The 60,948-nt window shown below is 42.1% G+C and overlaps 2 protein-coding genes and 3 pseudogenes across 2 annotated transcripts; all 5 read left to right on the plus strand.

Annotated features, from left to right (window-relative positions):
- Window positions 1-7,312: 7,312 nt before the first annotated feature.
- LOC144455414 (mas-related G-protein coupled receptor member X1-like) lies at window positions 7,313-8,271 on the plus strand (annotated as a pseudogene).
- A 17,862-nt stretch (window positions 8,272-26,133) lies between these two features.
- On the plus strand, window positions 26,134-27,087 carry LOC110197156 (mas-related G-protein coupled receptor member X1-like). The gene has a single exon (XM_020970834.1). The coding sequence runs from the start codon at window positions 26,134-26,136 to the stop codon at window positions 27,085-27,087; it is 954 nt and encodes a 317-aa protein (XP_020826493.1).
- A 16,875-nt stretch (window positions 27,088-43,962) lies between these two features.
- On the plus strand, window positions 43,963-44,861 carry LOC110197158 (mas-related G-protein coupled receptor member X1-like). The gene is given in 2 exon segments (XM_020970836.1): window positions 43,963-44,557; window positions 44,560-44,861. Coding segments are annotated over 2 exon segments (897 nt in total).
- A 4,908-nt stretch (window positions 44,862-49,769) lies between these two features.
- On the plus strand, window positions 49,770-50,771 carry LOC110197159 (mas-related G-protein coupled receptor member X1-like; annotated as a pseudogene).
- Window positions 50,772-57,281: 6,510 nt separating this feature from the next.
- On the plus strand, window positions 57,282-58,211 carry LOC110197160 (mas-related G-protein coupled receptor member X2-like; annotated as a pseudogene).
- Window positions 58,212-60,948: the final 2,737 nt, after the last annotated feature.

Raw genomic sequence — 60,948 nt, forward strand, 5'->3', positions numbered from 1 at the left:
CATGTTACATATTAATGTACAGTATATCGTTGGATTGTGAAGATTCTCAGTAGTCTATTGATGCCTATGGACTCCTCCTTTTCATAATATTTTTAATAACTTAAGGAAATACTGAAATTCAATTACATATTAATGGAAATAATTTTTTCTCCCCATCCAAGTTCACAGAAGCCCTGAAGTTTATTCATGAATCCCAGGTTAAGAGTGCCTCCCAGAAGTAGAAATGGACGGATGGATGGATGGATGGATGGATGGATGGATGGATGGATGGATGGATGGATTTTAAGAGTATATGAATATGTATATTATATTGTATGTATATGTTTGTATATTCCAATATGTTCTTATATGTGTATGTATACTGTATTGTATATTTTCTGCATCAATAAATACATGTATATGTATTTATTGTGTAGGCATAAATACCTTTTTCCCTAAAAGAACCTTAAAATACAAGGCTCCTGCTAGTCCAAGCCTCACTCCTATACCCACCTGGAGTCTAGGGATATCTGAGGCTTTCCTAGATTCTCCATGGAAAGCTGAGATAACAGGATAAAACATACCTTTACTTTCAGAAAAGTTCAGTGAGAGCTAGAAATGAGGCTAATGAGCCAGGCTGCCCACAGGGGACATTTCTCCCTTAAACTGCAGGAAACATGACTGGTAAGTACCCAAGGATGATGGGAAAGGCCAGTGGATTGGGGATAATGGGCCACACCAATCCAACAGTACTTCCTCTAATTACTTTGTATAGAGACAGGTGTTTAGAGAGAGTCAAAGTCTTTCCCAGAGAGACACTATTTGTGGAGTTTATCTGTACTTGAAAGCTTTGGGGAGTTCATCTCCTGGGCCCAATGTTTGAGAAATCCTCACCCTTGGTGCCTGAAAGTCTCTGTCTGTTGTATTGAATTAAATGGTTCACCCCACCTTTAGGCCTGCCACATGGGTTTTAAAATGAAGTCAAACCCCCGTACTCTTCTACAGTGTGAAGAAAGAGTGGAAGAGAGAGGAAAAGGAAAGGTGGGTTGGAGTGTGGTCAGAGAAGAAAGGAGAGGCAAGTGTACCCTCTGACATCTCAAAAAGGACCATCTCTATACCCCACTCTCACACCATGACAGATGAAAGGGTAAAAGAAGAGAATGGAACAAGAATTTATTAAGTACTTACTACATGCCAGGCACGTAGCTGGGACAGGTAGGTGGTGAAGTGGATGGAGTGCTAGGCCTGTACTCAGGAAGATACACATATTTTTTAGTTCAAATCTGGCCTCAGACACTAGCTGTGTGACCCTGGGCAAGTCACTTCACCTTGTTTGAATCAATTTTCTCATCTGTAAAATTAGCTGGAGAAGTAAATGGCAAACCATTCCAGTGTCTTTACCAAGAGAACCCCAAATGGGGTGAAGAACAGTGAACACAAGTTAAAAAACAACTGAACAACAAAAATGTGCCAGGTGCTGTGTTAAACACTTTACCAATACTATCTCATTTGATCCTCCCTAGAACCCAGTGAGGAAGGTGCTATTATTGGCCCCGCTTTACACTTCAGGAACATAGTAAGTGTGTGAGGCTAAGTCTGAGCTCATTTCTTATTCTAGGCCCAGGGCTCATCTAGCTATTGCCTACAGAGAGGGAGTGGAGAGGAGGAGGCTCTAACTCTTGCAATTAGATGAGGAGTAAATCTCTGGAAAAGTCCTGAATGCATTTCTATGTCTCTGTGTCCCCAGGGCATCTGAGAGGAACAAGGCTTCAAGAGGCTGGGACCAACCACCGTGGCCATGTCCCCCACCTCTGAGCAGTGGGAATATGTTCATGACAATGCAACAGAGAGAAGTGAAAAGGATAGTTTAGTTCTTACGGCATCTAGAAAATTTTACTTAACTGACTGTATGCTGACCCTCTCGGCTCATTGCCCTGGTTGGGCAGGTGGGGAACAGGCGCATCCTGTGCTCCCGGGCCTCCACATCCCCAGGAGCCCCTTTTCGGTCTACATCCTCAACCTCGCAGTGGCTGACATCCTCCACATCTGCTGCCACTTTGTGCTCTCCATCCATGGATTTCTTGGGTATATGGATCTTCCTGTGATGATCCTGATCTACATCACATCCCTGGCCTACACAGTGGGCCTGAGCCTCCTGGCTGTGATCAGCACCGAGCACTGTCTAGCTGAGCTTTTACCTGTGTGCTACCGATGTCATCCCCCCCCACAAAGCACACATCTGCAGCAGTATGCATTTTCCTCTGGGCTCTGGCTGGCCTGTTCTGTGTAGTAATTTATATACTTTGTGTTTATATGTATATTTCCCATGACTGTTACCCAGTCCCCATCATCCTGGTCATTTGGTTCATCCTCCTCACTTGTATGCTGTGTGTGTCCAGCCAGACTCTGTTGCTGAGCATCCAGTGCAGCTCCCAACACCAGCAGCCCCTAGGTTTTACCTCCTGGTCCTGTTCATGGTCCTTCTAGTCCTGTTCTGTGGCCTTGCCCCTGGGATTGAAACAGTCATGTGGTTCTTTGGCATAAATTTCATGCCTTTTTGGCCTCCTGCCCTCCTGACCTGTGTAAACAGCAGCATGAACCCTTTCATTTACTTCTTCTTGGGCAGCCAAAGGCATAAAAGGAGGGAGACCTCAGGGTGATCCTGCAGAGGGCCCTGGAAGATGACCAAGAGTTGGGGGAGTGAGACAGAGAGCCCATGAAATGAGTCCCCTGCCTCAAAAACAGAGGCAACACCTTCCCACCTCCCTAAGTAGTGATCCCTGCCCCCTACCACACACACACTCCTTATATTGGTGCCTAGGGTTTGAATTCTTCAGTGATGAAGAAGCATTTATTAAGCACCTACTATATGCCAGGCAGTGTACTAGTGCTTTCCAAGTGTCTCATTTCATCCTGACAATATCCCTGGGAGATGGGCACTTCCCACCTCCCCATCTTATGAAGGGAGCTAATGAACCGGGGGCCCACAGAAGATATTTCTTCCTTAAGTTGCAGGAAGCATGACTGATAAGTACCCAAGGAAAATGGGAAAGACAAGTGGATTAGAGATAAAGGACTATACCAACAGTAATTCCCCTAATGCCCTTTGTGTTTAGAGAGAAATAAAGTTTTTACAAGAGAAACATCATTTATCAAGTTCTATCTGGACTTGAAGCCTTTGAGGAGTTCATCTCCTGAGGCCAAAGTTTAGCCTCGCCCTTGGTGCCTGAAAGCAAATATAAAATCTTTTTTGCTAGGTCTATGTGATTGAGAGAAGATGGAGGGCAGTATAAGATTAAGGGAGGAACTGTTATGAATCCTACTCAAAGCCCAGTACTACTCCATCCCCCAGTGTCTGGCCAGGAGATTACTGAGAAGAAAAGGTACAGCCTCAACTGCAAGACCAAACACAGGAGTCATGAGGAGCTCAGAAGGGAAGTTCTTCATCTGGGACCTTTTCTTGTAATTCTTTGTCATCCTTGGATCTACTGAAGATTTCTCTGTGAGTTTAACTTTTCTTTACACATTTATATTGATCTCCTCAATGTGCACAGCTGAAAACTGATGAATTTGGGAAATAGGGGGCTGCAGAAGTCTCTGTTGCTGTTTTCTGACGTTTTCTTTTTCCCTTGGAGACAGGAGCAGCCCCCAACCTTCAGACACTTTTTCATATAGCCCCCAGCATGGAGGGAGAGTTTTCTTCAGAGTGCTTCAGAAGCCCCTACAGCCCAAGAGTGTGAAAGTTCTTGTTCGCAATCCTTCAGGTCCACACTCTGGCTCAGTGGGAGTGGACCCCATATAGCCTTGATTTTCTCCTGTTCTCAGTCTGGATGAACAGACCCACTCTTTCACAGGTATTTGTCCCTAAATTACATCATTTGTCAATAAAGAGGAGCTGGAGCTATAGCAGTCAACAATCCTGACACCTGCAGTTGGTCATGTTCTGTGCTGGTCAATTACCTGGTTTGGCAGCGGTGAGCACCTGCTGCTGCATGCTCCTCCCCTCTGCCCACTCTCAGTAGAATATCAGTTACTTCGGGGCAGAGACAGTTTCATTGTCTTTGTATTCCCAGCACCAAGCCCAGGGATGCAAGTTATTCTGGACCCAGAATGTCAAAAGAATCAGCAAAGGGGGCAGCTAGGTGGTGCAGTGGATACAGCACTGACCCTGGAGTCAGGAGGACCTGAGTTCAAATCTGACCTCAGACACATAACATTTACTAGCTTTGTGACCCTGGGCAAGTCACTTAACACCATTGCCTAGCCAAAAAAAGAAAAAAAAAAAGAATCAGTAAGGAATCAATGTTTATTGTGGTTTAGGACAGAAAACTAATAAAGAGATAATTGCATTTCCTTCCCTCCTTTCCACAAGTGGGTGAGCGTGGGTATGGAACACTGTGGAGTATACTGCTGGACATACCTGCTATGATGGTTAGTTATGCTGAAATATTTTTTCTCTTCTTTTTTATTCTTTGATTTTAAAAAATTGACTCTATTGGGAGACAGTATATTGAACAATAAAAATAATATAAAAGAAAAAGTTATTGATAGCAATTTTAAAATATAAATAAATGGATGAACGAATTTATGAATTATGAAGAGTAAATGAACAAATTAATGCATGAATGCATTAAATTAATAAAGAAATGTCTGTTGCATTGAATTAAGTGGTTCAGCCCACCCTTAGGCCTCTCTACATAGGCTGTAGAAGGAAGCCAAACCCCCATATACTAAAGAAAGTGCAGAAGGGAAAGAAGAATGAAGAGTGAGTTGGAGGTGAGGACCACCACGTGTGGTCAGAGAACAAAGGAGATTCAGGTGTACCCCCAACCTTCTCCAGAAGACTCATTTCTATACTTCACTATCAAATCACAACATTGTTGTTGTTCGTCCTTAGCTGTTGAAGAGGACCAATGGCATCAGGAAGATGATGTCTTGACTTGCCAGTGAATTGGATGTAAGTGAGGCAGGGCTGTGCAGAGTCACCAGCCTCACCCTCTCCTCCTGAACCATCTGGCTCCCGTGGCAAGATGTAGATCAGAAAGACTGGAGATGGCCCTGGATGCAATGAGAGACCTTGGCTTTTTTAAACCAAAGTCTTTCCCAGGTCTTCGTTTGGCTGAGTCAGTGACCATTCAGTGATTAAGGCTAGGTGAGAAATGAGGCCAAAAAAATGACCTCTTTTACTTAGTCAAGAAAAGTCAATTTGGGAAGAAGAGACATTCAGAATTTCTGCCAAAGCAGAAATAATTGCTGTTTACACTCACTCTGGGCCAGGGTGATTTGGGTTTAAGGCATGATCACATAGCTCCGTATGAATCTTAATGAGTTTTATCAAAGAGAGGTTTTCCAATGCTGTATTTCAGGAAATCTTATATCCTTTGGGCAGAGCACCCACAGGTAAGGGTATGATTCCCTTTAACTACATAAAAGAGGCCATTTTTTGCCTCATTTGTTACCTAGCTTTAATCACTGGATGTGTGTTGCCTTAGCTTAAAAAGACCAAGGTCTCCCATTGTATCTTAGGCCATTTCCCAATGTCTTGGTTGATATCTTGCCACAGGACCTAGACGGCTCTAGAGGAGAGAGTGAGGCTGATGACTTTGCACAGCCTTGCTTCAACTAAATCCAATTTACTTGGAAGTGAAGACATCACCCTCCTGATGTCATTGGTCCTCTTCCAGAAAAAAAAAAAACACAAAGAACAACATAAGGAGTGCTCTGCTCAAAGGAATACAAATTTTTATTGCTGAAACCTCGAAAGATACCTTGGAGTTTATGGGCTAGATTTCTTTGTTTCTCGTCCCTACTTATTTATTCTATCACTTTCAAAAAACTGGGACAATTAACACTTTTGTCCCATATGACTTCATTTATTATTTCTTGAAATACAGAATTAGAAAACCAGACTTTGATAAAACTCATCAAGATTCCTATGAGCTACTTGACCATGCCTTATACCCAAATCATCCTGGCTGTCAATGATTGGCCAACAATAGGTCCCAGGCCAAGCCTGACTTGGTTATTATTTAGGTTTTCATGGCTCAGAGTGAGTGTCAATAGAAATTGTCCCCGTTTTGGAAAGGAACCCTGACAGTCTTCCCCTCCTAGTTGGATTTTTTTTTGTTAGGTAAAAGAGACCATTTTTTTGCTTCATTTGTTTCCTAGCTCTAATCACTGAATGGGTGTTGCCTCAGACAAACTGAGACCTGGGAAAGACCTTAGCTTAAAATGGCCAAGGTCTCCCATTGCATTCAGGACCATCTCCATTCTTCTTGATCTATATCTTGCCACTGGACCCAAATAGTTCAAGGGGAGAGAGTGAGGCTGATGACATGATGACAAGAGAAAGGGGGAAAGAGGAGAATGGAATAAACTTGTTTAAGGGCCTACTATGTGCCAGGCACAGTTTTAAACACTTTATAAATATCATCTCATTTGATCCCCTGAAGAAACCTATGAGCTTTGTGTTACTATTGGCCTCATTTTACAGTTGAGGAACCTGAGGGAGACAGATGCTAAGTGAGTTGTCTGGTAATTTATGAAAAGAGACAAGATTTCTGGATAATCAATGACCAATTCATTAACTATGCATAGAAAATAATTAATAGATTGAGGTCAATAGCCCTCTTGGAAGCCAATGATAAGCCCTGGAGAACACTGGATGTTTAAAAAGTCTTTGGAAAGGGGGTGTGCCTGAGGACGGAAATCAACTCTGATTGGTTAACGATCAATGCAGGAGGTGGACAAGGAGGTGGCCTGAATGCCTTCAGCTCCTCCTGCTGAGGGCATGATGAGGTTCAGCTGCTTCTAGCCATCTGGACAGAGACATCTGTCTTCACCTCGTCAATGAGCAATGATGGGTTAAGAATTTCACCTACACAAGATTTCCTTCGTAAAATCTTCTCATTGGGTGGGGGCCCACCCAAGCTGGAAGAGAATGTACCCCGAGGATTTGGGAAATCTCATCTATCAGCAATGTCCTTCAGAGACCAGCTGAATAACCTGCAGGAGGGCTGGTTTCTGAATGAGGAAATAGGAAGGGAATCAATCCTAACTGAATAATTGGTTATTAACATGAGTGAAGTAGTCATTTCTCTCACCACTGATTGTCTGAAATTAGATTTTAATTCCTTTCTTAGTCGAGGCCAATACCTCTGTGCATTGTGGTGACACCTAGCTGCATCCTAGAGAGAGGGAGAGGGGAAGAGAGGCTCTAACTCTTGAAGATGGGAGTAAATCTCTGGAAAAAAAACCCTAATGCACTTCCTTGTCTTCATGTCCCCAGGGGGTCTCAGAGGAGTAGGGCTTCCCGGGGCTGGGACCAACCATCATGGCCATGTCTCCCACCCCTGAGCAGTTGAAATATGTTCAAGACAACACAACAGAGAGAAACGCAAATGAAGGTTTAGTTCCTGGGCCTGAGAAAAGTGGAAAATTTGAATTGAGTAACTGGATGCGGATGCTGTCTCTGCTCATTGCCTTGGTTGGACTGGTGGGGAACAGCCTCCTCCTGTGGCTCCCGGGCTTCCCCATACCCAGAAACCCCTTCTCTGTCTACATCCTTAACCTGGCAGGAGCCAACACCCTCTTCCTTTCTTGCTCCTTTCTGATCTCCATACATGAATTTGTTAGCTATTTGCATTATTCTTTCATGTTCGAAGTATTGATCTACATCACATACATGTTCTAAACTGTGGACCTGAGCCTCCTGGCTGTGATCAGCACCGAGCGCTGTCTAGCCGTGCCCTTTCCCCTCTAGTATAGATTTCACCGCCCCAAGCACACGTCTGCTGCTGTGTGCGCTGTCTTGTGGGCTTGGAACTGCCTGCTCGGGGTAGAAGATTTTGTCATTTGTTTTCATGTGCGTAGTCACCATTGCTGTCGTGACCTCATCATCGAGGTCATGCGGCTCATCCTCTTCACTTGTGTGCTGTGCGTGTCCAGCCTGGCTCTGCTGCTGAGGGTCCAGTGTGGCTCCCAGGGCCAGCAGCACCCCGGTTCTACCTCCTGATTCTACTGGTGTTCCTCGTGTTCTTGCCCTGTGGCCTGCCCATGGGGATGGAGGATTTCATACTGTGCTTCCACTAAGTTTTCAAGCCTTATTGGCTCTGTCAGCTCCTGGCTGGCATAAACAGCAGTGTGAAACCTTTCATTTACTTCTTCCTAGGCAGCCAAAGTCATAAAAGAAGGAAGGAACCCCTCAGGGTGGTCCTTCAGAGAGTCCTGGGGGACAAGCGAGGTGGGATGAGGAATATTCCCCACACCAACAGCCCAGAGATATCATCCTGAAGCTAAAAACAAGATGCAGCCCTTGAAAAGAGGCCCCTGCCTCAGGACCAGCTGCAGGCCCCTTCCCACTTCCCTGGGAGGGAAACCAGGACTCCTTCTTCCATCCCTTTGTTGGTACCTAGGGTTTGAACTCTAAGTGATGAATAAACATTTATTAGGTGCCCAGTACATGCCAGGCAGCTGGGCAGTGCAGAGGATAGAGCTCCATGGCTTGGAATGGGAAGACTTGAGTTCAAATGTGGCCCTGACACTTACCAGCTGTGTGACCCTGAGCAAGTCACTTAACTCCATTTGCCTCAGTTTTCTTATCTGTTAAATTAGCTAGCAAAAGAAATGGTAAACCACTCCAGTATCTTTGCCAAGAAAGCCTCAGATGGGAGTCACAAAGGTTCCATGACTGAATAAAACTATACCAGACACTGCACAAAGTGTTTTACAAATATCTCATTGAGATCCAACCATTCTGGAGAACACTTTGCAACTATGCCCAAAGGGCTACAAAAATGTGCATACCCTTTGACCCAGCAATAGCACTTCTAGGGCTATCTCCCAGAGATCATAAAAATGGGGAAAAGACCCACATGTACAAAAATATTTATAACAGCTCTTTTTGTGGTGGCCAAGAATTGGAAATTGAGAGAATGCCCATCCATTGGGGAATGGCTGAACAAGTTGTGGTGTATGAATGTAATGGAATACTATTGTGCTACAAGAAATGATGAGCAGGCAGACTTCAAAAAAACCTGGAAAAACTTGTATGGTCTGATGCTGATGGAAGTGAGCAGAACCAGGAGAACATTGTACACGGTAACAGCCATGTTTGTGAGATGACTAATGTTGATAGACTTAGCCCTTCTCGGTAATTCAAGGATTTAAGACATCTCCAAAGACCTCATGATGGAAAATGCTGTCCACATCCAAAGAAAGAACCGTGGAGTTTGAATGCAGATTGAAGCAGACCATTGGCTATTTTTTTCTTCTGTATCCTCTTTCTTGTGGATCCTCCCATTGGTTCTAATTCTTCCTTACAACATGACTAATGTGAAAATATGTGTAATAGGAATGTATATGTAAAGCCTATATCAGATTGCATACCATTTTGGGGAGGGAGTTGGGGGGGAGGGGGAGAAAAATGTAAAACTCAAAAGCTTATGGGATTGTTGATAAATCAAAATAAATTTAAAAAAAATTAAAGAAAAAAAACAAATATCTCATTTAATTCTTTCAATATACCTGGGAGGTAGGTGCTCTCATAATTCCCATTTTATGCCTGAGGAAACTGAGGCAGGCAGAGGTTCAATGACTTGCCCAGGGTCCCAAAGCAAGTAAGTATCTGAGATTGGATTGAATTAAGATCTTCCTAACTCCAATGCTCTGTGCACTTTGGGACCCCCTAGCTCACTGAATGCTCCTTTACCTGGGGAGTCAGGTACAGGGCCTCATGTGTCACCAGCCCAGAAGAGGTCTACTCCAAGAAATAGCCTCTGTCCCCATCTTGAAGAGTAGAGGAAAAGGAAAGACATCCTCTAATGCCCCATGTCTCTCTGTCTTTTCCTTGTGAAACTCTTTAAATAAAAGCATAGAGTCAGATGTCAGATTCCTCAAGGTTCAATGGGCCATGTTCCCCGACCTTGTCTTCTTTTCTCAGGTTTGATCCACAAGACTTGCCCTCAGACCTCATCCCCAGCCCTAAAAAAGAGGAGACTCCAGCTCAGCTATGTTCCCCTCCCTCATCTTTCTCCACCACCGCCACTCCCATCATGGGACTTCAGCTAAATACTTCTCTGCCTCTAAAGGTCAAGGCTGGAGTTCAGCATCCTCTCTTATTTCCAGTCTGTTTCTCCAGGTCTCCATCTCTCTGAGCCTCTATGTTTCTGTGACTCCTCTATTCCAATGTCTCTCATTCTGCATAACCTAGCTCCTGATCAGGACAGGTATTACGGGGGTGTAATATGAGAGGGGGCATCCTAATGAGACCAAAGCTGGGGGACACATCATCTCACACACACACACATACATATCATACCACACGCACACATGTCACACAACACAGATACTGAAGACATATACATCACACACACACACACACACACACACACACACATACACACTAAACAACAATCTCCTATAGAATATCCTGATCATTCAGCCTCCAATTGATTCCTCTAGTGAGAATGAACTCACTTTTTTCAGTGTTTTTTCAGGTCCCATATCTTATTTGGTCCAGGCACAGAATGGTGTGCTCATATGGTTTTATTTTGCTTTTATCATTTATACAATCAATTATGTTAAGAGTTTTCATTACAGTAAGCTATCCCTGCATTCCTGGTATAAACCCACTTGAGCATAATGTATTGTCATAGTAATATATTTTGTAGCTAGTATTTTATTTAGGATTTTTCCTCTATATTGATTAATAAAATTGGTCTATAAATTTCTTCCTGTTCTTACTTTTCCTGATTTAGTTATCAGTGTCATATTTGTTTCATAAAAGGAGTTTGGTCAGACCCCTTCTTTGCCTATTATTCTGAATAATGTATTTAATATTGAATTTGTTCATCTTTAAATGTTTCGTAGAATTCACTTGTAAATTCATCTGGTCTCAATGCTTTTCTCTTAGGAAGATCATTTCTGGTCTGTTCAATTTCCTTCTCTTTTTTTCAATTTCTCTTTCTAAAATAGGTCTATTTAGATATTCTATTCCCTTTTCTGCTAATCTAGGAAATTTATAGTTTTGTAAATATTCTTCCATTTCACTTAAATTATTAAATTTATTGGCATATAATTTGGCCAAATAATTCCTTATAATCAATTTAATTTCATCTTCATCAGTGTTAGATTCGCCCTTTTCATTTTTGATACTAATGACTTTGTTTTCTTCTCTTTTTTTTAATCCAATTAACCAATACTTTATCTATCTTATTGGCTTATTCATAAAACAGCCAGTTTTATTTCTTAATTCAATGGTTTTTAAACTCAATTTTATTAATCTCACCTTTAATTTTTAGGATTTCCAATTTAGTGTTTAATTGGGGATATCTAGTTTGTTCTTGTTCTCCTTTTTTTAATTGTATACACAATCCATTGAACTGGTCCTTCTCTATTTTATTGATGTAAGCATTTAGAGATATGAGTTTCTTCTGATTCCTGTTTTTGCTCAATTGCATAGGTTTTGATATGTTGTCTCATTGTCATTCTCTTTAATGAAATTATTGTTTCTATGATTCGTTCTTTAACCAAACATTCTTTAAGATTAGGTTGTTCAATCTCCAATTAGTTTTTAATCTCTGTTTCCATGGTCCCTTATTAAATATAATTTTTACTGCATTGTGATCTGAAAAGGATACTTCTAATATTTCTGCTTTTAACTGTAAAATTTTTATATTCTAATGTATGGTCAATCTTTGTAAAGGTACCATAAACTGCTAAGAAAAAGGTATATTCCTTTCTATTTCCATTAAATTCTCTCCAATGCCCTATCATTATCTATCCTATCTAAAATTCTACTCACTTCCTTGACTTCTTTCTTGTTTAATTTTGGTTAGATTTATCAAGTTCTGAGAGGGGAAGATTAAAGTCCCCCACTATTATAGTACTGCTATCTACTTCCATCCCATAATTCACTTAACTTAAAATTTTAGATGCTACTGTATTTGGTGCATACAGGTTCAGTATTGATATTACTTCATTGTCAATGGTATCTTTTATCAAAATATAATTACCCTGCTTATTTCTTTTAATTAAGTCTATTTTAGCCTTAACTTTGTCTGAGATCATAATTACTACCCCTGCCTTTTTTGCATCAGGTGAAGCATAATAAATTTTATGCCAACTCTTCATTTTAACTCTGCATGTATCTCTGATTATTAAATGTGTTTCTTGTAAAAAACACATTGTTGGATTCTGATGTTTAATTCATTCTGCTTTCCATTTTCCTTTTTAACTTACTCAGAAAAGTTGAGTGTAATCCTTAATTTTTTAATAATGGGCATTTAACAAAAAACCAAAAAAAGGGAAATTTCATCATTATACCAGAAGTCAAAAGGACCCACTCAAGGGATCCCTGATTATGCTCTGAAGGGGGAAGATAAAGGTCTTCAGTCCATCATGTACATCCAGAAGCAGCTTCATTGAGACTCTTAATGAGTTGTCACAAGATGGGGTAGTTCCCTCATTGTACCTAGGATATAGGTGCTACTATGGTACTATTTTCCCCATTTAGAAATGAGGAAACTCAGAGAGGCTTAGAGAAGCTGCATTAACTGCCCAGCATCACACATTTAGTAAGAGGAAGAATTTTAATTCAGATTTTGCTGACTCCAAGTCCAAGAATCTATTCACTATTTCAGAGTCCCTCACAAGGGAACCAATCCATTGGGACTGAGAGTATGTGTAGACAGAACAGGTTTGCACTAAAACGATAGGATTGTTCCTGGACCTAAGAAAAAAATGGAGATTTCTAATCTGCGTGATTATCAGGAGAATGATAAAGGACAAAGGCAGCTTGTATGATTACCATTTAGGCATTTTCACTTGTTGCTCACTCTCTCTATTGTCCATACAACCTTTGGAACAGGTCTGCTAGTAAAATGAGCCAAAGCTTGTACTACTTCTCTGCTTAAGAGTTGCCTTTGCTGATGAAGAAGATTTCCTTGCCCCAGCAAGGTCCACTCCTTGGACTCTGGACTGTTCTGGTAGGTTGGTATTTGACCCCCTGCTCAGTAAAGAAAAAGAGAAACAAAAAAATGTTGCCAGGGTAGCTGATACAAAGGTGGCTGATTGAGTTGACCTTCCATATGGGAATGGCAGCAGTACAGGAGCAAAGAACCCATCCCCCTCAATTAGTTCAGTTAGACATCATTGAAAATAAAGACATTTTTCTCCCAATACAAGTTCACAGAGTAGCCCAACTCTATTCATGGACTCCAGTTTAAGGGTACCTGGCATAAATAGAAATGTATACATGTGTATAAATCTTGCTGTTGTTCATTCAGTTTTCAGTCATGTTTGACTCTTTGTAACCTCATTTTTTTGGTCATAGATACTGATGTGTTCTACCTTTTCCATTTCCAGCTCATTTTGCAGATGAGGAAACAGAGGCAAATAGGGTTAAATGACTTGCCCAGGGTCATGCAGCTACTAAGTTTCTGAGGCCAAATTTGGACTGAGGAAGATAAATTTTCCTAACTCCAGGCCCAGCCTTATATCCACTGTACCACCTTGGCTTCCCCTAGTGTGTATGAATATGAGACTTGCTCTCTTGCCTCTAACTCTCTAGCAGTAAATGTCAGGCCCAAATGTGACTTGACAGTCTGAGAGTCATAGGGGGCAATACAAAGACTCAGGTCTCTGACAGTCTTTACCTTGGTCCCTTCACTCCCTGCCTCTCTAAAGGCTCATTTATTCTTGGCCTAGGGAGATGTCATTGTTTCTTTTACTGTACTACTTTTCATTATCTTTTCAGGAATAATTTGGTGTTTCATCATTTCCTCCTTTTTCGTGAATGCAAGTATCATTTAATGCAATTCATTTCATGACAAATTGGTGGGTCAGCTTTTCAGCTGAGAATTTTCACTGTAGATCACATGCATCATGGACTTCATCAAACATTTTTCTCTGATACAACATCATGTCCCTATTTGCTGAAGATCCTCCCATCAAGCTTTCCAATGATTGTGGTTTAAAAGAGGACAAGGACTGGACCCCAAAAAGACTTTGGATGTGGAAGCCTCATTAACAGACAGAAAAGATTTAGAAGGTGGAGGTAAGCTGCTTTTTTTTTTCATGTAAGCCTAGTCATTCCTGCTTTATCCAATTTGTCCCGTTTAATCCTATTCAGGAAGATCTTCAATATGGATGGGCACCAGCTCTGCTTCCTGCCTAAGGAAACACAATTAAAATGGATTTAAAATGCAGCATGAAGGTAAGCTGGACATAAGGATGATGATGTGCCTGAAGCTGAATGTTTAACATTGAAGTGAATTACCAACGAAAGGAGACCAATGTGCTCTGAACAACTCCCAAAGCATTTCAGATTGAGCACACACTGAGATTTGTTCAGGGGTTTTTTGTGAGTTGGGAGATGAATGAGATGATCCTGTGTCAACTGGACTGGACCTGCCTCTAACCTGTGGGTGGAAGGAGCCAAAATAGATCAGGCTAGAGACAGGTGTATCAGGACACAAACAGAAGTTTAGTTTCAGAATGAGGAAGATGTTGCCTGCAGGGGAACACCCCCCCCCAAAGAAGGAGGGCTTAACGTGCTGGACCAAAGGCAGGTATTATATGCATAAAAACTACCAGTGACATGAGCATTTTTAGGTCTTGTATTACTGTTCACTTGGTTAGCATTTCTTGGTACAATCCATGCATTCTTGGGTCCTATGGCAAGTCATTTTCTCAAGTCTTGGGGGTCATGATTAATCTGGGGCACAGAACCTGAGTTCTATGATGGGGACAGGAGTACAGTATGAACATGTGGTGAATGGCCCTGGGAAATAGGGGGAACTAAATCCCTCAGTGAACACCTGGTGCTGGTCCAAGCAATATACTTTGCCAGAGGGTAAGGTCATTCCAGAGCACAGAGGATTCTTGTTAAGTAAAGCACAGGACACAGGGCCTTAGCACTGGGAAACAAGGTATCTCCACAATATTTTGATACCTGTAACTCATTTCTGGTTTGGAAAGAGGCAGTCAGTTGTGGAAGGAGGAGGCTCTGTTAGCTAAAGTCAACTCATGTACTTATTAGCTCTGTGACCCTGGGCAAGTCACTACACTCCTCCTAGACTCAGTTTCTTCACCTCTAAATAAAAAATACCTAGAACCACTCCATCCCCAGACTTCTCTGGCAATGAAGACGAGAAAAGAAGAAAATCTCTGCACAGACTTGTTATTAGTAATATCATGAATGTTCTTGGCCTCATTCCATCTCCATGAGCACAAGGGATCTTCCAGAGAGGGGTCAAACACATAGCCCCAGGGCCCAGGGCTTCATTCTCCAAACCTGATTAAATTGTCATTGGAAAGTGTTTACCAAAATAAATAAAAGCACAACACAACATGGATAATGGTAAATTTTTGTTTTTCTAATTCAGTATGTGAATCCTAGGCATCAGTTTCTATTTGAGTTTGACATCACTGGGGGGGATTCTATGGGGCACTGGGGAGCATGGAAGCCATTGATGACCAAGGAGGGCTGTCATGACCACTTGTGGATTCAAATACAGATCTTTTCTGTCCTCTGGGTTGTGTTTGTTTTTCATTAAGTAAAACTTTTCCTGTGATCTCTGCATTGCTAGGCTGCTAAGGCCCCTTTGCTTTGTTAATAGCCAAGATTACCTAAGTCAATGGTTTCCAGAGGAAACCCTGGTTGGGGAACTTAGACAAAAAAAATTGTGGCAAATCATCAAGATTGAGTTGGATCTTTCTACAGCCAGAAGAAACATTCATTCAGGGATGTGGGTTAAACCTCTCTGCACCTCAAAGTGGTGAATAAGGGCTTGGATCAAGGAAACCAGAGAGGCCTTTCATTAGTAATTTAATGGATATTTCAAATTTAAAAATCTTCTTCCTATCATTCTAAGTCATGAGTAGGGTAATTACCTCCAGGAAATGAATCTTTGAAAAGATCTCTCCCTGGCCAAGGCATTTTGTTGTTGTCTTAATTTTGTTGTTTTAATTTTGTTTTAATTTATGGAATAAAACAAGAATTTTCAAAATATAGTACAATGAAAAAAGATAATCAAGACAATTGGGGTAGAGCCAAGATGGCAGAGTAAAAGCAGTGACTTGCTTGAACTCTCCCCCAAACCCCTCCAAATACCTGCAAAAAAATGACTCTAAACAAATTCTAGAGCAACAGAATCCACAAAAAGACAGAATGAAACAAATTTCCAGCCCAAGACAACCTGGATGGTCCATGGGAAAGGTCATGTTACACTGGGCTGGGAGAGGAGCACAGTTCAGCATAGCCTGTGCCTGCAAAGACAGGGTCCCAGCAAACCTGGAGCAGGCCTCAGGAGACTGAATCACAAATAGCTAAGACACCAAAGACAACTTAGAGGGTCAGTGAGAAAGGCCTGCCAGACCTGAGTGAGAGAGGAGCATGGTCCAGCCCCAGCCCTGGCACAGGGGTGGTGGTGGTGGCAGTGGCTGCTGCTTCCAGAGCTCTCTGTCCACAAACAGTGGTGGGGAATCTAGTGGCTGAGCAGAGGGGGATTGCAGGGATCTCTTTGCTGGCACTGAAGCAGGATTCTCTTGCTTTGTCTATGCTTGGAGTTGGGTTGTAGTCCTGGGTGGTGGTCCTGAGGCAAGGAGGAGCACTGGCATGGAGAAGCTTAGGGTGGCTGGGGAGAGGGAATTTTCCTCACAGTTCCAAGACAGAAGAGTGTGCTTGTGGTCAGGCATAAACCAGAGCACAGACCAGAAAAGGAGTAAACCTTGCCTTTGATCATACTACCTTGGAAGAACTGAAAATTTACAGGTCCCTAGAAGTATCTCTGAAAACAAAACCCCTGAAGCTTAGAACAATATGCCCTCCACAGTGGAAGCAGAGCCCTACCTTAACAAAGAGTTAAAAAGTCAAGTAATTGCCTGGAAAAATGAGCAAGCAGTACAAAAAGAGTCAGACCATAGAATCTTACTTTGGTGACAAAGAAGATCAAAACATACAACCAGAAGGAGACAACAAAGTCAGAGCTCCTACATCCAAAGCCTCCAAGAAAAATATGAATCAGTCCCAGGCCTTGGAAGAGCTCAAAAGGGATTTTGAAAAGCAAGTAAGAGAAGTAGAGGAAAAACTGGGAAGAGAAATGAGAGTGATGCAAGAAAATCATGAAAAATCAGTCAACAGCTTGCTAAAGGAGACCCCCCAAAAAAATCCTGAAGACAATAACACCTTCAAAAGTAGACTATGGCAGCTAGGTGGTGCAGTGGATGGAGCTCTGGCCTTGGAGTCAGGAGAACCTGAGTTTAAAACTGGCCTCAGACCAAACACTTGGTACTTATTAGTTTTGTGACCCTGGGCAAATCACTTAACCCCAATTGCCTAAAAATTAAAAAAAAGATAGACTACCCCATATGATAAAAGAGGTCCAAAAAAACAATAAAGAGAAGAATGCCTTAAAAAGCAGAATTGTCCAAATGAGAAAGGAAGTCCAAAAGCTCACTGAAGAAAATAATTCCTTAAAAATTAGAGTGGAGGAAATGGAAGCTAATGATTCTATGAGAAATCAAGAAATTATAAAACAAAATCAAAAGAGTGAAAAAAATAGAAGACAATGTGAAATATCTCATTGGAAAAACAACTGACCTGGAAAAGAGATAGAGGAGAGGTAATTTTAAAATTATTGGACTATTTGAAAGCCATGATAAAAAAAAAAAAAGAGCCTAAACATGATCTTTCCAGAAATTATCAAAGAAAACTGCCCTGATATTCTAGAACCAGAGGGCAAAATAGATCATCTCCTAAAAGAGCCCCAAAAGAAAAACACCTAGGAATGTTATGGCCAAATTCCAGAGTTCCCAGGTAAAGGAAAAAAATATTTCAAACAGCCAGAAAGAAACAATTCAAGTATTGTAGAAACACAATCAGAATAACACAAGATTTAGCAGCTTCTGCATTAAAGGACCACAGGGCATGGAATATAATATTCTGGAGGGCAAAGGAGCTAGGCTTAAAACCAAAAATCACCTACCCAGCAAAATTGAGTACAATCCTTCAGGGGGAAAATGGATATTCAATGAAATAGAGAACTTTCAAGCATTCTTGATGAAAAGACCAGAGCCAAATAGAAAATTTGACTTTCAAATGCAAGACTCAAGAGAAGCATGAAAAGGTAAACAGAAAAGAGAAATCATAAGAGATTTATTAAAGTTGAACTATTTACATTCCCTACATGGAAAGATGATATTGGTAACTCACGAGACCTTTCTCAGTGTTAGGGTAGTTGGAGGGATCACATATACAAACAGAAGTCACAAGGTTAATTGAATATGAAGGGATGCTATCTAAAAAATAAAATTAAGGGGTGAGAGAGGATTATACCGGATGAAGGAGAAAGGGAGAGGTAGAATGGGGTAAGTTATCTCACATAAAAGAGGCCAAAAAAAGCTTTTTATAGTGGAGGGGAAGAGGGGGCAGGTGAGAGAGAATGAGTGACTCTTACTCTCATAGGATTTGGCTTAAGGAGGAAACAACATACACGCTCAATTGGGTACAGAAACCTATCTTACACTACAGGAAAATAGAAGGGGAAGGGGATAAGAGAAGTGGGAGGGGAGATGATAGAAGAGAGGGCAGATTGGAGGAAGGGGTATTCAGAATGCATGCCATCTTGGGGTAGGGTGAGCAGAGAGATGGGGAGAAAATTTGGAACGCAAAATCTTGTAGAAGTGAATGCTGAAAACTAAAAACAAATAAATTAAAAAATAAAGAAAAATATCAAAACAAAAAGAAAGAAAACTTTAAAAAGATAATCATACATGAAACTGAAAATCTACTATGTATAACTTGCTGTTCCTTTTTCCCTTTTTTTCTTCCTCTCTCATCCCTAGAGATGGCTACCATTAGACATGAATATATACATATATATGTACATATATATTTATATATATACACACATATATATGTACATATATATACACACACATACACACATATATGTATATGTGTGTATGTATGCATCTATGTGTACATGTGTATGTATGTATGTATGCATGTATGTGTGTGTATATAAATATACATACATACATACTTCTTTTTATCAGTTCTTTCTCTGGATGCAGAAAGCATCTTTCTTCATATGTCCTATAAAGGGTTAATTTGGGTATTTGTAATAGTCAAAATAGCTAATTCACTAAAAATCATTCTTAAAAGGCTACTGCTGTTACTGCATAGAATGTTCGCTTGGTTCTGCTCATCTCACTCTTCATTATTTCACGCAATTTTTTCCATGTTTTTCTAAAATCATGGAGCTTATCATTTATTATAGCACAGTAGTCTTCCAATATGATCATAGACCACAACTTGTTCAGCCATTCCCAATTGATGGGCATCCAATTTCCAGTTCCTTGCAACACAACAAGAGCTGCTCTAAACACTTTAGATTAAAACATATAGATTCTTTCCCTTTTTCCCTAATCATCTTGGGAAATAGACCAAGTAGTGGTATTGCTGGGTCAAAGGATATATAGGTAGTTTAATAACTCTTTGGACGTAATTTCAAATTGTCCTCAATAAGGCATTTTGTTAAAGCAAATAGGCTGCATTTATGTACTGGGGAAGAAGAGAGGGGCATCTATCCTTTTGTCTCACTTGTTCTTGAAATAGGATACTGTCTAGATCTACCTAGCTATCTAGATGGCTAGCTGGTGATAGAACACTAGGCCTTAGTTCAGAAAGACCTCAGTTCAAATCCAACCTCAGACAGTAGCTAGGTGACTCTGGGCAAGTCATTAAAACTTTTCCTGCCTCAGTTTACTCAACTATAAAATTATGATAATAATAGCACGTACCTGACAAGGATGTGGTGAGGATCAAATGGAATAATGTTAGTGAGATCTTTAGCACAGTACCTAGCATAGAGTAAGAACTATATCAATACTTAGTCTCTTTCTCTTTCACTTGTTCTCTGTCTCTCTCTCTTACACACACACACACACACACACACACGCACACACAATATGGGAATGTACATATATAACAGATTTGTAAAAAACACTATTTCTCTTCTCACATTAAATAATTGCTCCTTTGTGTCCACCTGGCGTGAAAGGTCCAGAGAGAATGACAGGGAGGGAGAGAGAACGGAAATAAGCATTGATTACACACCTACTACGTGCTACTCACTGTGCTAAGCACTTGTATGCTTTGTCTCATGTGATCTTCACAACGATCCTTGGAAGTAGATGATATCATAATCCCTACTTTACAGTTGAAGAAACTGAGACAGAGGCTAAGTGACCTTTACAAGATCAGCCAGGAATGTCTGAGACTGCATTGGAACTCAGGCAAGTCTTCCTGAGTACAGGCCCAGCACTCTACCCACAGCACCACCTAGCTGCCACTCCGGCAGTGTCACCTGACCAGTTCAGTGTCAATGTCTCTGACTTAGTCCTCTTGTCCATAGAAAAGCAATGTTAATATAAGTCTTTCTCCTTCATAAATAGATATTATGAGGCACTTGTGAGTGGGAAGCGAAGGTCTCATCCAATACAATAAATAAGTACAGTTATGAGCAGAGAAAACACTCAAATGATTCTTTGCTTTGGGGTCCGCCATTCCTGAAGCAACAAGTGGAGACAGGAAACCAAGAAGTAGCTAAGGATGAGGAAGAAATGTAGCATGTAGTGTTAGGCCTGGACCAGGAATGACCAGACAGAAACCTCTGGGGCCATCTTGGACTCTTCATTTTCACTCTATATATTCGAACTATTTCCAAGTCTGGTTTCTACCTCCACAACATCACTAATTCACATCCCATCTCTCCCCTCAAACAGAGTTAACCATGGGTCAGGCCATCAGTACCCACAAATCTGCACACATCACTCTCTAATTTCAAAAACTCCAATGACTTCCTCTCATGACCAGGATCCAATAGGAACTCTCCCATTTGGGATTAACAGCTATTCCTAACAAAGTCAGAATATGATTGATAGCTTTCTCAATCATCCCTCCTTTCTACATCCATAGTAACAAATCCAGAATTGCTTCCTGTTGGTTCTCATCATGCCCAGCACTCTCTTTCTTCTGTGCATTTGTGGTGCTCTCCCCAAGGCCTGGAATGCACTCTCTCCCCAGCTCCATCCCTCAGAATCCCCCATGTCCTTCAAGGCTCAGCTTAAGCAGAACTTGACTGCATGAGTCATCCTCCAATTCCTACTGCCTTCCATCCCAATATTGTCTTTTACGTAGTTTGGGGTTTAGAGGTTAGATATCTTTTTTCTCTTCCCTACTTATTTATTCTATCATTAAAACAAAAAAACTAGGACAATGAATTCTTTTATTACATGTAGCTTCATTTTTGATTTCTTGAAATATGGCATTGGAAACCCAGGCTTTGATAACATCTATTGGGATTCAATGGAGCTACTTGACCATGCTTTAAACCCAAATCACTCTGGTCATTGTTTGGGTTTTGATGGCTCAGAAGGAGCATAAATCACAACTGTTCCTGTTTTGGCCAGAAACCCTGAGGATCTTCCTCTCCCAGACTGATATTTTTTTTCTCTTTTGCTATGTAAAAGATGTCATTTTTTGCCTCATTTCTTACCTAGCCTTAATCCCTGAAGGGTATTGACTTACACAAACTGACACCTGGGGAAGACCGTAGCTTAAACAGACCAAAGTCTCCCACTGCATCTGGGGCCATCTTCAATCATCTTGATATACATCTTGCCACTGGACCCAGATGGCTCCTGAGGAAAGAGTGAGGTGGGTGATGTTGTACAGGTCTGCCTCACTTACATTCAATTTGCTTGGGAGTCAAAACATTACCTTCCTCATATCATTGGTCTTCTTAAAGAATGAGGAACAAACGTCTTTTACCTAGTTTCAACATGAGACCCCACTAAATGGTAAGAGAAAATGTGGGCCTCTGTTGTGTACTGTGTCCACTATATTGAAAAAGAGGCCCGGCCCTCAATTGATGAGAGATTGCTGACCAGTATGTTTCATACCTACCATGAGGTGATTGGAAACAGGTCAATAGAGACCTTTGAGGAATGTGGATAAAGAGAGAGATTGAAGGGCATTCTCAGGCTCTTCTAGCTGGAAACTCACCATATCCCTTGAATTCCAAGGCTTGTAGCCCTAGAGACTGCTAAGAGTGGACTTTCCCTAGGTGACAGAACTCCATCTCCTGATTGGAGCTGAGAACCAATCTCTCTCCGAATCAAAGAGCTCATTGACTCCAGACCATTCATTGGTATATTCTCATCTGTAGACCTTCTCTAATTTCTGTTGGCTTCTGCTTAGATAAATGATTTCCCTGCTTTAAACTATTTTGTTGGTCTTTGTGCGTGCAGGCAGTGTGAGGATGGCCCATCTCCTGCTCTCTTCAGATGTGGACTTGACCTCAGATCACATCTATCCATGCCCCCTGTCCGCCATGTCTATATATCTACACAACTCACACACATTTGTAGCCTATACATGCATTGTTCTAAATATACCTATATGCATGTGTTCACTATCCCCAACTCTATTGCAAGCCCTTTGAGAGGAGAAACTGCTTTAAGTTTGGTCTTTTTATCCCCAGCCACTAGGAGAGTTCCTGGTTCTTAGCAGGTTCTTCACAAAATACTTCTTGCTTGACGTACTTCCATTTGCCTGAGGCTAAGACAAGGAAACTGACTTGCTCCTAGTCACCCAGAAAGGCAGTGTCGGGGCAGGATTCAAACCCCAACCTCTTCTGGGATTAAGCATACTACTCTATTAACTATATCATGATGTGCGTGGTAAGTGCATTTCCCAGGAATACAGTGTTATGGATCCCAAATGACTGGGGAACAGTCACTCCATCTCTCTGTCACTGGAGATCCCTGCCTAAAGATGTTGGAGAGACAAAGACAAGACCTGAGACCCTAAGGAGAGTGAGAGGATGAGTATCAGTTTCTGCTGTTGATTATGACTGACTAAGCATCTTTGTCTCTGCTTGCCTGCAGAAGAGATTGTGATAGAGGCAAGTAGAGGTTAGTGAAAATAAAGATAATTTCCCTCCCTCCAAGTTCACAGAACATCCAGAAATTACTCATAGAACCTGGCATAAGCAGAAATATATTCATATATGTAAGTGCATATGAATGTATATGTATATATAGTACGCATATACATGTGAATTCCTATATGTCTTTATATGTATATGCATACTGCATGTGTATAGTTTGTGAAAGAATAAATATATATGCATATTATTTTATGTCTTTGGAAGTATATATAATTTTTTTTCCTTATTACAACCTTAAAATCCAAAGCTCCTGCCAGTCCAAGCCTCATTCCAATCCCCACCTGTAATCTAAGGAAATCTGAGACTCTTTGATTTCCATGGACAGCTAAGTGCACAGGAGAATACCCAATTTCACTTTCAGAAAAGTTCTGCAAGAGCTAGAAGAAGTTAATGAACCAGGGGGCCCACAAGGGATATTTCTTCCTTAAATTTCAGGAACCATGACTGATAAATATGCAAATATAATGGAAAGATCAGTACTTTGGAGATAATGGACCAGCTCAAACCAACACTAATTCCCCTAATACCCTCACGTACAGGTCAGTGTTTAGAGAGAATCAAAGTCTTTACCAGAGAAATACCATTTAGGAAGCTTTATACGGACTTGAAGGTTTTGGGAAGTTCATGTCCTGAGGCCAGTTTTTGGGAAATCCCCACCCTTGGACCCTAAGAGCAAATAGAAAATCTCCTTTCCTGGGCCTATGTAATTAGGAGAAGAGGGAGGGGAATAAAAGGGTAAGAGAGGAACTGTCCTGAATCCTGCCCATATCTCACCCCTCAGGCCCCAGTATCTGTCCAGGAGATTCCTGAGAAGGACAGGTACAGGTATCAGCAGCAGAACCAGGCACAGCAGTCATCAGGAACCTGGAGAGGAAAAAGGGAAGTTCTCCATCTGGGGCCTTTCCTTGTAATTTTTTGTCAGACTTGGATCTACTCGATTTCTCTGTGAGTTTAATCCTTTCTTTATACATTTATATTTATCCCCTCAAAGTGCACATCTAAAAAATTGGTCACTCCAGGAAATGGGGAGCTGGGCACAGAAGTTCCCACAGCTGTGTTCTGATGTTTTCTTTTTCCTTTGAAGGCAGGAGCAGCCCCCAAACTTCAGACACTTTTTCATATAGCCCCCAGCATGGAGGGAGAGTTTTCTCTGGAGTGCTTCAGAAGCCTCTACAGCCCAAGAGTATGAAAGTTCTTGTTCCCAATCCTCCAGGACCAGGATCTGGCTCAGGGGGAGTGGACCCCATAATGCCTTGATTTTCTCCTATTCTCAGTCTGGATGAACAGACCCACCCTTTCACAGACAGTTGTCCCTAAAGCACATCATTTGTCAATAAAGAGGAGCTGGAGGTATAGTAATCAGCAGTCCTGACACCTGCAGTTGGTCATGTTCTGTGCTGGTCAATTACCGGGTTTGGCAGTGGTGAGCACCTGCTGCTGCATGCTCCTCCCCTCTGCCCACCCTCAGTAGAACATCAGCTACTTCAGGGCAGGGGCGGTTTCATTGTCCTATTATTCCCAGCACAAAGCCAGGGGTGAAAATTATTCTGGGCCCAGTAGCTCAAAAGAATAAGTATCTAACAAATGTTTAATGCAGTTAATGCAGAAAACCGATAAAGAGATAATTGCACTTCCTTCCCTCCTTTCCACAGGTGAGTGACTATGGATGTGCAACACTGCATAGTACACTGTTGGACTTAGTTCATATGATGATTTGTTGTGTTGAAACATTTTTCTCTTTTTTATTCTTTGATTATTTAAAATTGACTCAACGTGGGGGATAGTGTATAGAATAAAAATTATGTAAAAACAAAATTTATTGACAGAAATTTTAAAATATAAATACATAAATGGATAATTAATTCATGAAAGGGTAAATGAACAAACAAATGCATGCATACCTTAACTGAATAAACAACTGTCTGTTGCATTGAATTAAGTAGTTCAGCTCACCCTTAGGCCTGTCCACATGGGTTATAGAAGGAAGCCAACTCCCATATCCTAAAGAAAAAAGCAGAAGAGAGAAAAATGAAAGGTGGGTTGGAATGCGTTCAGAGAATAAAGGAGAGGCAATATACCCCAACCCTCTCTAGAAGCCTCATTTCTACACCTCATTATGACATCATAACAAAAGAAAAAGGAAAAGAGAAAATTGAACAAGCTTTTTTAAGGGCCTACTATGTACAAGGAACAGTCTCAAACACTTTACAAACATTATCTCATTTGATTCTCTGTAGAACTCTGTGAGCTTGGTACTATTATTGGCCTCATTTTACAGATGAGGAACCTGAGGGAGACAGATGTTAAGTGACTTGTCCAGGGACACACAGCTAATGTGACTAATGAAAAGTCCAAGAGACATAATTTCTGAGTAATTAATAACCAAATTATTGACTATGGCTAGCAAACAGTAGATTGAAGTCACTAGCCCCCCAGAAAGCCAAATTTGCCCCCTGGAGAGCTCTGAATGTTTCAAAAGTCTTTGGAAAAGGGGGTGTGCCAGAGGGTGGAAATTAAGGTTAAAAATAAGTAGGCAGGTGGGCTGAAAGCCTGCTACTCTGGCGTGATGAGGTTCTGTTGCCTCCAGCTATCTGGACAAAGGCGCGCCATTTCCGCCCAGTCAATGAGCAGGGAGCAATGGTGGGGGTGAGAATAGCAGCTATGTAAGACTCTTTCTGTAAGATCTTCTAGTTGTGTGGGATTAGGGCAAGGATAGGGAGTGGGGTCCCACTCACGATCAAGAAACATGTACCCAGAGGATTTGGGCAACCTCATCCATCAGTAATGCCCTTTAGAGACTGACTGACGAACCTACAGGGGGCTGTTTTCTGAATGAGGAACTTGGAGAAAGCCTTAATCCTAATTGAATAATTGGTTATTAATATGGGTGAAATAATCATTTCTCTCACTGTGACGTCTGAGACCAAATTTTAAGTCATTTCTTACTCTAGGCCCATGACTGTGCATTATGGAACCACCTAGCTGCACCTTAGAGAAAGTAGGGAAGAGGAGGCTCTGACTCTTGAAGGTAAGATGGGAGTAGATCTCTGGAAAAGTCCCTGAGGGCACTTCATTGTCTTTGTATCCCCAGGGTGTCTGAGAGAAGCTGGGCTCCCTGGGGCTAGGACCAACCACCATGGCTGTGTCCCCCACACCTGAGCATCTGGAATATGTTCATGACAACTCAACAGAGAGAAGTGCAAATGAGAGTTTAGTTCTTATGGAACCCGGAAATTTTTATTTGGATGACTGGATGGAGATCCTCACTATGCTCATTGCTATAGTTGGGCTAGTGGGGAACAGCATCGTCCTGTGGCTTCTGGGCTTCCGTATCCCCAGGAATCCCTTCTCAGTCTACATCCTTAACTTGGCCGGGGCCGATGCCCTCTTCCTCTGTTGCTCCTTTCTGTACTCCATACATAAATTGCATTATTCTTCCATGGACAAGGTAGTGAAGTACCTCAGACATATGTTCTATACCATGGGCCTGAGCCTCCTGGCTTCGATCAGCACCGAGCGCTGTCTAGCCGTGCTCTTCCCCATCTGGTACCGATGTCACCGCCCCAAGCACACATCTGCTGCGGTGTGCACTGTCCTCTGGGCTCTGACCAGCCTGTTCTGGGTAATAGCTTATGTACTTTGTTTTTATAGGCTTGCTGACCATTTCTGTGAGGGGCTCTTCTTCATCCAGGTAGTGTGGTTCTTCCTTCTCACGTGTCTGCTGTGTGTGTCCAGCCTGACTCTGCTGCTGAGGGTCCAGTGCAGCTCCCAACACAAGCAGCCCCCCAGGCTCTACCTCCTGGTCCTCCTCACTGTCCTCGTGTTCCTGCTCTTTGCCCTGCCCCTGGGGATGGAACATATAATATGGAGCTTGGGCTTGGGTTTCATGCCTTCTTGGCTCAATCAGCTCCTGACCTGTGTGAACAGCAGTGCAAACCCTTTCATTTACTTCTTCCTGGGGAGCCGAAGGCATAGAAGAGGGAGGGAGCCCCTCAGGGTGGTCCTGCAGAGGGCCATGGGGGATGAGCAGGAGGTGGGAGGTGAGACAAGGGATACCCCCCACACCAACAGTCCGGAGACATCATCCTGAGACTGAAAACAAGATGCTCAGACTTGTCATCCCTGGAAATGAGCTCTTGCCCCAGGACCAGCTGCAGCCCCCTTCCCACCTCCCTGGAGGGAAGCCAGGATTCCCCCTCCATCCCTTAGGTTTGTGGCTAAGGTTTGAACTTAAGTGATGAACAAGCTTTTATTAAGGGCCTACCATACCAGGCAGCTGGGTAGTAAAAATGAAAGAGCTCCATGGCCTGGAATGGGAAGAATTGATGTCAGATCTGGCCTGAGACACCAGCTGTGTGACCCTGGGCAAGTCACTTAACTCTGTTTGCCTCAGTTTCTTCATCTGTAAAACCTTCCAGGAAAAAAAAAATGTAAAACCACTCCAGTATCTTTGCCAAGAAAACCCCAGATGGGGTCACAAACAGTCACATGACTGAACAAGAAGACTATGCCAGGCACTGCGCTAAGTGCTTTACTTATATCTCACTAAATCCTCACAATATCCCTGGGAGGTGGGTGCTATCATGATCCACATTTTACACTTGAGTAAATTGAGGCAGGCAGAGGTTCAGTGACTTGCCCAGGGCCCCAAAACAAGCAAATATCTGAAATTGGATTTAAATTAGCATCTTCCTGACTCCAGGCACAATGCTCTGTGCACTTTGGAGCTCCCTAGCACGCTGTAAGCTTCTTCACCTAGTCAAGTCCAGGACCTCATGTGTCCATGGGGCCAAGCTCCCCCACCTTGTCTTCTTCTCTCAGGCTTGATACACCAAGTTCCCTCAGGCCTCATTCCCCCTCCCCCTGCCCTAAAAAGAGGAGATCCCAGCTCAGCCATGTCCCCCTCCCTTCCCTGCTGGTGCTCCTTTCCCTTACCCCCTCCCACTCCCATCGTAAGAGTTGAGCCAAATGCTTCTCTCCCTTGAAAGGTCAAGGTTGGGGCTCAGCATCCTCTCTTGTTTCCAGTCTGTTTCTCCAGGTCTCAGTTTCTCTGAGTCTCTATGTTTCTGTTTCTGTGACTTTCTCAATTCCAATCTCTTTCACTCTGCATGACCCAGTTCCTCATGAGGGTAGGTCTTGTAGGGGAGTTATATGAAAGGGTGCACCCTAATGAGACCAAATCAGGGGAAGGGGACACATCATCTGACACACATGCACATCACACACAAACCACACATGTCACACGACATGCATACTGAGTACACACACACATGCATCAAACACTGATCTGTGAAATATCATGACTGTGAGAGATCATTCAGCCTTCATTTGATTCCTCCAGTGACAATGACCTTACTCTTTCCTCAATGATTTCAGGTCCCATATTTCAGGTCACATATTCATGTACCTGGGTGTGATCATGTGATTTTAAAAAACTTTTATTATTTATATAATTAATCATGTTGATAGTTTTCCTTATGTTAAACCATCCCTGCCTTCCTGGTATGAATCCCACTCGGTCATAACGTATGATCTTTGTAATATATTTCTGTGATCTTTTAGCTAGTGTTTTATTTAGGATTTGTGCATCCATATTCATTAATGAAATTAGTCTATAATTTTCTTTCTGTTTTTACTCTTCCTGGTTTAGTTATAAGTATCATATTTGTTTCATCAAAGGAGTTTGGTGAGATCCCTTCTTTGCCTCTTATTCCAAATAATTTATTTAATATTGGAATTACGTGCTCTTTAAATGTTTGATAAGATTCACTTGTAAATCTGTCTAGTCCTGGTGCTTTTTCTTAGGAAGCTCATTTATGGCCTGCTCAATTTCTGTTTTCTAAAATAGGCATATTTACATACTCTATTTCCTCTTCTGCTAAAAATCCATGCAATTTATATATTTAAAATATTCTTCATTTCACTTAAATTGTTAAATTTGTTGTCATATAATTGGGCAAAATATTTTCATCAGTGGTAGATTCACACTTTTCCTTTTTCATACTAGTGATTTGGTTTTATTCTCCATTTTTTAATCAAATTAACCAATTATTTATCTACTTTATTAGTTTTTTCTTAAAATCAATTCTTAGTTTTATTTATTAATTCAATGGACTTTTTACAACTAATGTGATAAATCTCATTTTAAATTTTAGGATTATCAAGTAAGAGTTTAATTGGGGATTTTTAATTTGTTCTTTTTCTGGTTTTTTTTTTAATTTCATACCCCATTCGTTGGTCCTCTCTTTATTTTATTGATGTATTTAGAGATATAAATTTTCTTCTAACTCTTGCTTCTACTGTATTTCATAGGTCTTGGTATGTTGTCTCAGTATTTGGCATTTTCTTTAATGAAATTATTGTTTCTATGACTTGTTCTTAAACCCATTCATTCTTTAAGATTGGGTTGTTTAATCTCCAATTAGTTTTTAATCTATGTTTCTGTAGTCCCTTATTAAATATAATTTTATTGAATTTGCTTTAAAAGAGATTCTTTTAATATTTATGATTTTCTGATTTTAACTGTAACATTTTTATGCCTTAATATATGGTCAGTCTTTGTAAAGGTACCATAAATTGCTCAGAAAAAAATGTGCATTTCTTTTTCCATTCCCTTCTCTCCAGATATGCATCATGTCTACTTTATCTAAGATTTGATTCATTTCCTTAATGTGTTTCTTATTTATTTTTGGTTAGATTTATCAAGTTCTGAGACAGGAATATTAAAGTGCCCCACTATTTCAGTACCACCATCTCTCTTAACCTCTAATTCATTTAACTTTTTTTAAAATTTAGATGCTATTGTATTTGGTGCATATAAGTTAAGTATTGATATTGCTCCATTGTTGATAGTATCTTTTATGAAAATATAGTTACCTTGCTTATGTCTTTTAATTAAATCTATTTTAGCCTTAACTTTGTCTGAGATCGTGATTGCTACCCTTGCCTTTTTTGCATCAAGTAAAGCACAATAAATTCTATGCCCACCCTCCATTTTAACTGGGTATGTATCTCCATTTTTAAATGTGTTTCTTCTAAACAACATATTTTTGGATTCTGGTTTTTGAACCATTTTGCTATCCATTTTCCATTTTAACTTACCTAGCAAAATTGAGTATAATCCTTACTTTTTTTAAAAAATGGAAATTTAATGAACTAAACAACTTTGAGGTATTTATTACAAAAAAGATAGAATGAAATGGGACAATTGATAAGGAAGATCCAAAAGAAATGTATGGAAAACATTAAAGATTAATTATAAAGACTCATTAAGGTCAAACAGTTTACTCCTTAAGTATGAAAATTTTGTCAGCGTTCTTAAGACTGTCATCATTACTAGAGTGGTTTGAAAGAAAGTTTGGGGCTGAGTTGAGTATGATGGGTGATTCTGAAAAACAAAATAGGGTAGGAAAAAGTAAAAAGGAGCAATTATCTCATAAAAATGGGTCATGAAAGGAAGACATGATATAGAGAAAATAGGTAGCGTTAGAGGACTGGTAGTGCTGGAACCTTACTTTTATGGGATCTGGGTTAAAGAAGGAAAGATATCTCTCTTTTCTCTCAGCCTGGATGGTGGCAGTGTGGATAAGTGCTATGGTCTTCATACTACAAGAAAGCTCTGAAGCCACAGAAGAGACCAAAAGTGGCATGACAAACAGTACAAGAAAGCTCATTTGGGCACTGCCTTGAAGGCCAACCAATTTGGGGAAGCATCTCATGTAAAAGGGATTTTGCCACCAGGAACTGTACGTGATCCCAGCTGATTAACAACAGAAAAAAAAAAAAATCACTGCCTTTGTTCCCAATGATGGCTGCTTGAATTTTAATGAGGAAAATGATAAAATTTTGGTTGCTGGACTCAGGCAAAAAGGTCATGCTGTTGATGATATTCCTGGAGTCTGATTCAAGGTCATAAAAATTGCAAATGTTTCTCTTCTGGTCTTGTACAAAGGCAAGAAGGAAAGACTGGGATCATAAGAATTGTCTGACGTCATTGTCACAGTAAAAAAAAAATTTCATGTAACAAAAAAAAGGAAAGATATAAAAGGCTATTAAAAGTCCTCTAAATTTATAAAGAAATAAGAAGATGAGGGGACAGAAAAAGGGAGGGACTTTTAGGAGGCTATATAGATTAAGCTTTAGGAGGGTTGGGAGGTCATAAGGGTGAGACTCTTAATGGGGTGGGTAGAAGGGCAATAGTGAGTAAAAATAGGATGGAGGGAAATTTCCAAATAGGAATTAAACTTTGAATGTAAAATAATCCATTTTGATGTCAATGATATGTAACCTAGAGGAGAGTTTGTTTTGAGCTCTATATGTGGAACAAATCCATTCAGCATAGCTTTGGCTACTGTGAGAGATAATCAATAAAATCCTCAAGCCATCAGCATTTCCTGTATGTTCTTCTATGTGGTTCCAATGGACACCAACAGGAAGGATAATATAAAAAATATTAAAAAGCTGAAGCTAAGGAAATCAACAATCCTGACACCAGCAGTTAGTCATGTTGTGTACTGGTCATGTTTCTGGTTTGGCAGGAGGTGAAGCCCTGGTGATGCATTCTCTTCCCCTCTGCCCACTCTCAGTAGAATATCTGCTACCACATGGCAGGGACAGTTTCATTGTCTTTCTATTCCCAGCATAAAGCCTAATGGTGAAAATTATTCTTGCTCCAGTATCTCAAAATAGTAAGTATTGAGCACATACTTGCTGCAGTTTGGTACAGAAAAATAATAAAAAAAGATTATTGCATGTCCTTCCCTTCTTTCCACAGAGTGACTCTGGGTATGTATACTGTTTGACTCAATTCATATGATGGCTGGTCATACTGAAGTATTTTTCTCTTTCAATTTTATTGTTTCATTTAAAAAACTGGACTCTTAGGGCAGCTAGGTGGTGAAGTGGATAGAGCTCCAGCCTTGGAGTCAGGAGGACCTGAGTTCAAATCTAGACTCAGACATATATCACTTACTAGCTGTGTGACACTGGGCAAGTCACTTAACCCTGATTGCCTCAGCAAAAAAAAAAAATTAATTAAAAAAAATAAAAAACTGGACTCTGAATGGGGGGATATGCCATTGAACAATAAGTGATTTAAAAGAAAAAATATTGATAGAAATTTTTAAAATGTGAATAAAAGAATAAATGAGTTCATGAATAAATAAAAAAGTAAATGAATAAATAAATGCATGCATACATCCACAAATTAATAAATACATGTCTGTTACATTGAATTAAATGGATCAGCCCACCTTTAGTTTGGTCTACCAGAGTCATACAAGAAAGGCAAGCCCCCAGGTACTCTTCTACGGTCTAAACAAAGAGGTGAAAAGAGAAGGAAATGAAATGTGGACTGCAGCCTGATCAGAGAAAAGAGGAGGCAAGTGCATTGCCAGTCACCTCCAGGAACCTCCTTTCTATACCCCCCTATCACAGGAGAAAGGGGAAAGCAAAGAATTAAACTAGCATTTATTAAGCTCCTACCATGTGCCAGGTACTGTGTTAAATACTTTGTACGTATTGTCACATTTAATTGAAGAACCCTGTGAGGTAGGTGCTGCTATTAGCCCCATTTTACAACTGAGAAGCTTAACAGATGTTAAGTGACTTGTCTAGGGTCACACAGCTAGTCAGCATCTGACATGAAATTTGAACTCATTTCTTACTCTAGGCCCACTGTTCTGTGGTGCCACCTAGCTGCCCCCAAGAGAGAGGAAGTGGGGAAGACCTGAAGTTATTGTTGTTCAGTCTTTTCAGTGATGTCCATACCTTCATGAACCCATTTGTGATTTTCTTAGCAGAGATACAGGAGTGGTTTCACCATTTCCTGCTCAGCTCATGTTACAGAAGAAGAAATGAGGCAAACAGCCCAGGGTCACATAGATAGTAAGTATCTGAGGCCAGATTTGAACTCAGGAACATGAGTCTTCCTGACTCCAAGCCAGGTACTCTATGCACTGTGCCATCTAGCTCTGCCTTTTGAAGTTAGAGAGACAAGTAAATCTCTGGAAAAGTCCTTGATGCATTTGCTTGACTTTGCATCCCCAGGACATCAGAAAGGAGCTTCCTGGGGCTGAGACCAACCACCATGGCTGTGTCCCCTACACCTGGGCAGTGGGAACATGGCCATGATAACTCCACTGAGAGAAGAGCAGATGGGACTTTAGTTCCTGGTGCTGAGACACCTGGAAAACTTGGCTTAAGTGACTGGATGTATGTCCTCACTCTGCTCATTGTCATAGTTGGGTTGGCATTGTTCTGTGGCTCCTGGGCTCCCATACCCAGAGGAACCCCTTCTCCTTCTACATCCTCAGTCTGGCTGGGGCCCATACCCTCTAATGTTGCAGCCTCTTTTTGCTCCTCATCCAGGGATTTGTTGGGTATTTTAATTATTCTGTCATGTATGTAGGAGTGACCTATATCACATTCATGTACTGCCGTGGGGGCCTGAGCCTCCTGGCTTCAATCAGCACTGAGCACTGTCCATTCATCCTCTTCCCAGTCTGGTACCTATCATGCTGCCCCAAGCACACCTCCCTCTGTGTGTGCTGTCCTCTGGGCTCTAGCGGGGCTGCTATGCACAGCAAATTATATCTGTTGTGTTTCTATCTACAATAAGTGTTTCTGTCCTGACTTCTTCATCATCCTGTATGGCTCCTCCTCCTCATTTTTGTGCTGTGCAGCCTGACGCTGCAGCTGAGGGTCCAGTGCAGCTCCCAGGGCCAGCAGCCTGCCAGGCTTTACCTCCTGGTCCTGCTCACGATCCTCGTGTTCCTGCTTTGTGGCCTTTCCATGGGGATCAAAGGTGTAATACAGCCGTTTGGGTTTAGATACCGCACCTAATTGGTTCCGTCTGCTCCTGGCCTCTGTGAACAGCAGTGCAAATGCCTTCATTTGCTACTACCTGAGCAGCAGAAGGCATAGAAGGGGGAGGAAGCCCCTGAGGGTGGTCTTCCAGAGGGCCTTGGGGGATGAGCAGGAATTGGAGGTGGAGAAAAGGCCATACCCCCCATACCAACAGCTCGAAGACTTCTTCCTGAGGCTAAGAACAAGACGCTGAGAGACATGGAAGCCCATGAGATGAGTCCTCTGCCGCAGGCCCAGCTGTAGCCGCCTCCCACCTGCAAGTGGAACCAGAATTTCCCCACAATCCTCTATATTGGTGCCTGGGGTTTGAACTCTAAGTAATTTATTTATTTACTTAATCATTTATTAAGTACCTGCTGCATGCCAGGCGCTGTACTAATCACTTTATAAATATTTCATTTAGGGACAGCTAGGTGGGGCAGTAAATAGAGTACTGTCCCTGGAGTCAGGAAGACCTGAGTTCAAATTCAGCCTCAGACACTTGACTCTTACTAGCTGTGTGACCATGGACAAGTCACTTAACCCCAATTGCCTAAAAAGAAAAAAAATCATTTTCAGTATCTTTTCAGGAATAATTTGGTATTTCATCATTCTTTTTCATGAATGCAAGTATCATTTAATATGAGTGATTTCATGACATATTGGTGAGTCAGCTTTTCAGCTGAGAATTTTCACTGTAGCTCATGTGCATCATAGACCTCATCAAATATTTCTCTCTGATATAACATCATGCCCCTATTTGCTGAAGATCCTCCCACCAAGCTTTCCAATGATCATGGTCTAAAGGAAGACAAGGACTGGACCCCAAACAGACTTGGGGTGTGGCAGCCTCATTACCAGACAAAAAATATTTAGAAGGTGGAGGTTGTTTTTTTTTTCCAGTTATCCCCACTTTATCCAAATTGGCCTGTTTAATCCTACTCAGGGAAGACCATGGGGATGGGATGGGGACCAGATCTTCTCCATGTCTGAGGAAACTTAAGTAAAATGGCCTTATGATGCAGCACAAAGGTAAGCTGGGCACAAGGATGACAACTTGCCTGAAGCTGAATGTTTAACATTGCAGTGAATTGTCAACCAGTGACTTGGATTTAAGTGAGGCAGGGCTGTGCACAGTCCCTAGCCTCACTTTCTCCTCTGGAGCCATCTGCTTCCAGTGGCCAGATATGGATGAGGACAACTGTTACTGGCCCAGGATGCAGTGGGGGCCCTTGGTCTTCTCAAGCTAAGGTCTTCAACAGGTCTCAGTTTGACTGAGGCTGTGCCCATTCAGTGATTAAGGCTTAACAAGAAATGAGGCAAAGAACGCCCTCTTTAAAAAATAAATCAGGGAAGGGAAGACCCTCAGGGTTTGGAACCAAAACAGAAACAAATCACTGAATGGACGCTGCCTCAGTCAGACTGAGACCTGTTAAAGACCTCAGCTTGAAATGGCCAAGGTTCCCCACTGCATCCTGGGTCATCTTCTGTTTTCCTGATCCATATCTGGCCCCTGCACTCAGATGGCTCTGGAGGATAAAGTGAGGGAGATGACTTTGCAGAACACTGCCTCACTTAAATCCAATTCACTTACATGTCAGGGCATCACCTCCCTGATGTCATGGTCCTCTTTGAGAACTAAGGACAAACAGCAACACAATTACCAAAAAAAGGACACCAGCGTGCTCTGATCACCTCCAAAAGCATTTCAGATTGAGGACAAGACGAGATTTGTTCAGGGATTTGTGTGTGTGTGACTCAGGGGGATGAATGAGAGAGTCCCCATACCCTATAGCTCCTCATCTCTGCTTTGGGAAGAGGCAGTCAGATGTGGCATGAAGAGACTCTGCATGTAAGCCCAGCTCTTACCACAGAAAATACCTAGAGCCACTCCATACCCAGACTTCTCTGGCATTTAAGAAGAGAAGGAAATTTCTGCACAGACTTGAAAAGCCTCTCTAGATGTCAGCTACTGTTATCAGTACTATGATAAATGTTCTTGGCCTAATTCCATCTCCACCAGCAGAGTGGAGGCATCTTTCAGAGGGGTTAGACATACAGCCCCAGGGCCCAGGGCTGCATGGTCCAAACCTGATTAAATTGTCATCAGGAAATGTTGAACAAAATAAATAAAAACACAACACAACCTAAACAATGTTAAATTTCTGTTTTTCTAAGTCAGTATGTGACTCTCAGGCATCAGTTTCTGCTTCAGTTTGACATCACTTTGAAGATTCTATTGGTGCCTGGAGAGAGTGGAGGCCATTGATGACCAAGGGAGCTGTCATGACCATGTATGGATTCAAATACAAATCTTTTCTGTCCTCTACATTGTGTCTGTTTCTTGTTTTGTTTTTGATCACGTTAACTAAAGCTTGTCCTGTGATCCCTGTATTGCTAGGCCGCATCTTCCCATGGGGACTAAGGCCCCTTTGCTTTCTTAATACCCAAGATGGCCTGAGTCAGTGGTTTCTGGAGGAAATCCTGGTTGGGTAACTCAGACCAAAAAAATTGTGGCAAATCACCACCATTGAATTGTATCCTTCTACAGCCAGAAGAGTCATTCGTTTTGGGATGCAGGTAACACCTCTCTGTATGTCTAAGTGTTGAATAAGGGCTTGGATCAAGGAAGCCAGAGAGTCCTCTCATTAGCACTTAATGGATACTTAGAGTTGAAAAATTTCCTTCCTATTATCCTAAGTCATGAGTAGGGTAATTACCTCCAAGAAAAGAATCTTTGGAAAGATCTCTCCCTGGATAAAGCAGTTTGTTGTTGTTGTTTTCATTTTGTTTTTAACTTATGGAATAAAACAAGAATCTTCATAACATAGTACAATAAAAAAAAGAAAGACCATCATACACAAAACTGCCAATCTACTATGTACAACCTGCTATTCCTTTCAAATATACAACAAACTTATTACATTTATTTTTCTTCCCTCCCCATCTCCTGCCCTAGAGATGGCTACCATTAGCCATATATATATATATACATAGTGGACCCCTCCCCAATCTGTTCTGAGCCATTTTGATCTTAACCTACCATAATGCTTTGCACATTCTGGCGTAACAGACATGCTTTGCTGTGCTCTCTGAGTAAACCCAAAATGCCCCTTCCTGTGTCAGCAGCTACAAGGCCAAATGAAGCTGACCAGAAGCATTTTTCTTTTTATGAGTACCAAGGACAAGGCGCCTTGAACCAGACACTATCTTAAATAATGGGACTTTTCTTTTCTTGGTATTTTATGGATATATGCTATGTTATGTTATGTTATGTCATGTTAAATGATAGAAGAAGCACAGGCATCCTGGGTCTATAATTTCAATTGACACTTTTAACACTTCTTCTATCTTATTGTATCCAATTAAGAAAATTCCTTTCTCATGTTTTGGTTAAACACATATGAAGACCATAATTTTAGATGATGCAGACACCCTAAGTAGGGATTGCTTTAAGTATATAAAAAGTCTTCCTCACCCTGCTTATCTTTGAGTCAGAATTATTTTCTGCCTCTGATGTATACATGTATTCTGCTAGCTTAAGGGAATAAACAGTATATAAATATATATCACCTAGCTTGTTTGCCTCTTTTAACCAGACTTTCAAGTTGACAATACATACATGCATACCTACGTACATACATACACATGTGTGTGTATGTAAAATTATTCAATACATACTTCTATTTATCAGTTATTTCTCTGGATTCAGAAAGTATGTTTCTTCATACATTATTTATAGTTAATTTGGGTATTTGTAACAGTCAAAATAACTTATTCACTCAAAGTCATTCTTAAAACAATAGTGCTGTTACTGCATACAGTGGTCTCTCGGTTCTGCTCATTTCACTTCTCATTATTTTGTACAAGTCTTTCCATGTTTTCTCACCATTTCACAGTAGTATTCCATCACAATCATGTGGCACAACTTGTTCAGCCATTACCCAATCAATGGACGTTTTTGACATTTCCAGTTCTTTGCCACCACAAAGAGAGCTGCTATAAACGTTTTAGAATATGTAGGTTCTTTTCCTTTTTCCCTCATCATCTTGGGAAATTGACCGAGTAGTGGTATTGCTGGGTCAAAGGGTATAGATAGTTTAATAACTCTTTGGGCATAATTCCAGGTTGCTCTTGACAAGGCATTTTGTTACAACAAATGGGCTTCATTCATGTCCAGTGGAAGAAGAGAGGGGCATCCATCCAATGGTCTCACTGTTTCTTAAAATGGGAATCTTTCTAGATCTACCTACTTATCTAAGCAACTAGGTACTACAGGGGATAGAGCACTGGGACTAGAGTCAAAAAGACCTGAGTTCAAATCCAACCACAGATTCTAGCTAGGGGACTCTGGACAAGTCACTAAAACTCTTCCTGCCTCAATTTGCCAACTATAAAATAATGATAATAATGGCACCTACCTTACACGGGTGTGGTTAGGATCGAGTGGAATAATATTTGTAAAATCTTTAGCATAGTGCCTGGCACATAATAGGCACTATATTAGTATTTATTCTCTTTCCCTTTTCCTCTCTCTCTGTCTCTCTTTCTCTCTGTCTGTCTTTCTCTCTCTCAACATATATGTGTATGTGTGTATACATATATAACTGAAATTTTTTTTAAAAATACTATTTCCCTTCTCAAATTAAATAATTGCTCTTTGATCTACACACTGGGTGAAAGGGACAGAGAGAATGAGGAGAGAGAATGGAAATAAACATTCATTATGCACCTACTATGTCCTAGGCACTGAGCTAAGTACTTCATAAATTTTATCTTGTTTGATCCACGCAACAATCCTGGGAAATAGATAACATTATAATCCCCATGTTACAATTGAGGAAACTGAGACAGAGGTTAAGTGACTTGTGTAAGGTCAACCAGGAAGTGTCGGAGACTAGATTTGAACTCAGGCAGGTCTTCCTAAGCCCAGGCCCAGCACTCTACCCACAGTACCATCTAGCTGCCACACCAGCAGTAACACCTGACCAGTTCAATCTCTAACTTATTTCTCTCATCCATGGAAGAGCAATGTTAAAAATAAGCCTTTGTCCTCCATCAATAGATATTACACATCATTTATGAGTGGGAAAGGAAGGAGGTCTCACCCAATACAATAAATTGGTACAAGTATGAGAAAAGGAAACTCTCAAGGGAATTGTTGCTTCTGAGTCTGCCATTCCTAAAACAACAGATAGAGGTAGGAAATCAAGAAGTATCTAAGGATTAGGAAGAAATGCAGCATGAGGCAGCAGGCCTGGATTGGGAAAGACCAGACAGAAAACTCTGGGGCCATCTTGGACTCTTCAATCTCACTTACTCTGTATATTCAAACTATTTCCAAGTCTTGTTGTTCCTACCTCCACAACATCACTAATTTATATCCCATCTCTCTGTCTTCAAACAGTCACAATCAGAGGTCAGGCCTTCAGCACCCAAATGTGTTTTTCTATAAAACAGATCTGCACACATCACGCTCAAATTTCAATTAACTCCAATGGTTCCCTTTCGTGACCAGGATCCAATAGGAACTTCTGTGTTTGGGATTAATAGCTATTCCTAACAAAGACAGAACAAGCTTTATCAATCACCTCTCCTCTCTATACTCATGGCCAGGATTACTTCCTGTTGGTTCTTATCATGTCTAGCACTCTCACCCGTGCATTCATGGTGCCCTCCCCAAGGCCTGGAATGCACTCTCTCCCCAGGTCCATGCCTCAGAATCTCTCATGTCCTTCAAGGCTCAGTTCAAGCAAACCCTGGCTGCCTGAGTTATCCTCCAATTCTTACTGCCTTCCACCCTAATATTGTCTTGTATCTAGTTTCAACATAAAACCCTCTTAAATGGTCCCTCCAAAAGACAGGCCTATGTTGTGTGCTGTGTGTAGCATATTCAAAGAAACACTTGGCCCTCAATTGATGAGAGAATGCTGGCCATGATATTTCATACTTATCATGAGAGACTAACATGAGATGATTGGAAACAGGTCAATAGAGACCTCCAGGATGGTAGTTAAAGATAGAGATTGAAGGGCACACTGAGGCCCTTCTAGCTAGAAACTGGTATGAAAACCTGGCCCATCGTGTTTCTTGAATTCCAAGCCTTATAGCCCTAGAGACTACTAAGAGTATATTTCCCCTAGGTGAGCAAACTCTATCCCCTGATTGGAACTGAGACCCAATCTCTCTCTGAATAGAAAAGATCACTGACTCTAGGCCATTCCTTGCTGCATTCTGATCTGTAGAACTTCTCTGATTTCTGTTGGCTTTTGCTGAGACAAATGACTTACCTGATATTCACTATTGGTCTTTGTTGTACACAGGCAGTGTGAGGATGGCCCATCTCCTGCTCTCTGCAGATGTGGACTTAACCTCAGATCATATCTATCCATGCCACCTGTCAGCCATGTCTATATATTTACACAACTCACACATATTTATAGCCTATGTATGCATCATTCTAAACATACCTATATACATGTTTTCATTACCTCTAAACTCTTTGAGGAGAAAAATTGCTTCATGTTTTCTCTCTTTATCCCCAGCAACAAGCAGAGTTCCTGGCTCCTAGTAGGTGCTGCACAAAATCCTACTGCTTGATGGACTTCCATTTGACTGCAGAGTAAAGTGAGGCTAAGGCAAGGAGAGTGACTTTTCTATAATCATTGAGAAATGCAGTGTCGGGGCAAGCCCAATCCTCTTCTGGGATTAAGCATACCGCTATATGAATTATATCATGATGTGCCTTGTAAGTGTATTTCCCATGAATACAGTCCTATGAATCCCAAATGACTGAGAAACAGTCACCCCATCTCTCTGTCACTGGGGATCCCTGCCTAAAGATGATGTTGTGAAGGAAGGAAAGATAAGGACAAGACCTGAGACCCTACAGAGAGTGAGAGGACCAGAGGCAGTGTGTGCTGTTGGTTATGACTGACCCAGAATCATTATCTCTGTTCGCCTGCAAGAGAGATTGTGATACATACATGAATACATATATTCAGCAATACATATGTGTGTACACATGTGTGGCATGTTTATAAACAATATTACTAGTGTTGTGTGGATAAGTGTACATAAACATGTTTACCTATAAATGTACATGTGAATATTTGCGTTATGAATATTTTCTGTGAGCTAATGATGCCTATGGACTTCTCCTCTTAAGAATAATTTCTTAATAATTGAAAGAAATACTGAAATTCAATTAGGCAGTTAAAATAAGGATAATTTCCCTCCCTCCAAGTTCATAGAACATCCTCAAACTATTCATGGACCCTAGGTTAAGAGTGCCTGGCACAAATAGAAATATATGTATGCATGTAAGTGGGAATGAATATGTATATTATATTGTATACATATATATGTGTGAATTCCTATATGTTCATATTTGCATACTGTATTGTCCATTTTGTGAATAAATAAGTGTACATGTATGTATACATATATACGTGTGTGTGTGTGTATGTCTTCGTAAGTGTATATACTTTTCTTCCTCATTACAACCTTAAAATCCAGGGCTCCTGCCCGTCCAAGCCTCACACCAATACCCACCTGTATTCTAGGGAAATTTGAGGCTCTTGGATTTCCACAGACAGCTGAGCCAACAGGAGAATGCCCAATTTCACTTTCAGAAAAGTTCTTCAAGAGCTAGAAAGTGAGCTAATGAGCCAGGGGGCCCACAGGGGATATTTCTTCTCTAAGTTGCAGGAACCATGACTGATAACTATGCAAAGAAAATGGAAAGACCAGTAGATTGTAGATAATGGATCAGACCAATCCAACAATAATTTCTCTAATGCCCTTATGTACTGGCTGGTGGTTAGAGAGCATCAAAGTCTTTACCAAAGAAACACCATTTAGGAAGCTTTGCTGGACTTGAAGGTTTTGGGGAATTCATCTCCTGAGGCCAGTATTTAGGAAATCCTCACCTTTGGTGCCTGAAAGCAAATGGAAAATCTCTTTTCCTGGGCCCATGTAATTCGGAGAAGAGGGAGGGCAATATAAGGGTAAGAGAGGAACTGTACTGAATCCTGCCCCTATCCCACCCCTTGGGCCCCAGTGTCTGGCCAGGAGATTCCTGAGAAGGACAGGTACAAGTATCAGCAGCAGGACCAGGCACAGCAGTCATCAGGAACTTGGAGAGGACAAAGGAAAGTTCTCCATCTGGGGCCTGGTAATTCTTTGTCATCCTTGGATCTACTCAAGATTTCTGTGTGAGTTTAATTCTTTCTTCATACATTTACATTGATGGCTTCAATGTGCACAGCTGGAAAACTGGTCAGTTTGGGAAATAGTGGGCCACAGAAGTCTCTGCTGCTGTTTTCTGATGCTTTCTTTTTCCCTTGGAGGCAAGGAGCAGCCCCCAACCTTCAGACACTTTTTCATATGGCCCCCAGCAGGGAGGGAGAGTTTTGTTTGAAGTGCTTCAGAATCCTCTATAGCCCGGGGATGTGAAAGTTCTTGTTCCCTATCCTCCAGCCCCAGGCTCTGGCTCAGGGGGCGTGGACCCCATAATGCCTTGATTTTCTCCTATTCTCAGTCTGGATGAACAGACCCACCCTTTCACAGACAGTTGTCACTAAAGCACATCATTTGTCAATAAAGAGGAGCTGGAGGTATAGTAATCAGCAGTCCTGACACCTGCAGTTGGCCATGTTCTGTGCTGGTCAATTACCTGGTTTGGCAGAGGTGAGCACCTGCTGCTGCATGCTCCTCCCCTCTGCCCACCCTCAGTAGAACATCAGCTACTTCAGGGCAGGGGCGGTTTCATTGTCTCTGTATTCCCAGCCCCAAGCCCAGGGGTGCAAATTTATCTGGGCCCAGTATCCTGAAACAGTAATTGTTAAGCAAGAGTATATAGCAGTTTGGCACAGAAAACCAATAAAGAGCTTCTTGCACTTCCTTCCCTCCTTCCCAGAGGTGAGTGACTATGGATGTCATACACTATGTAGTACACTGTTGGACTTAGTTCATATGATGGTTAGTTGTGGTAAAGGACTTTTTTCTCTTTTTTTGTTTTATTCTTTGGTTTAAAAAATTGACTCTGGTTGGGGGACGGTAAGTTGAACAATAAAAATAATGCGAAAGAAAAATTTATTGATAGAAATTTTTAGATATTAATAAATAAATGATTTAATGAATTTATGAATTAATAAACACATTTGTGAAATAAATGCATGCATACATACATACATACATAAATTTTTAAATGTATGTCTGTGGCATTGAATTAAATGGTTCACCCCACCTTTAGGCCTGCCACATGGGTTGTAGAAGGTAGCCTAGCTCCATATACCCTTCTACAGTGTGAAGAAAGAGTGGAAGAGAGAGGAAAAGGAAAGGTGGGTTGCAGTGTGGTCAGAGAAGAAAGGAGAGGCAAGTGTGCCCTCTGACATCTCTAAGAGGACCATCTCTATGCCCCACGCTCACACCATGACAGAAGAAAGGATGAAGGAGGAGAACAGAACAAGAATTTATTAAGCACCTACTATGAAGTGGGCACATAGTTGGCACAGGTAGGTGGTGATGTGGGTAGAGTGCTAGGCCTGGAGTCAGGAAGATACATCTTTTTGAGTTCAAATCTGGCCTCAGACACTAGCTGTGTGACCCTGGGCAAGTCACTTCACTAGTTTACCTCAATTTTTCATCTGTAAAATTAGCTGGAGAAGTAAATGGCAAGCCACTCCAGTGTCTTTGCCTAGAAAATCCCAAATGAGCTCAAGAACAGTCAACACAAGTTAAAAAACAACAGAATAACAAAAACGTGTTAGTGGTCATTTTACAGCTGAGGAATCTGAGGCAGACAGAAGGTAGGTGACTTGTCCAAGGTCACACAGCTAGTGTTTGAGACTAGATTTAAACTCATTTCTTACTCTAGGTTCAGGGCTCATCTAACTGCAGCCTAGAGAGGAAATGGGGTGGATGAAGCTCTAACTCTTGACATCAGAGAGGGGAGTAAATCTCTAGAGAAGTCGCTGATGCCCTTCTTTGGTTTCGTGTCCCCAGAGCATCTGAGAGGAGCCAGGCTTCCTGTGGCTGGGATCAACCACCATGGCTGTGTCCCCTGCACCTGGGCTGTGGAAATATGTTGATGACAATGCAAATGAGACAATCCAAAATGAGAAGAGATTTTTTTGGGACTGAGGTACCTGGAGAATTTGATTTAGTTGAGTGGGTGCGAATACTTTCTCTGGTCATAGTCAGTGTTGGGCTGGTGGGGAACAGCCTTGTCCTGTGGTTCCTGGGCTTCCGCATCCCCAGGAACCCCTTCTCCGTCTACATCCTCAACCTGGCCGGGGCCAATGCCCTCTTCCTTTGTGGACAGTTTGTGCTCTCCATCCACGGATTCCTTGGGTATCTGAGACTTTTGGTCATGGGCCTGCTTTATGTCACATCCATATCCTACACTGTGGGCCTGAGCTTCCTGGCCGCGGTCAGCACTGAGCATTGTCTAGCCGTGCTCTTCCCCATCTGGTACAGATGTCACCGCTCCAAGCACACATCTGCTGTGGTGTGTGCTGTCCTCTGGGCTCTGGCCAGTCTTCTGTGGCTATCACATTTTCTCTTTTGTCTTTCTTGGTATAATGCCAATCTGTGTGATGCAGTCCCCAGAGTCCTGGTCATTTGGTTCTTCCTCCTCACGTGTGTGCTGTGCACATCCAGCCTGACTCTGCTGCTGAGGGTCCAGTGTAGTTCCCAGCGCCAGCAGCCCCCAGGCTCTACCTCCTGGTCCTGCTCACGGTCCTCGTGTTTCTGCTCTGTGGTCTGGCCCCTGGGATTGAAATTATCATGCTGCTCTTTGGCACAGTGTTCAAGCCTCTTTGGCTTCCTATGATCCTGGCCTGTGTGAACAGCAGCATGAACCCCTTCATTTACTTCTTCCTGGGCAGCCAAAGGCATAAAAGGAGGAAGGAGCTCCTCAGGGTGGTCTTGCAGAGGGCCCTGGGGGATGAGCAAGAGTGGGAGGGTGACTCAAGGGACCCTCCCCACACCAGCACCCTAGAGATGTCACCCTGAGGCTAAGAACAAGATGCTCAGACACTGAGCCCATGAAATGAGCCCCCTGCCCAAAAACAGAGGCAGCACCTTCCCACCTCCTTAAGAAGTGATTTCTCACACACACATACACACACACACACTCCTTATGTTGGTGCCTACGGTTTGAACTCTTAAGTGATGAAGAAGCATTTATTAAGCACCTACTATATGCCAGGCAGTGTACCAAGCACTTCACAAATGTCTCATTTAATCCTCACAATATCCCTGGGAGGTGGGTGCTTCATGATCCCCATTTTACAGAGAGTTTCTGAAGAGCAGTTGGGTAAAGAGTTGTAAAACATTTTTAGCAAGTAATAATTGTAACTAGGAAGAAGCACTTGCCCTAAATGTGCACTTTACATATTTTAAAATGGGCCCATTCCTTAGAGCACAGACAGTGGTACAATTCAGGCCAGAGAGAGCACTTGATTTTCTGTCTCTCTATCTCTGTCTCTGTCTCTCGTTCTGTCTCTGTGTATGTATGTGTCTGTCTCTGTCTCTCTCTGTCTGTCTCTGTCTGTCTCTGTTTGTCTCTCTCTCTCTCTGTCTCTGTCTCTGTCTCTCTCACTCTCTCTCTCTCTCCCTCCCTCTCCCTCTCCCTCTCTCTCTGTCTCTCTGTCTCTGTCTCCTCCCCTGCAATGGGCCCTTCGAATGTGTAGTCCATTCTGACTCAGAAGCTAACAGTAGAAGTAATTTCATCAATACTCATTTTCTGAGGCTGAAGGAGAAACTTGCCAGTCTCTAAGGACTTAGAAACTGCCTGTCTTCCCCACACCTCCAGCTAGCTTGGCAGGCAGTCTGAGGATGGTCCATCTCCTACTCTCTGTAGATGTGGACTTGACTTCAGACCATATCTATCCATGCCACCTCTGGGCCATGTTTATATACATAGTTTTAAACATCTACTCTTGACTCTTGGGTAGGTTCTTTGAGAGTAGAAAATGCTTTCTGTGTTGTCTCTTTATCCCCAGCAACTAGCAGAGTTCCTGACTCTTAGTAGGTGCTTTACAAAATGTTTCTTGATAGATGGACCTCCATTTGACTGAAGAGCAAACTGAGGCTAAGACAAGGAAAGTGACTTGCCAAAGGCACACAGAAATGCAGTGCTGGGGCATGATTCAAACCCACATCTCTTCTAGGACCAAGGACACCACTCTCTTCACTATATCATGACGCACCTGGCAAGCAGGTTTCCCAGGAATCCAGTGTGATTGATCACCACATGACTGAGGGACCGAGCCAATAGCAGACTTTATTAGCCTAGCTCTCTGTCACTGGGGACCCTTCCTTAAAGATGGTGGAAAGATCAGGACAGGAGAACGAGGAGAGAGGCCCTAAAGAGAGGGAGAGGACAAGGGGCAGCTTCTATGGTTGGCTATGACTGACCAAGCCTGAAAGAGAGACGGTGATAGAGGCAAGTGCGTAGTATGTGGGTGTGTATATTCAGGAATGCATGCCTGTATACATACCTGTGTGTGTGCGTCTGTGTAAATAATACTTCTGTAGTTGTACATGGCCATGTGTAGAGATACATGCTTATATGTGAACATACATGTACATCTGTATCATTAGTATTTTCAGTTGTCTATGGACTCCTCTTTTCAGAATAATTTTCTTATAATTGAAGGAAATACTCAAATTCTGTTAGGGGTTATTGAAAACAAAGATATTTTTCCCCATTAAAGTTCATAGAACCCCAAAATTTATTCACGAATCCCAGGCCATGGAAATGGGCCAAAAGCCTTCAGCTCCACCTGATATAAGTAGAAATGTATGTATGCATGTAAGTGTGTATGAATATATATTATATTGAATGTATATCTGTATTCATATATATATAGTATTGTATATTTTGTGAATGAATAAGTATATAGGTAGGTATGTGTGTGTGCATGTATATACTTTTTTCCCTATAAGCACCTTAAAATCAGGATTCCTACCAATCGAAGCCTCATCCCCATACCCACCAGGAATCTAGGGATGTCTGAGGTTCTTCTCAATTTTCCGTGGAAAGCTGAGTCAACAGGAGAAAATACACCTTCACTTTCTGAAAAGTTTTGTGAGAGCTAGGAATGGAGGTAATGAACCAGGTGGCCCACAGGTGACATTTCTTCCTTAAATTGCAGGAATTATGACTGATAAGTACCCAAGGATGATGGCAAAGACCAGTGAATGGGGGATAATGGGCCGCACTAATCCAATAGTAATTGCCCTAATGCCCTTGTAGGCAGACAGGTGATTGGAGAGAATTGAAGTCTTTACCAGAGACACACTATTTAGGAAGGTTTATCTGGACTTGAAGTCTTTGTGAAGTTCATCTTCTGAGGCCAAAGTTTGGCAAATCCACACCCATGAAACCTGAAAGCAAATAAAAAGTCTCTGCTCCTATGCTTATATAATTGGGAGAAGAGGGAGGGCAATATAAGGGTAAGAGAGGAACTGTCCTGAATCCTGCCCGTGTCCCATCCCTCAGGCCCCAGTGTCTGACCAGGAGATTCCTGAGAAGGACAGGTACAGGCATCAGCAGCAGGACCAGGCACAGCAGTCAGCAGGGAGCTGGAGAGTAAAAGGGAAGGGAAGGCAGCTAGGTGGTGCAGTGGATAGAGCACTGGCCCTGGATTCAGGAGAACCTGAGTTCAAATCTGACCTCAGACACATAACCCCCAATTGCCTCACCAAAGAGAAAAAGGGAAGGTCTTAATCTGGGGCCTTTCCTTGTAATTCTTTGCCATCCTTGGATCTGCTAAAGATTCCTCTGTGAGTTTAACCTTTTCTTTATCCATTTACATTGATTCCATTAGTGTGAACAGCTAGAAAACTGGTCAGTGTGGGTATGAGGAGTCACAAAAGTTTCTGCTGCTGTGTTCTGATGTTTTCTTTTTCCTTGAGAGGCAAGAGCAGCCCCCAACCTTCAGATAACTTATAACATGGCCCCCGGGACAAAGGGAGAGTTTTGTTTTGAGTGCTTCAGAAGCCCCTACAGCCCCAGGGTGTGAAAGTTCTTGTTCCCAATCCTCCAGGCCCAGGCTCTGGCTCAGAGGGAGTGGACCCCATATCTCCTTGATTTTCTCCTGTTCTCAGTCTGGATGAACAGAGCCATCCTTTCATGAGCATTTGTCCCTTGAGCATATCATTTGTCAAGAAAGACAAGCTGAAGCCATAGCAACCAACAATCCAGCCACCTACAGTTAATCATGCTCTGTAATGGTCTACTACCTGCTTTGGCATGAGGTGAGGACCTGATGCTGTAGCCTCCTCCCCTCTGCCCACTCTCGGTAGAATATCAGCCACCTCAAGGTAGGGGCAGTTTCACTGTCTTTGTATTCCCAGCACCAAGCCCAGTGGTGAAAGTTATCCTGGGCCCAGTATATCAAAATGGTATGTAATGAGCAGAAAACTGATAAAGAGACAACTGCCCTTCCGTCCCTCCTTTCCACAGGTCTGTGGATGTGGAACCCTGTGTAGTATACTCCATAAATAACTGTATGGCATACTTAGTTCGTATGACGCTTAGTTGTGCTGAAATATTTTTTCCCTTCTTAATTCTTTGATTTTAAAAAAATGACTCTGCTTGGAAGACAATATATAGAACAACAAAAGTTAGGTAAATGGAAAAGTTATTAATAGAAATTTCAAAATATAAAGAAATAAATTGATGAATGAATTTATTAATTAATGAAAGAGTAAACAAACAAATTCTTGCTTACATACATTAAATTAATAAATAAATCTCTGTTGCATCGAATTAAGTGGTTCAGCCCACCCTTAGGCCTGTCAGCATAGGTTGTAGAAGAAAATCAACCCCCCATATACTAGAGAAAAAGCAGAAGAGAGAGAAGAATGAAGGGTGAGTTAAAGGTGATGACCAGCACATCCACGTGGTCAGAGAAGAAAGAAGAGGTAGGTGCCCCCCTGCTCTTCTCCAGACTTATTTCTGTATCTCACTGTCACATCATGACAGGAGAAAGAGGGAAAAAGGGAAATGAAACAGGCTTTTCTAAAGGCCTACTATGTGCCAAGCAGAGTGTTAAATGCTTTACAAATGTTACTTCTTTTGATCCTCTGTAGAACCCTGTGAGCTTGGTGCTGTTATTGGCCTCATTTTACAGTTGAGGAACCTGAGGGAGAGAGGTGTTAAGTGACTTGTCCAGGGTCACACAGCTAATGCGACTAATGAAAAGTTCAAAAGACATAATTTCTGGGTAATTAATAACTAATTTATTAACTATGACTAGCAAATAATAGATTGAGGTCACTGCCCTGGCTGGAAGCCAAAGATGCCCCCAGGAGAGCATGGAATGCTTCAAAAGTCTTTGGAAAGAGAGGGCATGCCTGAGGGTGGAAATCAACACTGATTGGATAACATTATCAATGAGGGGGTGGCCATGGAAATGAGCCAAAAGCCTTCAGCTCCACCTGCTGAGGGTGTGATGAGGTTCAGCCGCCTCCAGCTATCTGGACAAAGGTAACGGTCTCTCCCGGTCAGTGAACAATGAACAGTGGCGAGGTAAGAATAACAGCTACATAAGATTCTTTTTGTAACGTCTTCTAGTTGAGTGGGGTCCCACCCATGAAGGAAAAGCTTGTACCCTGAGGATTTGGGCAATCTCATCCATTAGCAATGGCCTTCAGAGGCGGACTGAATAACGTGCAAGGAATGGGTTTCTGAATGAGGAGATAGGAAACTAATTGAAAAATTGGTTATTAATAGGAGTGAAATAATTTCTCTCACTAGTAAGTGTCAGACGAGATTTTGACTCAATTATTACTAAGACTAGGTCCACACTGCTGTGCACTGTGGCGCCACCTAGCTGACGAGGAGAGTGGAATAGGAAGCTCTAACTCTTGAAGATAGAGACCGGAGCAAATCTCTAGAAAAGTCCCTGATGCACTTCATTGTCTTCGTGTTCCCAGTGCGTCTCAGAGGAGCCGGACTTCCTGGGGCTGGGACCAACCAACGTGTCTGTGTCCCCCACACCTGGGCATCGGAAATATGGCCATGACAGCGCAACGGAGAGAAGTGCAAATGGCAGAGAAGTTCTTGTGATTCCTATAGAATTTCGGGGGGTGACCGGATGGAAAATAGCCGGGCTTGGGCTGGTGGGGAACAGCCTCGTCCTGTGGCTCCTGGGCTTCCGCTTCCCCAGGAAGCCCCTTCTCCGTCCACATCCTCAGCCTGGCTGGGGCCGAGGCCCTCTTCCTCTGTTGCTCCTGTCTGATGTCCATAAATAAGTTTGCTGGACATTTTTATTCTTTTTAAATATTCATAGTAGTGTTTTGTCGTGTTCTTTGAGCCTCCTGGCTGCGATCAGCACCGAGCGCTGTCTAGCCGTGCTCTTCCCCTTCTGGTATAGACCTTCACCGCCCCAAGCACACGTCTGCAGCGGTGTGCGCTATACTGTGGGTTCTGGCCAGCCCGTTCCGGGTAAAAGTTTACGTGCTTTGTTTTCACATGCTTGCTGGTCATTTCTCCAGTGACTTTTTCGTCATCCAGGCCGTGTAGTTCACCCTCCTCACTTTTGTGCTGTGAGGGTCCAATCTGACTATGCTGCTGAGGGTCCAGTGCAGCTCCCAACTTCAGCAGCCCCCCAGGCTCTACTTTGTGGTGCTGCACACCATCCTCGTGTTCCTGCTCTGTGTCCTGCCCCTAGGGATAGAAGGTGCAATATGGCACTTGGGCTTAGATCCCATGACTAACTGGCTCCATCAGCACCTGGTCTGTGTGAACAGCAACTCGAACCCCGTCATTTATTTCTTCTTGGGCAGCCACAGGATAAAAGGAGGGAGCTCCTCAAGGTGGTTCTCCAGAGGGACCTGGGGGAAGAACAAGGGTTGAGAAGTGGAACAAGAGACCTCCCCCACACCAACAGCCCAGAGACGTCATCCTGAGGCTAAAAACAAGATGCTCATATTGGAGAGCCCTCGAAACGAGCCTCTTGCCACAGGCCCAGCTGCAGTCCTCTTCCCCATCCCTGGCAGAGAAACTGGGATTCCCTCTTCCATCCCTTATGTTAGTACCTAGGGTTTGAACTCTAAGTGATGAACAAATATTTATTATGCCAGGCACCTGGATGGTGCAGAGGCTAGAGATCCAGAGCTTGGAATGGGAAGAACTGAGGTCAGATCTGGCCTGAGACACCAGCTGTGTGAACTTCGGCAAGTCAATTAACCATTTGCCTCAGGTTCCTCATCTGTAAAATTCATCAAAGAAAGGGCAAACCGCTCCATTTTCTTTGCCAAGAAAACCCCAGAGGGTATCGCAAAGTCACATGACTGAACAACAGGACTATACCAGGCACTGCGCTAAGTGCTTTACTTACATCACACTAAATCCTCACAATATCCCTGGGACATAGGTGCTGTCATGATACTCATTTTACGCCTAAGGAAACTGAGGCAGGCAGAGGTTCAGTGACTTGCCCAGGGTCCCAAAGCAAGTAAGTATCTGAGACTAGATATGAACTCAGATCTTTCTGACTCTAGGCCCAATGCTCTGTGCACTTTGGACCCCCTATCATGCTGGAGGCTCCTTTTCCCAGGGGGCCAGGTCCAGGTCTTCATGTGTCAACAACCCAGAAGAAGGCTACTGCAACAAATGGTCACTGGCCCTCTATTGAAGACTAGGGGAAGAGGAAAAGCATAGTGTAGGGCCCCATGTCTCCCTGTCCTCTCCTTTCGAATCTTTGTAAATGAAGGCGTAGAGTCAGGGATCAACATAATGTAATGTAAATGAAGGTCACAGAGTCAGAACCTCAAGGTTCTGTGGACCATGCTACCCCACCTTGTCTTCTTCTGTAAGGCTAGATCCACCAGGTTCCCTCAGGCCTCATTCCTCCTCCCCCAGCCCTAAAAAGAGAAGATTCCAGCTCAGCTACACCCCCCTCCATTCCCTGCTAATGCTCCTTTCCCCTACCCCCCTCCCACTACCATCATAGCAGTTGAGCCAAATGCTTCTCTCCCTGGAAAGGTCAAGGCTGGGGCTCAGCATCCTCTCTTGTTTCCAGCCTGTTTCTCCAGGTCTCAGTCTCCTTGAGTCTGTGTGTTTCTATGTTTCTGTGACTTTCTCAATTCCAATCTCTCTTTCACTCTAGATGACCCAGTTCCTGATGAGAACAGGTATTAAAGGGGTGTTATAGGACAGGGCACACCCTAATGAGACCAAAGCAAGGGAAGGGTACACATCATGTCACATAAACACATATCACACACCCTACACACATGTCACACAGCATGCATACTCAACATGCATATATGCCATACAGCACACACAATCTCCTATGGAATATCCCAACTGTGAGATCATTCAGCCTTCATTTGATTCCTTCAGTAAGAATAACCTTACTCTTTCCTCAGTGGTTTCAGATCCCATATTTTTACCTGGTCCTGCCACAGAATGGTGTGATCACATGATTTTTAAACTTTTACTATTTGTATAATCAATCATGTTGATAGTTTTCCTTATGTTAAAGCATCCTTGCCTTCCTGTTATAAATCCCACTTTGTCATAATATATCATGTTAGGTGACAAAGTGGATAGAGCTCCAGGCTTGGAGTCAGGAGGACCTGAGTTCAAATCTGGCCTCAGACACTTGACACTTAACTAGCTGTGTGACCCCGTGCAAGTCACTTAACCCCAACTGCCTCACAAGAGAAAAGAATGAGACATAATATGTGATCCTTGCAATATATTGTTGTAATCTTTTACCTCGTATTTTCTTTAGGATTTTCGTGTCCGTATTCATTAATGAAATTGGTCTATAATTTCCTTCCTCTGTTTTTATCCTTCCTGGTTTAGGTATCAGTGTTATATTGGTTTCAAAAAAGGAGTTTGGAAGGATCCTATCTTTCCATATTATTCCAAAAAGTTATTTAATATTGGAATTAATTAATCTTTAAATGTTTGATAGAATTCACTTGTATATCCATCGAGTCCTGGTGCTGATGGCCTGTCCAATGACCTTTTTTCTAAAACAGTTTTATTTAGATATTCTAATTCTTCTTCTGCTCATCTAGGCAATTTATATTTTTGTAAATATTTTTTCATTTACTTAAATTGCTAAGTTTATTGGCATATAATTGGACAAAATATCTCCTTGTAATTGATTTAATTTCATCTTCACCAATAGTAGATTTGCACTTCATTTTTTGATAAAAGTGATTTTGTTTTCTTCTCTCTTTTTTTAAAAATCAAATTAACTAATTATTCATCTATTTTATTGGGTTTTTTCCTTAAAATAAACTCTGGTTTATTTATTAATTCAATTTTTTTTACAATCAATTTTATTAATCTCATCATTAATTTTCAGGATTTCCAATTTAGTGCTTAATTGAAGATTTTTAGTTTGTTCTTCTTATACTTTTTTAAATACATAACCCATTCATTGGTCTGCTCATTCTCTATTTATTTTTATTTTTATTTTTTTATTTTTAGGCAATTGGGGTTAAGTGACTTGCCCAGAGTCGCACAGCTACTAAGCGTCAAGCATTTGGTCTTAGGCTGGATTTGAACTCAGGTCCTCCTAACTACAGGGCTGGTGTTCTATCCATTATACCACCTAGCTGCCCCCTCATTCTCTATTTTATTGATGCAAGTATTTGGAGATATAAATTTACCTCTAATTCTTGCTTTTACAGTGTCTCATAGGTTTTGGTATGTTGTTTCATTATTGGCACTTCAATGAAATTGTTGTTTCTATGATTTGTTCTTTAACCCACTCATTCTTTAAGATTAGATTGTTTAATTTCCAATTCATTTTCAATCTATGTTTCTGTGGTCCCTCATTGAATACAATTTTTATTGCATTGTGCTCTGAAAAGGACACTGTCAATATTTCTGCTTTTCTGCTTTTAACTATAAAATTTTTATGCCCTAATACATGTTCAATCTTTGTAAAGGTATCATAAATTGCTAAGAAAAAATGTGTATTTCTTTCTTTTTCCATTCAATTCTTTCCAGATATCGATCATATCTAGCTTATCTAAAATTCATTTCAGTCCCTTAACTTCTTTCTTATTTATTTCTGGTTAGATTTATCAAGTTCTGAGACCGAAATATTAAATTCCCCTGATATTTCAGTGCTACTATCTCCCTTCATCACTAGTTCATTTAACTTTTCTTTTAAGAAACTTTAGATGCTATTATATTTGGTGCATGTAAGTTCAGTATTGATACTGCTCCATTGCCAATGGTATGTTTTATGAAAATATAGTTACCTTGCTTATATCTTTCAATTAAGTTTTTTTAGCCTTAACTTTGTCTGAGATCATGATAGCTACCCTTGCCTTTTTTGCATAAGGTGAAGTATAATAAATTCTATGCCAACCCTCCATTTTAACACTGTATGTATCTCCATTTTTGAATGTGTTTCTTGTAAACAACATGTTGGATTCCGATTTTTAATCCATTCTGCTATCCATTTTCCATTTTAACTTACCCAGAAAAATTGAGCATAATCCTTATTTTTTTTTTAATGAGGACATTTAACGAACTAAATTACTTTGAAGTGTTTATGACAAAAAGGGCAGAATGAAATGGAAAAATCAATATGGAAGATCCAAAAAGAATATATGGAAAATGTTGAAGACCAATTATAAAGACTCATTAAGGTCAAACAGTTTACTTCTTAAATATGAAAATGTTCCCAGTATTCTTAAGACTACCATCATTGCTAGGGTACTTTGAAAGAAAGGTTGCTAGGGTACTTTGAAAGAAAGGGGCTGAGTTGAGTATGATGGGTGATTCTAAAAAATAAAATTGGGGAAGAAAAAGTAAAAAGGAGCAATTATCTCATACAAATGGGATGTGAAAGGAAGAACTAACACAGGGAAAGCAGTGCTGGTAGTGCTGGCACCCTCTTATTGGATCTGGGTTAAAGAGGGAAGGAACAACATCAATATCTAAAAGGGTATTTTAAAATCTTCTAAACTTAAAAGAAATAGGAGGAGGGGACAGGATGATGTAGGGACTTTTAGGAAGCTATATAGATTAAGCTTTAGGAGGGTGGGGGAGTGGATAAGGGTGAGACTTTTAGCGGGAATAGGAATAGGAACATAAGGGAAGAGGATAAGGTAATATGGATAGGGTAAAAAGAGAGGCTGAGAAGGACAATGGTGAGTAAAAATAGGATGAAGGGAAAATCCCAAATAGGAATTATAACTTTGAATGTGAAATAATCTATTTTGATGTCAATGATGCGTAACCAAGAGAGTTAGATGTGAGCTCAACATGTGGAACAAGTCCATTTAGCATAGCTTTGGCTACTTTAAAGATGATCAGTAAATTTCTCAAGCCATTAGCATTTCTAGTATTCTCTTCTGTGTGGTTCCAGTGGACACCAACAGGAAGGTGAATGCAAGAGCAACATAACTGACTTAGAAATCTAGATCTGAAAGGGGAATATTTGACCCCAGGGGAGAGGCCCAGGGAGCAGCCAGCAGTATGATGCCCACTGATCAGGGAGGGGTTAGGAAATAGCTCAGGAAGGTGTTCCTGCATAAACAGGGTTTCTGAAGAGCAATTTGATAAAAGTTAATAAACATTTTTTAGCATGGAATCATAATTGTAACTAACATGAAGGTTTGCAAAGCACTTCACATAGCATGAAAATTGGTCAGTTCCTTAGAGTATGGACAGTGTACTTTGTCTTGTACCAATGCAAAGCACTGATGCCAACAAAAGGAGAATTTCATCATCACACCAGAAGCCAAGAGGACCCACTCAAGGAATCCCTGACTATGCTCTGAAAATGGCAGATAAAAGTCCATCAAGCACATCTAGAAGTGGCTTCACTGAGAATCTTAATGAGTTGTCACAAGATCAGACAGTTCCCTCATTATACCTAGGATGTAGGTGCTACCATGCTACTGTTTTCCCCATTTTAGACATGAAGAAAATCAGAGAGGCTTAGAGAAGCTGCATTAACTGCCCAGATCATACATTTAGTAAGAGGCAGAAGTAGAATCCAGATTTTCCTGACTTCAAGTACCCAAGGATGATGGATGGGAAAGACCTGTGGATTGGAGATAATGGACTACACCAATCCAAAAGCAATTCCTCTAATGTCTTTGTGCAAAGGCAGGTATTTAGAAAGAAATTAACTATTTACCAGAGAAACCCCATGTATGGAGCTTATCTGCAGTTGAAGGCTTTGGGAAGTTCATCTCTTGGGGCCAAAGTTTGGGAAATCTTCACTCTTGGTGCCTGGAAGTAAATAGAGTCTCTGATGTTAGGCCTATATGACCATGTATACTCTTTGACCCAGAAATACCACCTCTAGGTCTACATCCCAAAGGGATAATAAAAATGGGGAGAGGACCCACATGTACAAAAATATTTATAGTCACTCTTTCTGTGGTGGCAAAGAATTAGAAATTGAGGGATGCCCATCAATTGGGGAATGGCTGAACAAGTTGTGGTATATGAATATAATGGAATACTTTTTTGATGTAAGAAGGGAAAGACTTGTATGGACTGATGCTGGGTGAAGGGAGCAGAACCAGGAGAACACTGCACACAATAACAGCCAAACTGTGCAATGACTAACTTTGATAGGCTCAGCTCTTGGCTCTTCTCAGCAATGCAAGGATCTAAGACATACTGCTTGCTCTTTTTCCTTCTGTTTTGTTTTGTTTCTTCTTTCTTGTGGTTCCTCCTATTGGTTCTAATTCTTCTTTACAACAAGACTAATGTGAAAATATGTTTAAAAGGAATGTATATGTAGAGCCCATATCACATTGCACACCATCTTGGGGAGGGAGGCAGAGAGGGAAGGAAGAAAATTTAAATCTCAAAAGCTTATGGAAGTGATTGTTGGAAACTAAAAACAAATTAATTAAATAAAAAAAAGAAAGAAAGAGGGGAAACGGAGAATGGACAATATTTTTATTAAGCTCCTACTAAGTGCCAGGCACAATGTTAAATACCTTACAAATATTACCTCATTTGATCCTCTGAAGAACCCTGTGAGATAGGTACTATTATTATTGGCCTAATTTTTTACAGTTGAGAAACCTGAGGCAGACAGATCTTAAGTGACTTGTCCAGGATCACACAGATAGTAAGTGTCTGAGGCTAGATATGAACGAGGCCCAGGACTTTGTACACTGTGGTGTCACCTAGTTGCCTATGCAGCTAGAGAGGGAATGGAGAAGAGGAGGCTCTAACTCCTGAGAAGAGGGAGGGGAGTAAGTCTCTGGAAAAGTCCCTGATGCACTTCTGTGTCTTCTTGTCCCCAGGGCATCTGAGAGGAGCTGGGTTCCCTTGGGCTGGGACCAGCCACCATGGATGTGTCCCCTATACCTAGGTAGTGGGAATATGTTCAGAACACAAGGGAAAGAAGCGCGCATGGAAGTTTAGTTCCTGTGGCTGAGGCTCCTTGAGAATTTCGCTTAAGTGACTGGATGTGGATCTTCTCTCTGCTCATTGCCCTGGTTGGGCTGGTAGGGAACAGCCTCGACCTGTGAATCCCGGGCCTCTGCATCGCTAGGAACCCCTTCTCCGTCTACATACTCAACCTGGCCGGGGCCGACGCCCCCTTCCTCTGTTGCTCCTTTCTGACCTTCATAAATAAATTTGCTGGACATTTTTATTCTTTTTTAATATTCATAGTAGGACCTTCCTCCAACGCATGTTCTACACTGTGGACCTGAGCGTCCTGAATGAGATCAGCACCGAGCGCTGTCCATCCGTGCTCTTCCTCCTCTGGTATTCATGTCACTGTCCCAAGCACTCGTCTGCTGCGGTGTGCGCTGTCCTCTGGGCTCTGACAAGGCTGCTCGGGGTGGCAGATACTGTCCTTTGTGTTTCTGTACGCAGTCACCATTTCTGAGGCGCCTTCTCCGTGGTCCACTTCGTGTGGGTTTTCGTCCTCACCTGCGTGCACTTTGTGGCCAGCCTGACTCTGCTGCTGAGGGTCCAGCGCCAGCAGCCCCCCCAGGCTCTACCTCCTGGTCCTGCTCACGGTTCTTCTGTTCCTGCTCTGTGGTCTGGCCCCTGGGATTCAACCTCTTGTGCGGTTCTTTGGCATTTTCATTGAACCTCATTGGCTCCCTCGGCTACTGGCCTGCTCGCGCTCCTCTGTTCCCGCGCTGTGGCCTGGCCATGGGGTTCGGGGAATTTCATAGCTTGTCGACATAGTTTTCATGACTCTTTGGCTCTCTCAGCTCCTGGCCTGCTTGAACGGCAGTGTGAACCCCCTCATTGACTTCTTCCTGGGCAGCCAAAGACATAAAAGAAGGATAGAGCCCCTCAGAGTGCTCCTCTAGAGGGCCCTGGAGGATGAGCAGGAGTTGGGGGTGGGGCGACCACACCCGCACACCAACACCTCATAAATAAATTTGCTGGACATTTTTATTCTTTTTTAATATTCATAGTAGGACCTCATCCTGAGGCTAAGAATAAGAAGTTCACACAGAGGAGCTCAGGAAAGGAGCCCCCTATTCCTGGCCCAGCTGTAGCACCCCCCTGCCCATCTCTCTAGGAGAGGAGCAAAGATTCCCCTCATTCCTTATGTTAGTGCCTAGGGCTTAAACCCTAAGTGACAAACAAGCACGTGACAATTGTCTCCTCTATGCCACATAGTTGGGTTGCCCAATGATTAGACTGCAGTCTGGAATCAGGATGACATCAGTTTGAATCTGGCCTCAGATGTTTACTAGCTGTGTGACCCTGGGCAGGTCCACTCCACCCTGTTTGCCTCCATTTCCTCATATATAAAATGAGCTGCAAAAGGAGATAGCCAAACCACTCCAACATCTTTGCCAAGAAAACACAATATGCCAGGCTCTGTACTAAGCACTTTACAAACATCTCATTTAATCCTCATGATATCCCTGGGAGGTGGGTGCTCTCATGATCCCTATTTTATACCTGAGGAAACTGAGGGAGACAGAGGTTCAGTGACTTGCCCAAGGTCCCGATATTAGCATCTGAGACTAGAGTTGAACTCAGATCCTCCTGACGCCAGGCCCAATGTTCTATGCACTCTAGAACCCCCTAGCTGGCTGGAGGCTGCAGGATTCACTGTGCCTGGAGAGGGAGGTCCAGGGCCTCATATGTCACCAGCCCAAAAAAGGGCCATTCCAACCAATGGCCACTGTCCCTGTCCTGGAGAGTAGAAGAAGAGGAAAGACACCATCTAAGGCACCCTGTCTCCCTGACCTCTCCTTGTCAATCTCTGTAAATGAAGGCGTAAAGTCAGGAGTCAGACTTCTTAAGGTTCCATGGGCCATGACTCCTATCTTGTCTTCTTCTCTCAGGCTTGATCCACAAAGTCTTCTCTATCTCCCTCTATCCCTCCCCTGAACAGAGGAGACTGCAGCTCAGCCATTCCTCCCTTCCCCTCCATTCCTTGCTAGTGCTTCCCTCCTTTCCCCCTCCCACTCCCATCATAGGAAGTGAGTTAAATACTTCTCTGACTCTAAAGGTCAAAGCTGGGATTCAGCATCCTCTCTTGTCTCTAGTCTGTTTCTCCAGGTCTCAGTCTCTGAATCTCTGTGTTTCTCTGTCTCTGTGTCTCTCTATTCCAATCTCTCACTCTGCATGACCCAGTTCCTGATGAGGTCCCTGTGTGGGGGAAGGTATAGTTGGGGTGTTTGTTATATGACAGAAAACAACCTATTGAGTCCAAAGCAGTGGAAGGGGACACAGCATCTCGCACATATGTATCACACAACACACACACACACACACACACACACACACACACACACACACACAGCCACAATCTCCTCTAGAATATCCCAACTGTTAGAAACCATCTAGGCTCAAAGAATCCTCCAGTGACAGTTACCTCACTGTCTCCTCAGTGGTTTCAGGTCCCATATTTCACCCAGTCCAGGAACAGAATGGTGACAGGGCATCCTCAGCTCCTCTTGTCATGGCTCATGTGATGGGCATGATGATAAGCATCCACCAGTCACCAATGCATGGAGTGTCATGGGGTGTTCGTGGCACCCAACTCTCCTTGTCCATGTCATCCTTAATCACTGATACTGATTGGCTGTGCCTTCAGTTCCTCCCATAGTGACATGATTGACTCATTGGTAGATATAACCAAGCCCCAATAGGAGAAACCTACAGGGTGTGAGACATTTTCCCAAAGATAGGAGGCAGAGAAGAGAATAAACATCTATCTAGTGCCTAATAATGTGCCAAGTGCTGTGCTAAGGACCTGGCACATGCTTTTTCATTTGGTCTTCACAACAACCTTGCAAGATAGGTGCTGTTATTATTATTTCCACTTTACAATTGAAGAAAATGAGACAATGACTTGGCCGGGGTCACACAGCTATTAAATGTTTGAGGTCAATTTTGAAAGTCTTCCTGACTGCAGGCCCAATATTCTAAACCATCTCTCTAGCAGCTAATACTTGACACTTTCTGATCATTGGAAAAGGGATTCCCTTTACCAGGCATGCCCCACTAGGCCAGTAATCAAGGGAATATTTTAATCACAGACTCACAGACATAGCTCAGGACGCTGTTTGATTCAATGCTGTTCAGAGACAGAAGTCTTGTTCCTTAATTAGGGCCAGACTCCAAGACTTGTCCTGGCAAAGGCTCAAATAAGGATAATATCTGTATAATAATTAGCACAGTGCTTATCACATAGTTGACCTTTAATAAATTCTTCTTCTTTCCCTTCCCCAACTTTCAGAAAAATAAAGAAAGCATGGCCTTCTCCTGGGACATGGAGCTGAGAGGGGGCCTATGGCTGAATTTGTCATTTTATTAATGAAGCAGCAAGCAGCCTGCTGGTCTATGCTTTGACCATTTCTCCTGCCTTTGTTTCTGCCCATAATACTCCAGCCTGACAGAGAGGGAGCTGGAGACATTTTTTTTCCTCTCCTGCCTATGGAGTAGAAATGCCTGGCTTTGCAGGCTTTCTCCCTTTCTCTCTCTCTCACCCCTACTGCAAAGAGGTGAGAAGTCCATGTCCTCCTGTCCAAGCAGAGCCCTCCGAGCTTAGGACAGATGTCAAGTAGAACCCACTGTAACATTTCTGTGAATAATTGCATTATTTTTACATTTATGATTATTGTTAAGGATTCTGTTTGTATTGTGGAG

This window comes from Phascolarctos cinereus, unplaced genomic scaffold (assembly GCF_003287225.1).
Source record: "Phascolarctos cinereus isolate Bilbo 61053 unplaced genomic scaffold, phaCin_HiC Scaffold_9;HRSCAF=440, whole genome shotgun sequence".
NCBI lineage: Eukaryota > Metazoa > Chordata > Mammalia > Diprotodontia > Phascolarctidae > Phascolarctos > Phascolarctos cinereus.

What these genes read in the sequence shown, in the direction of transcription:
- LOC110197156 (XM_020970834.1), top strand. Translation starts at nt 26,134, where the DNA reads ATGGCTGTGTCCCCCACACCTGAGCATCTGGAATATGTTCATGACAAC.